This window comes from Tamandua tetradactyla, chromosome X (genome assembly GCF_023851605.1).
Source record: "Tamandua tetradactyla isolate mTamTet1 chromosome X, mTamTet1.pri, whole genome shotgun sequence".
Taxonomy (NCBI): Eukaryota; Metazoa; Chordata; class Mammalia; order Pilosa; family Myrmecophagidae; genus Tamandua; species Tamandua tetradactyla.
Window position 1 is genome coordinate 143,772,902 of NC_135353.1, and position 72,089 is coordinate 143,844,990.

General features: G+C 38.5%; 1 protein-coding gene across 1 annotated transcript; it reads left to right on the plus strand.

Annotated features, from left to right (window-relative positions):
• The first annotated feature begins 28,967 nt into the window (after positions 1 to 28,967).
• Positions 28,968 to 34,220, plus strand: NR0B1 (nuclear receptor subfamily 0 group B member 1). Its single transcript, XM_077145650.1, has 2 exons — positions 28,968 to 30,135; positions 33,884 to 34,220. The coding sequence occupies exons 1-2, from the start codon at positions 28,968 to 28,970 to the stop codon at positions 34,126 to 34,128; spliced, it is 1,413 nt and encodes a 470-aa protein (XP_077001765.1). The 3' UTR covers positions 34,129 to 34,220.
• The last annotated feature ends 37,869 nt before the right edge of the window (positions 34,221 to 72,089 follow it).

A 72,089-nucleotide genomic window follows, 5' to 3' on the forward strand; every position in this document is an offset into this window, starting at 1 on the left:
TTTAAAAATGTTTTATTCTGGTAACATATATGAAATCTAAACCTTCCCCTTTTAATCACATTTAGATACATATTTCAGAGCCATTAATGTTCACAATGTTGTGTTACCATCACTACCATCCTTTACCAAGACATTTTCATCAATCATTCCAAGTATGAACCCTGTACATTTTAAGCCTTAACTTCCCATTCTCTATCCTCACTCCATTCCCTGGTGACCTATATTCTATATCTCGACTTGAGTTTGTTTATTCTAATTTTTTAAGATCAGTGAAATCGTAAAATATTTGCCCTTTTGCCTAGCTTATTTCACGCAACATGATGTCTTCAAGGTTCCTCCATGTTGCCACATGAATCAGGACTTCATTCATTTTTCTGGCTGAATAATATTCCATTGTATGTATGTATAATATTTTATTTACCCATTCATCGGTTGATAGACATTGGATTGCTTCTATCTTTTGGCAACTGTGAATACTGCTGCAGTGAACATCAGTGTTCTTGTCCCTCAATTAATTAATTAAGTCCATTTTAATATTTATTTGACTGTTTTATGGTTTCATATTGAGTGCTTTGTCCTTTCTATCTGTATATATTTTTCATCCCTTTTATTTCTTTTTCTTGCCCATTGCTCTGGCTGGAACATACAGTCAATGTTCAATAACAGTGGCAACAGTGGGCATTCTTCTCTTCTTCCTGATCTAAAGGGGAAAGCTTTCATTCTTTCACTACTGAGTATGATCTTAGCTGTGGGTTTTTCTTATATGCCCTTTATCATGTTGAGAAAGTTCCCATCTATTCCTAGTTGTCTAAGTGTTTTTGTCAAGAAGGTGTGCTGGATTTTGTCAAATGCGATTTTTTCATTAATTGAGATTATCATGTATTTATTTTCCTTCATTCTTTTAATGTTGTGTATTACATTAATTGATTTTCTTATGTTGTATCACTCTTGAAAACCTGGGCTGAATTCCTCTTGATCACGGTGCATAGTTCTTTGAATATATTGTTGAATTTGGTTTGTTAGCATTTTGTTGAGGATTTTTGTATCTATATTCATAAGGAATATTGGTCTGACATTTTCTTTTCTTGTTGTATCTTTATCTGGCTTTGTGGTATTAGGGTGATATTGGCCTGATAGAATGAGTTAGGAAGTATTCCCTCATTCAATGTTTTGAAAGACTTTGAGCAGAATTGGTTTCTTTTGCATGGGCAGGCACCGGGACTCGAAGCAGAATTTGTTTTAATTCTTCTTGGAATACCTGTGAAATTTCACTAGTTAAGCCATCTGTTCTTGATCTTTTCTTTATTATGAGGCTTGATTATTGATTTACTCTCTTTCCTTGTTATGTGTTGTTGAGATATTCTATTTTTCATGAGCCAGTGTAAGTTGTTTCTGTGTTTCTAAGAATTTGTCCATTTCATATAGGTTGCATAATTTGTTGGAGTGCAGTTGTTCATAGTATCTTCTTATAATTCTTTTTATTTTGGGGGTTTGGTAGTAATATTCCTTCTTTCATTTCTGATTTTAGTTATTTCTTTCTATTTTTTCATTGTCAGACTAGATTAAGTTTATTAATTTTATTTATCTTTTCAAAGAACCAACTTTTGGTTATGTTCATTCTCTCTATTTTTTTTCTTTATTAGAGAAATTGTGAATTTAAAGAATCACACATAAAATACAGAGTTTCCAAATACCACTCCATTATTAGTACCTTGCATTGGTGTGGAATATTTATTACAATTGATGACAGCACATTTTAATAATTATAATATTAGCTATAGCCCATGCTTTAACCTAGGGTTCACTGTATAATGTAGTTCCATGGACTTTAAAAAAATGTTGTTACTATATATACAATCTAAAATTTCCCTTTTAATCACATTCAGATATATAGTTCATTCTGTTAATTACATTCACAATGTTATGCTATCATCAAACTGGTGACCTGTATTCTAAATTCTAATTTTATGAGCTTGCTTATTCTAATTATTTCAAATCAGTGAGATCATACAATATATGTCCTTTTGTGTCTGGCTTATTTCACTCCACGTGATGTCTTTAAGGTTCCTCCATGTTGCCACATGTATCAGGGTTTCATTCCTCTTTTTACAGCTGAATAATATTCCATTGTGTGTGTGTGTATATATATATATATATATACATATATACAACATTTCATTTATCCATTCACTGGTTGATGGACACTTGTGTTGCTTCCATATTTTGGCAATTGTGAATAACATGGCTGTGAACAGCAGAGTGTAAATATCTGTTTGAATCCCTGGTTTCAATTCATTTGGGTATATACCTAGTAGTGGGATTGCTGGGTCATATGGTAGTTCTATAATTAGCTTTCTGAGCAAGTACCAAACTGTCTTCCATGGCAGCTGCACCATTTTATCTTGTCACCCTCAATGAATTAATGATCCTATTTCTCCATATCCTTTCCAACACTTGTATTTTCATATTTTTTTAAAATAGCAGCCATTCTAATGGGTGTGAAAAGATATCGCATTGTTCTTTTGATTTGCATTTCCCTGATGGCTAAGGATGTTGAGCATTTTTTCATATGCTTTCTGGCCATTTATATTTCTTCTTTGGAGAGATGTCTATTCAAGTCTTTTGCCCATTTTTAAATTGGGTTGTCTTTTTTATGGTAATCTGTAGGGTTTTTTTTGTATATTATGAATAGTAAACATTTATTGGGTGTGTATTTTTCACATATTTTCTCCCATTGTGCATTTGATTATTTTATTTTCGTGATAAAATTCTTTGAGGTGCAGAATTTTTTATTTTGGTGAGGTCCCATTTATCTATTTTTTATTTTGTTGCTTCTGTTGTGAGTGTAAAGTCTAAGAACTCTAGACTATGATCTTCTTTTTCTAGATCCTCCAGTTTTGAGGTTAGGTCTCTGATTTGAGATCTTTCTTTTAATGTAAGCATTTAGAACTATACATTTTCCTCCCTCTCAGTACTACTTTTTCTGCATCCCATATGTTTTGGTATTTTGCTTTTGCACTTTTATTTACTTCAAGATGTTTCTTAATTGTGCTTGTGATTTTTCTTTGGCTCATTGCTTCTTTAGAGCATATTGTTTAATTTTCATGTATTTCTGAATTTTCCAGTTCTCCCTCTGTTATTGGTTTCTAGCTTCATTCCAATATGGTCGAGAAGAAGAAGTATAATTTTAATTTTTTTTAAATTCATTGAGATTTCTTTGTGACTTAGCATATGGTTTAATCCTGAAGAGGGACCTATGTGAACAAGAGAAGAAAGTGTGTTCTGTTGCTGTTGAATAAAGTGTTCTATATATGTCTGTTAGGTCTGGTTGATTTATAGTATCCATCAAGTCTTGTATTTCCTTATGAACTCATGTCTAGATGTTGTGTACATTATTGAAAGCGGTGTATTGAAATCTCCTAGTATGTATTTTTCAGATATTTTCTTTGTGGATTCATGGGATTAAAATTTAGCATCCTAAATCTATAAAAATCGTGTTTTACTTGATACCAATTTAACTTCAATAGCATACTCAGTATTCCTAAACCCCTTCATCTTCCTATCTTCTTGTTATAGTTACCATAAATGATATCTTAATATATTATACATCCCAAACCATAGATTTATCATTACTCTATATTTATTTGCATTTTAGAAACTGTGAGAAGAAAAAAGTGGAATTTCATACCAAAAACTATAATGCTATTGTACTGGCATTTCAAAGTTACTCATATGGTTACCTTTACTGGAGTTCTTTACTTCTTTATGCTGTTTCAATCCACTGTCTAGTTTCCTTTCATTCTGATAGAACTCCCTTTACCATGCTTGTAGGGTATGTCTTGAGTTGACAAACTCCCTCAGTTTTATTATATGGAAATGTCTTACTTTCACCCTCAGTTGTGGGAAATAGACTCATCAGCTATAAAATTCTTCATTAGCAATTTTTTCCCCACATTTTAAATCTTTTGTCCCACTGCTTTCTTGTTTCTATGGTTTCTGATGAAAAAAAAAGGCACTTAATCTTATTGGGACTCATTGTATATACCATGTTGTTTTTCTCTTTCAGCTTTTAGAACTTTCTCCTTGGCATTTGACAGTTTGACTATTAAGTGTCTGGGTGTAATTCACTTCAAGTTTGATGTGCACTAAGCATCTTGAATGTGTACATCCATGTCTTTTCATTAAATTTGAGAACTGTTCTACCATTATTTCATTTTCCTCCTGACTCTTTCTCTCTTTCTCCTCCATCTGACACTCCCATAATGACTATATTGGTAAGCTTGATGGTGTTCCACAGGTCTTTTACACTCTGTTCACTTTTATTATTCTTTTTCTTTCTGCCACTAAGCTTGGGTGATTCAGTTGCCTTGACTTCATGTTCACTGATCTTTCTTTTGTCATTTCCAACCTGATATTGAAATGCTCTAAGGAATTTTTTGATTCAGTTATTTTGTTTGAAGAATTATAGTATTTCTGTTTTGTTCCTTTTAAAAATTCTATTTATTGAGATTCTCATATTGTTCATCCTTTGCTTTCCTGATATCCTTTAACTTCTTTAATTCTTTCTCCATATTTTCCTTTATCTTCTTGAGCATACTGAAGATTATCCTTTTAAGGTGTGTCTGATATGTGCAAAATCTGATTTTTGTTGTTGATGTTTTTTGAATTTATATCTTGTTCCTTTGATGGCCAGTACTTCCCGTTTCTTTTTCATGTAATCTTTTGTTGCACACTATACATTTCAATATTTTAAAGTGTAAACTCTGGAATTTAGTCTAAGCTGTTTGTTCCTTAACTTCATATTGAGTTAATGATATGACAGAGGGTTCCTTGAGTGCCAGGAGCTAACAGCAACAACAACAACAAAATACCACAGACAAATGCAAAAACCCCACCTTTAACAATATTTTCAAATTGGTTCTACTTTGGTTGGTGCTCTTCTTTGCTGTTTAGTCCTCCTATGAAGAAGATCAGCCTGAGTTAAAAGTAAAACACAAGGTCCTCTCAGTCTTTTATAAGTCTGCCTCTTGTCTTGCTTTCATGCTGGCTCCTGGCTTTAGGAATTCCCCTACTTAAAGGGATTAGAATTTTCCCTCTAGTCCCTATAAATAAACCTAGGTGCTCTGTAGTCTGTCTTAAAGCTAGTAATCATTTGCCGCACAATGAGATGACTTAATAATTTCTTACAGTGATTTAACTGTCCAAAAACTGCTTTTTCTTGCAGGCCAAGTTCTGGAAAGGTGATCCAGAGATGCGTTTCTGGGTGTAGTCTTTCAGGTTGCCAGTCAATAGATTCGCACTTACATATAGACACCCTACTATGCACACAGGGTTTACTCTGCTTCCTCTGGAACTAGGCCATGGACCAACAACAGGAATGCAAACTCATCCCACCCCACACCAGGCAGGGGGTAGGGAAGGGGCAGCAAGAGTGCCACAAGCTTCTACCATTTAAAAATCTACATTTTCTTAATTTGGCACTCTCCCAGTAACTGTTCCCCAGGAAATAGTTTTGTAATTTTTTTTTCTAGTTGTTCAAAGATTCCATGGGGAAGTGGCACTCTGGAGCATCTTACACCACTATCTTGTTACTTTATCTATCATTTTACATTTAACCCACCTATATCATTGTATTTGAAGCAAATCTCTTGTAGACAGCATGCAGTTGATCCATGGTCTTTTTCATCCATTTTTCAAATCTGTGTCTTATAATTGGTGCCAGAAATACTGGATGCTGTTTCTCCAGTAAGAGAGAGGGAGAGATACCCATAACTATGCATGGTTCAAGGCAAGTGTCCTTCTGTCTGGATCTAAGGGCAATACTACTCTCAAGCTACCTGGCAAGACAAAGCAGTCAGCATATCATGAAGCTATGACCAGCTAGGGAACACACTTCTTTTTATTTTCTTTTTTTACTTTCACTCTTTCTCTGCATCACTACACATTTCTCTCATTCTTGACTCGAGATTGCATACCTCTAAGATATATTAGCAATAAGCATTTGTCTTAGGATTTATTTTCTATGAACCCCAGACTAAATTAAGTTACCACTCAAAGATTACTAGAAACAGCTCCATGATCACATTCATAGATATTTTCCAGCTCCTTGGGAAGAATTTATTTTTATTCAATGACTAGAATGAATTTAAACCCCACGCTCTCACATCTCATCCTTGGAAATTACGTCAACTCTTATATTGCTGTCACTGTCCTCAGTGCCAAAGTTTATGTTTTTCAAGTAACAATTATTGAAGGCTTACTATATGTCAGCCACTACGTATCATGCTTTTTGTTTGCATTATCTCATTTAATCCAGACAACAGCCATATGAGATAGACGTTATTATCATTACCTTACAGATGATGATATTTAAGCTTAGTTGGGTCAGGTGATTTGCTCAAGGTTACTTGCTTAAGGTCACACAGCTGATGAATAATAGAAATTTGAATCAAACCTCTCTTCTGAATCCAGATTTGGCACTCTTAACCACTGTACCATACTACTTCTCTGGAATAGAAGCTTCTCTCATTTTCTTTTATTTCTTTAGCACTGGGACCAAAATGATCTTTCCTATCTCTGTCCTCACCATTTCACCATCATTCAGTCTCACATATCCTTGCTCTACTTCATTTCCATGGAGCTCTGATTGATTCTGAAATAATCAGAAATCGAAGCTCATCATCACACAGAACTACTTCTCATCCAAGATTGCATAATCTGTAATTCAACTTTTCGGCCCACACTCTTCTCTCCTTCCATCTTTATCCTACTCATGCTCTTATGAAGTCTATTTTTTTTCTCTGTTAATGGAACCCAACCCTTCTTATTCAAAAAAAGTCCTTTTGGTTCTACTTGTTTCACCTTCAATTAAACTCACTTTCAAATAATCAACCATTGGATGTCCCCACCACCCTATTTCTCTCCTCTCACCTCTGAGCTTCTGAGGGCTGTAGGAGGAAAATCACAAAGGTCTCATTAGCTGGACCCTCGTGGCTTTTTTTTTCACTTGGGTGGGCACCAGGAAACGAAACTGGGTCTCCAGCATAGCAGGTGAGAATTCTGCCACTGAGCCACTGTCGCACGGCCCCCTGATGGCTTTTAAGTAATTCATTTGCTTTCAAACATTTTGAGTTTTTACAATGATCAGGTAGTGTGTTCGATGTTAGAAATTCAGAGATGAAAGAATGTATTTTGCCCTCAGAAACTCACAAATTAATAGTAAATTATCACATATCTGGTTGTTTTTCAGAGTCTTCTATTAATAACTGTGACTTAGTATGGTACAGGAAGACTTAAGGATTAGAGACAGTGACTTTGTCATTGCAATTGGTTCAAGAAGTAATCCTACTTAGTTGAAGCTGAACAGGGACTCTAACATCCCTTCACCATGGATCATGCCAACTTCATTTTCTTACGTCTTTCTCAATTAATATCTTGAAATACAACTTTCTTTCCATTGCATGTGATCCTCCTTTACATTCTTCCTATACCTTTACCTACTGAGGTTTCCCTCGGTAGGTGATACCCAACTGTTAAATGCAATAGGAGAGAAACTGGAAGGATAACTAGACATAGAGAACAAGTTGGAAAAGAGAAGTGAGTAAAAGAGAGAGAAGAAATGTTTAGAGGGGAAGAAGACACAGGACAATACAGAGGCCTGGAAGTCATAAATAACTCATAAAGAGAGAATGCCAATTGTATTATTCCACTAAGAGAGCATTGGAGCTATTTTCCCAAGAAGTAGAGTGGAAGAGCTAGTGCCACATGGCAATGATATGGAAAATAAAATAGTTGTTGGGGTGTTTATGGTACATGCAAAGGGAGGTTGAATATACAGGTGTGACATTTAATGTGAGATTTGTGAGTTTCTTGAAGACTCACAGATATTTTGGAATCTAAAGTTTAGAAGAGTGCCAAGACTGAGTGTAATGAATAATACTGTTTAAGGCAAGAGTGGATGGAGCTAAGCTTACAATTGCATTCACGAGCAAATAGGTAATCCAAATGGTTTAAGCCAATGATAGTCATCTCAAATTCTTTTCTGAGAAAAAATGGTTTACGGAATATAAATAAGTACATACTTAATTCTTGGAATTTTTTATTTCGGAATATCACTGAGAAAATACTTCTGAATAGGAAAAAATATAGGTAACAGTACACTACCTGTGCACAAGGAGACAGTCTAACATTTTACCATAGAGAGAAATTCTATACCTTTCCATTATCTGCCTATACAAAAATGTTGGTAGTCTTTACATGTGAAAAACGAATGGAATTAATATATTTGAAGCTGTACATAAAGAATTATTTTTGTCTAACGCAAATTCAGAATGAGTTTTAAGCAAATGTCTATGAGAATGAAAGGTGGTGCCAGGCAAGTATGTTTCCAAATAATATTTGACTGGCTCCAAAATTCAGATGCATCTTCAATGCATTTACCGCAAAAATTACTGGAAGGCAGGAAGGAAGGAAGGAAGAAATGAAGGGAGAGAGGGAGGCAAGGAGGGAGGAAAGAAGGAAGGATCATCCCTGAAGGCAATTAGAGAGAACCCACAAAGGTTTCAGATAAGTCTAAAACACTTATGTGTTTTACCTTCCAGGTCAACTATGGAGCATATGCTGAAGTGTATTGTTGTTGTTTTACTTTAAGTATTTATAATTTAATAAGAATATGTGTGTTGTTAAAGACCAATCAACCAAAAGCCACCAAATACAAGTTTGTAGGCTACTAGAATCAGATTTTTTGTCCCAATGAATTGAGGAAGTTACATTCCAGAGGCACCTTAGAATGCTGCTCTTGACATGAGGAGGGTTGGACACATCTTTTGTAAAGTTTGGATTCCTGTTGAAGGGTTCTGTGGAGGGTCTCACGGAAGTGGGGATCAGTTCTTAACTTGTTACTCTTTCTGATGTTGGCTCAAGAAGGGATTGGGTGCTATCATTAAGTAAGGACAATCCAGCAGTTGGGTATCCTCAGTAATTGATGGGCCTAGCAAAGCAGATCTGGGGGCATCATTGGTAAGAAAATAGTAAGCACTCAAATAAGACCACGAATTGAAGAGATGGTCATGGCATTTTACAGCTCCTACATGGCCTTGGGAGAACCAGTGTTTCCTGTTAATTTTGCAGCTAACAAAATCTGTCTATTCTTCCACCCTGATTAATAGCAGAGTTGTTTTCTTCTTTTTTAATTCAAGGCTTTTTTTTTTTCAGTCCCAGACAGATTTTTATGATTTCAATTTATATATTCTAAGAATTTATTGAATATCATACATGATTGAAAGATCTTGTTTGGTTTTAAATGATTAAATCTTTATAGGTACTCTTTAGTACAAAAGCAAAAGGACAAAGTAATTTTTACTCATGTGGTTAAATTTAAATTCTCTTTTACAAATTGACTAAGAAGTAAATCTCCCCAGGATCTACTTTTTTCTGTTTTGATCACTGACTCTTAGGAGACATAAAACAGGAGGATTAATTGAGTTTCGCCTCCAGCAGCTATGCCATGTGTTTTAAATCCTTTTCATTAAAACAGCCTGTTTCATGTAAAACGTGGTCCTAAGTATATTGGCCTGGGGTACCTGCAAATTCCTCGAGGGCAAAGATGTTGTTGATTCACATTTATACCCCATGCACAGTTTTTGTTGGATTAAATAAATATTTGTTGGATTAAATCCTATTTGAAAAAGAATTTTGAGAGTACTAAATAAAAGATTGAATACATGATAAGCTGAAAGAGAGAAATTTTGATCTTAACTGTACCGGGAAGTATGTATGTCATTTTTATGCTTTCCCAAAGGCTAGGGTATACTTAATCTGGAGAGATAATACCATGTTCTTCACTTCAAAAGAAAAGTGAGTTTCCACATAGATTTAGTAAAATGATGTCCTATCTTACATTGAACTTTTAAAAATCACGTCTTGGTCATCTTTTATCTTTCTACCAATTACCTAATATTTATTAAATACAGAAATATCCACCCAACTGTAGAATTAGGAAAATCATATTAATTCTATTGCTTAGCAAATTAAAAATTTTTAAGTTATAATAACTATATTCAACCTATAACTTAACATGCATTTTAGAAACATGGCGTTTTACTGTGATAGAGGCTCAAAAACAATAGAGCCTATTGATGGTAATGGTAAGCTTTGTGATTTTTTTCCCCCTTTGAAAAGCCACATCTATGATTTGCAGAACATTAGATAATAGTAATTTGGTTTTTTTTTCATTAAAAAAATCGTTCTTCTTCAAATATACTTGTTTTACCAGTGAAGAAGTGTTTGTTTAAAATTGAATCTGCATAGGGTGTGCGAAGATAGTTCAGTGGTAGAATTCTCGCCTGCCATGACGGAGACCAGGGTTCGATTCCGGGCCCATGCACTTCCCAGACAAGCAAACTAACAAGCAAAAACAATCAAACAAAAATTCAACAAATGGTGCTACTATAATGGGAAACTCACATGGAAAAATAATGAAATGTGACCCCGCCATACAGTATACAAAAAACAATTGACCTTTAGTTTTTGGCTAGACTCACTCAGCATAATGCTCTCTAGGTCCATCCATATAAAAAAAATTAAAAAAAAAAACAATTGAATCTGCATACAGTTTGAACAGCGTAGTTTTATTATGATTGCATTTATGTTTATACACACGCACACAGACCGGTAGGAGATTAGACAGTTTCCCAGTGATCCCTTTGCTCTTGGGAACTCTGAACATGATTTCATGGAGGCTGCATGTGCGGAGGGAGGGTTTTCTAAGGAACGGAATGATGTTAAGTAATAAATGGGGATGAGAAAATCCTCTGAGAGTTACAAGTCACGTTTGGTGTGGAATGAGTTTTAAGGTTAATTTGAGACAGATAATGGTGAAAGACTGTTTCAGTTTGGGTTCCCATCAAAGTTGATCTTGAGACAAGGACTCGGGTGCAGGTGGTTACTTTGTGATATAATCCCAGGAAGAAGAAATGAAAAAGTGAGCCAAGTAAGGGAGAAAAGAAAATAAAGGGTGTATTAACGAGCAATGTACCTCTGTGGGCAACTGTGGCCCAATTCCACAAGGGGTTCTCCTGGCAAACCATGTGGAACATAATGCAGAATGATTCCATGGGAGGAGGAGAAATCTGCCGCATTTATTGCAGAAGCCTCATACCCCACTGGTTGGGGGTTGAGGAATAAGGGTGGTTACACCACCACACATCTGAGTTGCCCCTGCAGGCAGCTAAACAAGCTCCCAGTTTGCTAGGGAAAGAAATCCCTCAGATAAATAAGGAGAAACATAGGTTCTTGAGATGAAAAGTTGACATCAGGTGAACTCTGAGATGATATGAGAAGGGGCACCAGCAGAGTTTACTGCAAAGGCATTGAGTGTCAAGCTGAGGATTTCTCAGCTAGCTGAGAAAGTGAGTGATATGAAGACAAGTGTATTAGGAAGATGCATAGAATTGTTTGGAGGGTAAACACTGGTCAGAAGGGCAGCCAGATGTTGAACTATTAATACAATTTGGGCAATAGGTAATCAAGTTTAAATTATTTGTGTTGTGAACAGAATGGAGATCACAGTGGGAATAGAAAGAAGAAATATTCTGGATATCGTTTTAAGATGTGTCAAATGATAGTTTGTGGGATTATGGGATAGAGGAGGGGGCTGAGTTGTTATAGAAAGTTAAAAATAGCTTAAAACTTTAAAAAATCTTAACTCATTTGTAGATTTATAGCAACCATATTAGAAATCAAGAAAGCCAGAGAATATTCAGGTTGGGAGGGGTTGAAGAGAAATGATGGCATGAGGTTTTATCCTGTCAATTCAGTATTATAGGGCATTAAACTCTCTCTGAGTCCCTTCAGTCTCATTTTCACCTTTGGTACAAATTCTGCTTTGAGTCTTGGCTCTCAATTTTGGCTACCTATTAGAATTGCCTGTGAGGTCTTTTTAAAAATCCTGATGTCCAGGGTCATCTACAAGCAAACTAAACTAGATTCTCCGGGGTTCAGTGCTTTTAAATCTCCTCAAGTGATTCCAATGTGCATGATTGAGAACCACTGGGTTATGATCATCAAGTATTTGATAAGCTCTACTTAAATATTCAACAACAAGTCACTGGTTCTAATTCTGGCTTTATCCTGATCACTGGGCTTTTGCCTTTTTCCTGGAAATAATTATATTTCATATCCAACCACTGTGTCAAGTTCATCCTGCTGCCTTAATAACTTTCCCAGCATGGAAACTCTATTTTTGCCAAGCTTTTCCAGCCTTGACCAATATCTGAACCTCAGTCCTAAGGTTAAGGCTCTTTTGGCAGATGTTTCTTATGCCAATAGCCTGCCAGCTTGAATTTCTCCATCACAGCCTCAAGCCCAATCCTTAGTCAGAGGAGAGCCTCACATTAAGCCTAATGCAGGTAAGATTCTTTCAAAGTTCACAGGTAAAGTAAGGCTTGTCTGTTCTGATAAACTGGTATGTTTCTTTCTATCATGTAATAAGAACCCCCTGTGTTTCCCTTAACATGGTTAACTTTTATTTGAGATTTTTGAAAAGTGATATTGAAATGTGATCACTTTTGAAAAGTGATGTTGAAATGTTGAGTGAAACATTTGCTATAAACAAATTGAAGTGCATTGACAGGGGCACTAACTCTTCCAGCCTGCTCTTCCACTGTCACAGAAGATACTGAATGGAAAAGCATGTTCTCCCACTACTTCATGCTCCTTCTTCAATAAATGTATCCACTTTTTTGCATCTATATCAAGTTTGCCTTTTCCTTTTAGCTTCAGATTATGAGGTATTCCTCCCCCTCCCCTATCTAGTCCCAGTCCTTAGGCTTTGAATTTCATACTTCCCTATTCATCAGTGATCTTACTTCATTAATTATCACCTCCTGTTCAATTACTTTGTCTATTGAAAGGCTATTTGTATCATCCATCTTTTAAAAACACATATAAAAGAAACACATGATCAAACACATTTTCCTCAAGACAATAGTTCCAATTCTCTTACCTTTCCTTCACAGCAAAAATGCTTAAAAGAGTAGTCTCCTCTCAATGAATTCACTTTCTCAACATATTAATCTAGCTCCTGACAACACTTCTTTACTTACATTGCTTTTGCAGAGGTCCCCAATGACCTTCCAGTTATTAAAACCAAAGAAATGTTTCACTTGCCCTCCTCTAATGTTACACACTCTCTTCCTGAAACCTCTTCTCAACCATTGTTTCCATAACATCATTCTCTCTTGCCTCTCTAGCCATTAAAAAAGGGTCTGTTCATCTGCCTACCTATGCTGTAGGAATCTCCTGCTTATCTTTCCTTGTAATCTGGAATCACTTAGAGATTCCTTTGATTTATAATTCTTTTTCAGCATTCTTATTGGGCTTTGTTTTGGGTTTGCCTCCACACAGAACTTTTTGCTCTTTCTGAACTCACCTTCATCTAAGAAACACTTTAAGTTGCACTGTGGCCTATTGCTGTAAGCCATCTCTTGCAAGTCCACAGCCTATATTTGTTTCCTGAAATCCCAGGCTAGGGGAATACCAATGGCCAATGAAAGACCAGAAAAATCTAGACCATGGGACAACACTCTAGGCAACTGGATAAAGACTTAGAATTATCTGAAGATGGTATTAAAAATGCTGAGTAGAGGAAATAACCATTTTGGTGCAGATCTGAGACATGGGAATACAGAACAAGACCTGTAAATACTAACACCAAAGAAATGATGATCTAAAATTATACTCAGAAGTGATATTGCACTTAGCTAAAGGCTCTGTGGATATATCTGCCTTATTTATTCTGTATAAATCCTTCAGCTGGCTGTCTAGGTTAAAAAAAAACTATTCAAAGTGACATTAATAAAAATGGTGGTTTAGAGAACTGCAAAAGTCCATCCCTCACAAAAGCAATGAAAAAAATGGCAAAAAGTCATTTGTTATAGCAATTAGAGGAATATTTAATCAAGAAAAATAGCTGAAACTTGGCATTTAACGAAATCTTTGTTGTATTACTAGCTGATCACTAAGTCATCAGAACAAAGATTTCAGTGGCCATACATGACAAACAATGCAGACTTTACAAAATTAGTTCAGTAATGTCACTAAACAAACAAACAAACAAGGCAAGAAGTGGCACCAACTAACCATGGGAAGACGGGAGAATCTGATTTCCAGAGTTGCCACATTATAATATTCGAAATGCCCACTTGTCAACAAAAATTATGATGCATGAAAAGAACATGGAAGTATGGCTAATACACAGGGAAAAAAAGAAATTAATAGAAATTCTTCTTTGAGGAGCCCAAGTATTAGACTTTAGACAGACTTTAAATCAACTATATTAAATATACTCAAAGAGGAAAAGGAAACCATATACAAAGTACTAAAGCAAAACATGAGAATGTTGTCTCTCCAACTGGATAATATCAATAAAGAGAAATTCTGCATCTGAAAGTAGAATAACTGAAATGAAAAATTCACTAGAGGGGTTCAATAGCATAATTGAGCAGGTAGGATAATGAGCAACTTGAATTGAAGATAGGTTAATTGAGATGATTCAATCTGAGGAGTAGAAAGATAAAAGAATGAAGAAAAATGAACAGAGCCTAAGAAGAACACAATCAAGTATACCAACATATACATAATGGAAGTCCCAGAGGGAGAGCAGAGAGAGAGAGAGAAAGGGGCAGAACACTATTTAAAGAAAGAATGGCTGAAAACTTCCTAAATTTGATGAAAGACATGAATATATACATTTAAGAGTCCAAATAAACTCCAAGTAAGATAAATTCAAAGAGATCCATACCAAGGCATTTTTTAAAAAATTAAGCTGCCAAAAGTTAAAGAAAAAAAAGAGAATCTTAAAAGTAACAAGAGAAAAGTCACTCATCATGTACAAGAGACAAGGTTCCAGTTTCTTACCAGAAACCATGGAGGCCAAAAGGCAGTGGGATGATATAGTCAAAGTGCTGAAAGGAACCAAAAAAAAAAAAAACCCTGTCAACTAAGAATTGTATATCCAGCAAAATGATCCATAAAAAATGGCAGAGCCTCCTCACTATGTGGGACATGATTTCCGGGGTGTAAATCTCCCTAGCAATGTGAGACAGGACACCCATGGATGAACCAGGACCCAGCATCATGGGATTGAGAAAGCCTTCTTGGCCAAAAAGGGGTAGAGAGAAATGAGACAAAATAAAGTTACAGTGGCTGAGAGAGTTCAAACAGAGTCAAGAGATTATCCTGGAGGTTATTCTTATGCATTATATAGATATCCCTTTTTAGTTTATGGTGTATTGGAGTGGCTGGAGGGAAGTACCTGAAACTGTCGAACTGTATTCCAGTAGTTTTGATTCTTGAGAACAACTGTATAACTATATAACTTTTATAATGTGACTGTGTGATTGTGAAAACCTTGTATCTGATGCGCCTTTCATCCAGAGCATGGACAGATGAGCAAAAGAAAAAATGAGGGTAAAAATTCATTAAATAAGAGGGGCTGGGGCTAAAGGATAAAAAATTGGGTAGATTGAAATACTAGTGGTCAATGAGAAGGAGGGGTAAGGGGAATGGAATGTGTGAATTTTTTTTCTTTTTTCTTTTTATTTCTTTTTCTGGAATGATGCAAATGTTATGGAAATGATCATGGTGATGAATACACAGCAGTGTGGTGATGTTGTGAGTCATTGATTGTATAATACGGTTGGGCTGTATGTGTGTGACAATTCTCAATAAAAAATATTTAAAACAACAACCACTAAACAAAAAGAAAAATGGCAGAGACTGTAAATGGTGATGGTATTGTCATCTTGCCCCACTTGTCCCCTCTCACACTCTGTTCCATCCCTACTTGTCTCTTTATAGTTCCTTAAACATACCAAAATCCTTTCCACCTGAGGGCTTTGGCCCAGCTGTACCTTCTACTTGAGAGGCACTCTCTTTCCTTGGTAAATCCCATGTACCCTTCAGCACTTGACTTAGGTATGACTTTTGAAGGAAGTGTTTGTTGAGACTTTTTAATTGAATGAAATAATCCACAGAAAATGTTTACCTTATCACAGAACCTGGAATATACTAGGTGCTCAATTAAAATCTGTTGAGTGAATAGACTTTCATTATTCAACAGTGCACAGAAAGTGCACTGTTGAATAGTAATAAAAATAATTACATAGTAACGAAAATAGTAACAAAAATAATTACAAAGCAATGTGTTAAAAACTAATATGTCATGTGTAAATTGCTATGATTCCACTGAAAAAAACGTTCTTTAAACATGAAACATTTTCAGAAGTACAGAGGCATGAAATAAAATTAATTTTTAAGCAATGACAAGAAGCACGATGTGTTTAGGGGGTGTGTAATGCCTGTGGGGACATCTATAATATGGGTGCAAAGTTGGGAAGTGAATCCAGAAAGGTCAGATTCAGTGTGCAGGGACACACTGAAAAATACAGTTGCTGAAAGAGCTTGAGTATTTCAGCCATCCATAAATGCATAGTGTTTCAGTTATTTAGGCGAAGATTTAAATAAAGTATTAAATAAAGTATTCAGGTACAAAACACATTTTAAATAATCTCATTTGAGTTAACTGCTCATCTTTTGGTAAAAAGTCTTTGTCTAACATATCTTCTAAATGATTGCTACTTCATCAGCTCATATTTCAAAGCAGCCTCATGCTGTTTGTAGGAGCAACATGGTATTTGAGGTTGTGCATGTAGCACGAGTAAAGGTTGGTTTTATGATAAACACACCCTCACTGTCTCATATTAACATACTTGGGTGACTGTCTCCATGATATTGATATGTTCAATACAGAAGACATACATTTGGCAGGGAAAATCTTTTTCTTTGCCCTTTCCCCCTTTATGTAGCACTTCTTAAGTACAGTTTAAACTTCCTTGATCACCTTTTTACTTGGTGAATGTTGACAAGAAAGATAAAAGTCCTGGGGCCTCTTAATTGACTTGTTAATTGGCTGGAGATTGGAAAATAGAATCAAGACTTCAACGCTCTTTTGAATTAGCCAGGAGAATTGTATAGATCCTGATTTTAAAACTTAGATTTTGTGACCTATCTAAACTTCAAAACTGACTCTGGATCCTAGCACTATATTCATATTTCTTAAATGAATGAGGAGGAAAAGCAATTGGGCTTACTTTGCAGCCTCTGTGGAAGTGGTTTAGAGGTTATGTCCAGGATAAAACTGGGAATTACATTTTTAGTAGTGGAAAAGTTGTAGATGGGGGTGAAACATGCATTATTTGCCTATATTCGGTAAAGTTATGCATAAGGTATGTGTTCTATGATACCTCACATACTTAGAGACTGGTCTTGACAAATGATTACGATGTTTCCGTGTAGCTGCTAAAACAGAGTACTGCCATGTGGCAATAGAGCAAAGTGTTTCCAAATCACTTGGCCCTCCATGCTAAATGATGTGATTTTGAATGACTATCTAAGTATAAAAAATTGGTATAATTTCAAAAAAATATTCTTAAAGTAGGATTACATTAATATATTAATACTTTAATATTTAAAATAAACACAAGCTTGTCTAGTCTAAAATGTAACTTCACTGTTCTTGTGAGGAACAGAGAAAATTCCTGGGGAGGTGGTGGCCCTGAAATAGGCTGTATCGTTCATTACTTCTTCTCACTGGAAGGAGGCTTACAGACCTCTGTTATATTGACATCAGGTTTGTCCATGTGACTTGAAGGACCCATCTCTGGAGTAGAATTATATACTATGGCCCCACTGAGAAGTAGCCATGTGTCTTGAGAAAAGCCAATAAACATGGATAGAAGTGATGTTTTTCAATACCAGGCAGAAAATTTATAAGCAATCTTATGGGTCATTGTGGATGTTTGAAGCTGTCTACACTGCAGAAAAACATCTTCTTAAATCTAATCCATTCCTGTGGGCATAAACCCATTATGAATAGGACCTTTTGATGAGGTTACTTCAGTTAAGGTGTGGCCTACCTCAATCAATATGGGTCCTTTAGAAGAGAATGAAATTCAAACACACAGAGAGAAAGCCACAGGAAGCAGGAAGCTGAAATGAAACCCGGAGGAAAAGGAAGAGATCAGGAGACACTTCCATGTGGCAGAGGAGCCAAGGATTGCCAGCAGCCAGCCCCCAGAGGGTCATAATCTTTGGGGAGAAAGCATTTCCTTGGTGATGCCTTGATTTGGGCTTTCTTTTGGCCTCAAAACTGTAAACTAATAAATTCTCACATTTAAGACAGCCCATCTCATGGTATTTGTTTGAGTAGCCTAGAAAACTAAAGCAGTGGTCACCTTATCTCTTTTTTCTCTGTCACAAAACCAGCCATGTTCTAATGAAAAATGCTCTGTCAACTTATGTCTTGGAGTGAAGATAACATGGAACAGAGCCACAGTCGACCCATGATATCATAAGCAAAAAATGTACCTCTGTTGTAGATCACTGATATTTGGAGGATTAGTTTTTATGCAGCAAAACTTAGGCCAAGATGACTGGTATAGGTCCCAAGATGAAGATGTTGATTATAAAATTGAATAAGACATGATTTGCATCCTCGAGTACCTATTATAGTAACGAAAATAATTACAAAGCAATGTGTTAAAAACTAATATGTCATGTGTAAATTGCTATGATTCCACTGAAAAAAACGTTCTTTAAACAAGAAACAGTTTCAGAAGTACAGAGGCATGAAATAAAATTAATTTTTAAGCAATGACAAGAAGCACGATGTGTTTAGGGGGTGTGTAATGCCTGTGGGGACATCTATAATATGGGTGCAAAGTTGGGAAGTGAATCCAGAAAGGTCAGATTATGATGGGTATTGTATACCATACTAGGGAGGTAGTGAAGATACAGGCAGATCAGGGTTCTAATTTGGTTCCGCCATTAAATAGTCTCCCTCCGAAAAAGAACTTTCATTTCTTTATTTGTACAATGGAATAACATCGCCTTCATAGATTTAGTTTGAAGTATAAAAGAAGTTTCAGTAATGCTCAATAAACCTTAGTTCCCTTCCCAGATCATTAAGCTAATGAAACAACGTTGCATGTAATGAGGTATGTTCAGAGTGTTTTTTTAAGCAAGGGAGTAATTAGATCAGAATTGTGCTTCAGAATGATCACTATGTCCGCATGAGGAAGACGGACAACGGGGTGGGTTGATGAGAGTCAGTAAGAAAAATTACATCTTCAATGCTATAAGACAAGCAGGAGATCAAGAGGATTCGAGCTAAGGTAATGAAAATATCTGGTGTTTCCCCCGTGTTCTTATGACATCTTTAGGTGCCGTGTGCATATATCAATGCCCTTAATGGGGTAGGAGGACAAAAAAATCGCTTGTAGTTTCCAGTGGGCTCAATTTTCTAAAAGTAATTTGATGCTAAGCCCTTGCTAATCACATTTTTTTAAACGTATGAACTCTGAACAGTAGCTATTTTCGTACTTCCCAGGCTCTATCTTATGCGTCACCCCATGTTTCAGTTTCATTCACCACCACTTCTGTCCCATCCCCTTATCATTCTGCTACTTTGATCCACTAATCCATATTAATGAGATAATGGCATGCAATACTTCCATTGATTATGGTTCTATGTTTGCTTTCATCTGTGCTGTCTGAAGACTTCATTATACCAAAATGTTACTACTCAGTATTATTACTGTTATTTTTTATGCACGATAAATATAACGTTGGGTTTGGTTTTTAAGATCAATGATTTCCAAACTTAGCTGGTCATTAGAATTACTTAGGAGTTTTAAAAATTCTTCATCCCTACAACACATCCCATAATAATTACATCAGAATCTCTGGGGGTAGGGTCCAGGCCACTGTAATTTTTTGAACTCCCCAGCTGATACCAATCTGCAGCCAAATTTGAGCATTAGAGATTTAGAGAAGGATTCTCAATCTTTAAAGCGCATACAAACCACCTGCGGACATTGCTCAAATGCAGACTCTGATTCAGCAAGTCTGGAGTGAGGCTTGAGAATTTGCATTTCTAACAAGCTCCCAGGAGATTCTGATGCTGCTGGTCTGAGGACCACACTTTGGTTGGCAGGACTGTGGTGCAGCATCAATGCCTCTGTTACAAAATGATTTCTGGACATTTTAAAGGAAATACTATTATCTATGATCATCAAGGAACATTTGTCTCCCCCTACCCTTACTCCCGTGGCTACTACATTTGGAATTTTAACTAAGTGTGCAGCCATTGTCTTCCCACCCCCTCCACATTATAAGTAATTGATCGAGTGCTAATGAAAAGTCGAATGTGCTCCACTTTAACAAAGTACAGCCAAGATTTGCGCTTGACAATGCATTATGCAATTTTCCCTTTTAATAGGACTAGACGGCCTTGGTATATGAAATGCTATGTTGCAATGGCCCTTAATCATAGTACTTTAGAGGACACACAGCAAGCCAATGTATAATCATAATTAGGAGTGTTAAATGAACATTTAATAGATGACAAACAAGGTAAACCCATTTAGAATGGCCTTTTCTGTCTGAAAATGAGATATTTATTATGAGACTAACGTTCAGTTGCAGAATTAAAGGATGCTGATAGCACACGCATTATCTCCCTCTAGCTACAGTAGTTCTAGCTACAACAGCAGTGGCAAAATATATTTTATTCATATTGCGGTGCTTCAAATATGGGTGGTTTTTAGCAAGATTATTAGGAAAAATTTAACTTCTCATTGTTATGTGACCATTCTTATGTGAGGACTGCACACCTCAAAAGCTGCAGGGTACTTATTAAATCAACCCTCAGGGGCTAGACCATAATGGCACCTCTTACTTCCATCCATCAGAACTCCAGCTGGAAGGAGGTCACAGAAGTGCCCTGGGCAGTTTCACTTTAAGAGCCTGTAAACCATATCCTACCACCCTGAAACTTATGGGCTCCAGGCCACTTTTGGCTGAGTCCTTGGAACCTTCCCTCCAATTGTACAATTCATAAAGAAAACATATACGCACATACACGCATGACAGCACAGAGAGTTTTCAACTAAACAAAACTCCTGGGGAACATTCTCCTAGAAGTTTTCAAAGCTCTTCTGAATGGTTATGTCCAACCACTGCCAGCTTGTTTATTTTTACTGGTAAGGGTACACTGATAAACCTGGGGTATGGTTTTTATTTCACTCAAATTATAGTACTTTTTTATTTGTTAGTCCAATGAAAATTCATAACAGTTTCTGGCTTGATAAACTGTCGACCAGGAGCTTGTGGCTCAAGATAGCAGGTGGACCACATGCATTTACCTGTCCTCTCAGAATCCTATGGAAATTGCAAGGCAAATGTCACAGACAGGATAAATCATTACAGCTTTGAGAACTAAATAATCAGAGGGACAGAGGTTTTGATAAATGTTTGGAAGGTAGAAAGGAGATATGGTTACATTGATAGATAAACCAGAGTAGAGGAAAATATAACCCAGAAAACACACAAGATAGAGCTACTAAGAATGTCGGCATTTTTTTTTTCCACAGCAGAACCCTGAGGGAAGCTCCCAGAACAGAGATTGTAGGCATACAGGGCAGGAGTGGGTTGCTGGGTAGTAGTTCAGGTAATTAGTTAAGGAACTGTCTATGGACTAGCTTACTCAATCAACAGGAGTTACAAAAGAAATTCCAGGGTGGCAGTTGGGTGCAATAGACCTGGAGAATAACCAGTCCACATTATAAACATTATAAATTACTATCTTATGTCGGGCACTGCTCCAGGTGCTGAGGACACAGCAGTGAATGGCTCAGCCTCTAATCTTATGGAACATATGTTCTCATGGGAGAGACAAACAATAAACTAATAATCCAACAGACATATAACATACAGTGCTGAGGGCCAAGAAGAAAAATAAGCAGGCAACAAGGATAAAGAGTGGTAGAAGCGCTATTTTAGGCAGGGAGGTGAGGCAAGGCCATGCTGAAGACATGACATTTGAGCAGAGGCCTGATGGAAGGGAAAAAGAATGAACCGTGATTATCTGCAGGAGCTACGCCAGCCCAGATGGGGGAGGCTGCAGGTTTGAGGAGTTATCTAGGAAGCCAGTAGCTACAGCACTGTGAATGATGGGTAGGAGTTGGAGAGAGAGCCAGGGCCAGATCCTGTAAGATTTTAAAGGCTAGAGCATTGGAGGTTTTGAGCAGAGGATACCCACACTTTTACTTTAGGAATGACTGTGACTTTGGAGAATTAACTTTAGGCAGAGCAGGAATTGAAGCAGGGACCAGTGAGGAGGTTATTGCAGAGGCCAGTCATTATGGTGGCTAGGGTCACGGTGGTGGTGACAGTGATGATGGGAAGGTGTTGGATGTCAGATACATTTTGAAAGGAAAGTTCATAACATTTGCCTCTGAGTTGGATGGGTGGGTTGAAGGATATGAATCTAGGATAATTCACATTTGAATGAGGGGTCAGAAGGCTTCAAGAAACATGTCCCAGTAATGTAGTCTGAAGATCTGGATTCAACCATGCCTCAAGCCTCATGAGGAGGCCCGCGAGGTTCATGAAAAATCTCAAGCATTTAGGGATAATTTCAGTTTACAAATACCCAAAGAGATGCAAGTAATGCCATAACCCCTGATTGTATAAAAGCTATGGCTATCTGCTAAAATTTTGTTGTTTTACGGATAAACATTGTCCTTTTTTCGTTGCCCGTCCACATGAGCATGGCTGGCCATACTGCTGGATGAAGGTGAAGCTGAGAAAAATTATTATTCAGTGTTGGGTAAAAGTTCCTGCCTTCTTCCCACTCAATGCTTGCATATCTAAAGAATGGAGTATCTTGGAACATAATGGTAACATGGTTTTCAAGATGAACAAGCTCAGCATAGGTCTGAGGTTATTTTATCACTTCAGCCATCTCTCTATACTAAGTGAGGTTGGCCTCATGGCAGCAAATTAAGTATGATGGGCCATACCTTCTCTCAGCTGCCTCTGGTTGTTTCCCTGCCTTGCATCTTTGGGCCCATACCTCTGAGTCCAACCACAGCTGTAGGGACAGATACTTTTTTCATGCTGACAATTTGGTTTCATAGATACTGGTGGAAACTTGGTGGTAACCCCTCACCTTGGGGGATGGGCTCTAATAGGTAAATGCTGCTGCTACCTCCCTTGGGTGGACAATTCTGAGAGGCATTCTGTATGTTTCTCCAGAGGTCCTGGTGGAATTGCCCCTATTGCCTACAGCAGGGGCCTCAGCAATACACCTTTATTTTGGCATTTCCTCTTTCCCAATTTCACTCTTCCTGCACTGCTCCCGGGATCACCTTCCAATGACATGCATGCAGTCCTTGTCTCAGGCCTTGCTGCCAGGGAGCTCAAACTAACATAGCCTCTTTATAATAACTTAGCCAGACTCATCATGCCAAAAACATCAGTTTGGGAAAAAAAGTTCCTGATTTTCTTCATCACTGGTCTTTGGTTTTGCTGCAAAGAAACTCACTGATATTCATTCACACATATTTTATTCTTTATAATTTTATCATTGTGGGCTCAGAAAAAAGCAATTTAGCTTATGGTGCTATTAACGTTAAAATATATTTATATCCAGGTTCAAATGATTATTAGTCACTATAATGATCCCTTATTTCAAATGCATTTGATATGTGCACACTTACAGAGAATTTCAAATGCACAAATCTGATTCAATTGGGCAATATTACTTCACAAAATCTGATGCTTCAAAGTTAAAAAAATTGCAATCTAGCTCTAATAACTCACAATCACAAGACACTTGTACTGTTTATATACATATATAACATAATTTGATGCATACACTCAACAACTTTGTGAAGTAAACACAGAAAGTATATTTACCCTCAATTTGTAGAACATGTAACTAGCTAACATTTGGCAGAAGGGACCTGAGCTCTTACCATCAGGACTGGCAAGACTGTTACAATTCATCCAATCAGGGGAAAGGAATGAAAGTTGGGCAACCCAGTGAAGCAAAAAGATCCTTAGATGTATAGGGAAACTTTTCACTCACTGCTTCATTCAGCAAGTGTTTATTGAGTACCTTCAGTATACCAGGCAATGTAAAAGGCACTCTAGATATAGTGATTGTGGGAAGTAATTTGCTAAAAGAAAAGCTGGAGGGGAAAAGAAAGCAATTTCCTACAAAGGAGATATTACAATGGTCCCAGACTCCAAAACAGGGCTAGTTTGTAACTAAAATTACCACCATTATTAGGAAGTAAAGCAATATGGATCAACAGAACAACAGTTTTCAAAACTGACCAGTCAAATCAATTTTATCACTTGTCAACCAATAGTGCAACAATTTAAAAACCTACGAGTCAATTTAATTTAACAATTAAACAATTTGATAAACACCTGATATTGGGATGGATTCAATTCCGGTAGATTCAGTAACACAAATTGATTCGATGAATGATGTTCCCTGAACAGAGCTGTTGTTTGACTGATTTGGAAAATAGAATTTAGAGATTTCAGGATTTACAAGGAGTATTTAGAGTCATAATTCCAGTTCAGCAGCTACGTGATCTAAAAGGCACCCAATTGCTTTCTGTGTAGCTCAGCTGACGGAAAATAGTAATTTGATCTTCTTTAAAGGTTTCAGGAACCAGCAGCTACAATCTGTTAATTTCCCCATAAACAGAGCATTAAACACTCTGAGTCTTGAAAGTAAAAAAAGTGAGACCGTGTCTTGGCTTTCTCCAGCCACTACTCTTCTACAATAGTGCTTAGTTAATATTTAACTCTTAAAAATAAGGAAAACACTAACGTTATTCCCTGTGCAAAGGAACTGAATTCTGAGACATTCCAACTCTTTTAACCCCAGGTTGAAAATTCTTATCATCGTTCAGATCAACATGCCTTCGAGGGTCAGGATCAGCTACTGTACAAAGGTCAGTCTTAAAATTGTACCCAGCTTCATCCCCACCTGTGCTTCACTCCTACATCCTTTAGTGAGAAGTGCGTTACTTTGAAGTTGAAGGTTGCATTCAGGCAGGCAGAGCAGCCTTACTCCCACCCTGAGTTGAACTGATAATGGATTCTGCACAGCAGGTGCCCGAATGACCAAGGTCATCACACAGTGAGTCAGTATAAATATCCAAATTGCCATTGTGGACAAAAGTCAACACATGACAAGTGCAGTTGTTGAGTGTCCTTTTGTGTAGCTGTCACAGTGGTCTGAGGACACAGGACAAATCAAATGAAGAAGCCTGTGCCTACCTTGGAAGGTTATGTCTTCACTAATCCTGTACCAACCAGCAGGCTGGCATTATTTGGTACAAATCTCTGCATTGGAGTGTTTGGATGGTTTTCTTTCTGAGGAGCTATTTGTTCAAGGGAGAAAAAATGGTAAGTGGAAGGATGAAGTCAGTTTTCTCCTGACATTTCCAAGGGTGAACACTTGTGAAGAACTAGCAGGCAATCTCTCCTTAGACACAGTCAATCCAAAGAGCCTAGAAAGTCCTTCAGAGTTGAGAATAGACGATTGCAACTTCAAGAAAATCAAGACTTAGAAAATCCGAAGATTCTGCTTCTGGGAGTGAATGGGAATTATAGCCAATATATTACAAGTTCATGGTTCTCAGCACAGCACTTTACTTTCAATTTCAGACAATCCCTGAACATCAAAGTCAAAGGTATAAAAAAATGTGTGAGGGGTGAATAATTAAATTAAAGCTACAACAAATGGGTTTAAGTTACAAGGATTTTTAGAAATATAATTGATGAGATGAAGAGTCTCAGAAAAACTCTTGAAGAATGTAGGGCTAGAATGCATGTATTAAAATTAGTTTATAGCACTTCTGATTTCATAGATGAGAAGAGATGAGATCTATGTTAAATGCTTTGCTCAATGTTACATCATTTGGTAGTGAATGAGTGTAAACTTAAGTTACTTTATTTAATTTACAGTATCTCAAAGGAGTCAGAAATTTTCTGCAAAGGACCAAATTGAGAGAAAAAAAAACCTCGAATGACTTAGCACAGGGATGTGCTTTATTAATACTGGTTTATAGGATTTTGACCATTTCACAAATGGGAAGGCTGAAGTTAAATGACTTATTCAATGTTATATCTTTAAAGTGGAATAAAGTGGAAGAGCCAAAACTCAAAGCCAGGTCTTTCTACTGTTAGCCCAGTCTTGTTACTTTATTACAGTGCCTGTAATATTCTGAGTATCAAAATAGGCCCCCAGAAAGCTCCAAATCCCACAGGACCTGCTAACTTCTCTCTCTCCAGGGACAGTGCAGCAATGGCTGTGTGGCGATGTTTTCTCTGTGTTGAGAGTAGGAACTAAATCCTTCACCTCTCTCCCTAATGGTGCAGCTGGCCAACAAATACACTTTTTCTTTTTTTTTTTTGCATGGGCAGGTAATAGGAAACGAACCCAGGTCTCCGGCATGGCAGGCAAGAACTCTGCCCGCTGAGTCACCGTGGCCCACTCCAAATACACTTTTGAACACCTACTATGTGCCATCCTTTGTTCTAGCTGTTGGCATATAGAGCTACAGATAACTTATTCTGAGGGTACTGGTGGGGGAAGATAATCAACAACCATCCAACAACTAACCAAACAAATCATATCAGGTTCCGATAACGGTTAGGAAGAAGTTAAAATTGGGTAATGTGATAAAACACAAAGTAACTACCACTGGCAACTGATGATGGGCACTGAGGGAGGCTGGGTTTTTCAGCTAAGCTGGTCAGCGGTTTCATAAGGCAAGTAGATTGCTTAAGCAGCAGTAGCAATACTCAAAATAGCAGGTTGAATATTGGAATTATTGACAAATAATGAAATGGACAATGAAATAACACAGTCACTATGTTTTACTGATGTGGACCAAATGATACATCTAGTGTTTCAAGTCTGAGCCAACAAATGTGGACAGGCAGAAACCATGGGGCAGCTTCTGGGCTGTGGGAGCCAGGTTGGGCTTCTCTAGGGGAGAAGGAATAGTGGAGGTTCAGGTGCAATATCACCTCCTAACTCTGAAGTTATCCCACATTATCTTTCAAAAAAAAAGGCAAAATAGTGGCTGGTACATCTAACCCTTGCTGAGTACCAAGCATACTTCTGGACACTTTACGTGAATTCACTCATATATGAGAATTACCTCCCAGGGACTAATGACCACGTTTTACAATGGAGGAAACTGAGACACAGATGGTTTAAGTAACTTTCCTGTGGTAGGCTGAATAATACCTCCCCAAAGATGTCCACTGCCTCATCCCCAGAACCTGTGAATATGTTATTTTACGTGGTAAAAGGGATTCAGCAGGTGTGATTAGATTAAGGATCCTGAGATGGAGAGGTTATTCTGTATTACCCTGGGTTTGCCCAATGTAATGACCTAGATCCTTAAAGGTCAGAGAAGGAGATATGACAAGGGAAACAGGTCAGAGTGAGGTGGCCAGGAGCCAAGAAATGTGGGTCGCCTCTAGAAACTGAAAAGGCATGCAAACACATTCTCTCCTAGTCTTCAAAAGGAATGGCACCTTGATTTCAGCCCTGTGAAACTGACTTCGGACTTCCGACCTCCAGAACTGTAACATAATAAATGTGTGTGGCCTCAAGCCACTAAATGTGTGGTAATTTGTTACAGCAGCAATAGGAAATCAATGCATTTCCCAAGGCCACAGAGCTACAAAGTGTTAGGGACAGGATTAAACTCCAGGCAATCTGGGGTCAGTGTTGCAGATTTGACCACTGTTAGAGGGCCTCTCCCAGGCAGAAAAAAAAAGATTTCTAGTTGAATGCAAAACAGGAGTCTCCTGTGTTTTCCTGCTGTGTTCAGAATCCCAGGTCTCAGGAAAACCAAAAGAAAGAAAGGGGATCCTATATATCAGCATTCAGTGCCTGTCCTTGCTCCACATCTTCAGTCCTGGACCTATGAGCTCACTCACATAAACCTCATTTAGAAACGAAGAATCTGAGGACCAGAGGATCATGACCAGCTAGTTACCCAAGGGGCAGGTGATGATGTGGGGAGACCCACTGAGCTTAGAGCCTGCCTGGACCTCTGAGAAGGAGGCTGCATGACAAGTGATGACCAGAGCATACAGGCTTCCTGATACCTATATTTCTCATAACTTACTTAGGAAGGGTGGGAGGCAAAGAAAGGGTCATCACACATTCACCAGGTGCAATACCTCTAAGAGGATCCAAGGGTCTCGTTGTTACCTTTTAGCCCCTGTGACTATGACAGTCCCAAGTTTTAGCCACTTTTGCATCCTGGACACTTGCCCCTCAGCTCTCTAAGGTATCATCTAGTGTATAACGGGCGCTCATAAATGTTAAGCGAATTGAACTGAAAGACTAAAGCATCCTTAGACTAGGGCTCTTTCAATTTTAAGGCATATGTGGATCGCACCCAAACGTTGTTGAAAATGCAGGCTCAGCGTCAGAAGCCCTGGGCTGGGGCCTGAGATCGGGCATTTCTAACGAGCTGTCACGTGACGGTGATACTGCTGCCGCCAGCTCTGTATTTTCTGTCAAGGTCCCAGAAAAATGAGACCTCTCTATCCATATGCAAAGTCTAAGTCACACAAAGCGTGATCTGGTACTGCAAGTTTACGAAGACGGCACAGAAATAGCTCTCTTCCTCTCCTAGGTACCCCTGTCCCCCCTCCCCCCCAATAAAGGGAACAGGTCAGACGTCAGGGTCCAATGGACAGAGTTGGAACAGAGCCCCGGCTCCCTGCTTTCTGTCGCCCTGCTCCCGCCTTCCAGAGGCAGGGCCAGGGTTAAAAGAGAGCGAGGAGAGAAGTGTTCAGGTGCTCCCAGGTCTCCGGCACTCTTCCGTTTCCAGCCTTTAAGCAGCATCTGCCCCTTCGGAACCGCCCAGGGCATGGGCGTAGACGCCCGAGCACAGCGCCGCGCCTTTGCCCGGGTGGAGGCGGCCGACGCGCGCGTGCGTGCGCGCTGGGTATAAATAAGTCCCGGGCGGCGGCCACCGGGCAGAGCGGGGCTGCAGGCGCCGCGGGCGATGGCGGGCGACAACCGCCAGTGGCAGGGCAGCATCCTCTACAACATGCTCATGACCGCGAAGCAGCCGCGCGCGGATCCCGAGGCGCCCGGGGCTCGGCCGGGGAGCCAGTGCTGGGGCTGCTCTTGCGGCGCGGAGCAGCAGGGGGGCAGAGAAGGGCTGCCGGGCGGGCGGGCCGTGGCGCTCCTGTACCGCTGCTGCTTCTGCGGCGAAGACCACCCGCGGCAGGGCAGCATCCTCTACAACATGCTCACGAGCGCCAAGCGAATGCCTGCGGGCCCGGACGCGTCCGACACTCGACAGGGGGGTCTGTGCTGGGGCTGCTCGTGTGGCGCGGAGAGACCCGTGGGCAGGGACGGGCTGGTGGGCGGGCGGGCCGAGGCGCTCCTGTACCGCTGCTGCTTTTGCGGTGAAGACCACCCGCGACAGGGCAGCATCCTCTACAGCTTGCTCACCAGCGCAAAACAAACGCACGTGGCTCCGGGAGCGCCCGCGGCGCGGCCGGGAGGTCCGTGGTGGGACCGCTCCTACGGGGCGCGGAGACCGGGGGGCAGAGAGGGGCTCCCGGGAGGGCCGGCCGGAGCGCTCCTGTACCGCTGCTGCTTTTGCGGCGCAGACCCCCGGCTGCAGGGCAGCCAGCTCTACGACGTGCCCACGAGCGCCAAGCAAACGCACGCGGCTGCTGGGAGCCCCGAGGCGCAGCCGGGGACCCCCTGGTGGGGCCCCTCGTATGGCCTGCAGCGGCCGGTGGCCCTCAAGAGCCCACAGGTGGTCTGTGAGGTGGCCTCAGCCGGCCTGCTGAAAACCCTGCGCTTCGTCAAATACTTACCCTGCTTCCAGGTGCTACCCCTGGACCAGCAGCTGGTCTTGGTGCGCAGCTGCTGGGCGCCGCTGCTCATGCTCGAGCTGGCCCAGGACCGCATGCACTTCGAGACGGTGGAGACGGTGGAGACGGCGGAGCCCGGCATGCTGCAGAGGAGCCTCACCACCAGGCGGCAGGAGACAGCGGGCGACGAGCCGCGGGCCCAGTTCGCGCCGTTGGAGGCCGGGCAGCAGCCCTCAGCCGCCGAGGTCCAAGCCATCAAGGGCTTCCTTGCCAAGTGCTGGAGCCTGAACATCAGTACCAAGGAGTACGCCTACCTCAAGGGGACCGTCCTCTTTAACCCAGGTAAGGGCGTCTGCCACGGGCGCCGGCTTCTCCCTGCCCAGAGAAGCAACGAGCAGCGCCTGCTCGGGGTGCAGACACTAAAGAGGAGTTCTCGGGGCTTAGGGCAGTGTCGGCGCGCAGGCGAATAAGCGAGACTAACTTGGCAGAGTTGGGAGGGGGGCTCTTGGGACCAACGCCTGTGGGTGGGCTGCTGCCAGATACGCAGAGCAAAGGATGGGGTTGTTTGTTTTGGTTTCTACCTAGCTCGTTACACTTTTCTGTTACTTGAGAAAAGTGTGTGCCTTCAAGGGACATGGCTATTCTTTCTCTAGTGTAAATCCAGTACCTAGCTTAAAAAAAAGTTTTTGCTCCCTGCACATTCTGTGCCATCTCTTTCTGAAAACCAGTTCTGAAATTTACTCCAGCCTTTTTATTACTAATTAAGACTGGCAAGAAAGGAAACATTGGTTAAAGACGCAGAGAGATACCATTCTCTGGAGACACTGTCAGACTTAGTGTTTGGACAGGTCTGCTTTTGAATGGTCATTCTTTATGGTCATAAATCATCCAGATCATCCCATCTTCTAAGTATCTGTGAGTCTCAGACTAGCAAAGAGGTATGAAAGAGACACACGAGGGTGTAAGAACAGAAACACTGTCTTTTAGAGCAAGAGACACACCCACCCCCATCATTCCCTTCTGCCCTCCACCACCCCCATCCACCCCATCCCTACCACCCCCCCCACCCCCATTTTCCAGATTAGGTAGCCAGGTCTCAAGTGATTTTGCTTCAAAATAAATGGCTGGTGAGTAGTGGAGCCTCAGTCTCCCATCTCCTAGGCCAGGTGGGCTGCTTGCTGCACCACACTTTCAGGTTGCCTTTTGTGGGCTGAACACTTGACCCCACACAGTGCAACCAAATCATGGGAGAACATCTTCCTGTATTGTTTCTGATATTTCCCAGTACTATAGTCATCTTCAACCAGCACCCTTCTAAAAGGATCACAAGTGCGAGAAAGTTTCCAGGCAACCTGGGTTGGGATAGTTTTCATAATGCTACCTCCACGTTCCTTTTTCCTGGTATCAGGTCTCTGGTCACATCCCTGCCTCACATTTTTTGAGGGCCTCTGGAGTAGTGTTTGATGAGATTATAATTCATTCAGACCTTCTGCTTGGGGGCCTGGAGACCTCAGCTCATCCCAGTGGCCTGACCATTGTAAGCCACCCTTTTGCTAATTTCATTGTCTTCCTGATTTGCCAGTGTGTAAGAAGCACTTAGGGTGCTTGTTAAAAGTCTGCGCAGGTCCCGCCCCTAGAGATAGTGATTCTCTGTAGTAGCTGTGGTCCAGCGTCTGCCAATTTGCATTCATAAATTCCCTAGGTGATTCTTAAGATCATTGGGAAAACAATGCTGATCACTCCTTAGGCCAGTGTCATTAAACATGTGCACTGTACCTTGTTCTGTTGAGATAAAAAGGTGAGACAAAGTCTCATTCAGAAGTTTACATTCCAAGAGTGTTCCTCTTTCTTTTCACTCTCTGACATACTTTGGTCAAACTTTCCCCAGCAACCAGCATGCATGCAGGCGCACACACACACACACACACACACACACACACACACACACACACACACACTTCTCATCTCTGCTTTGCTTCATCCTCTCTCAAGAAGAGTTTAACCAGCCAAGCTCAGTGAGTTTTCAATACATATGCACCTGAACAAGAGGGATGGGTGGTGGTGAAATTAATGCCTGTTACATTTACAGCCTTTATTTCCTGTTTATCCTTTGGTATTCCCTGATCTTATTGTTTAAACTTCCTTCCACTCACCCCACCTGCCTCCCCAATGCAGTCCATTCATCTGTCTGCCTTTTCTCTTTCCTGGAAGGCAAGTCTGACCTTCAGGGAAACGCCACTTTATTTTGGGGGGGCAGGGAGCATAAAGAAGGGGTGTGGTGTGAAAGCAGGGAAAAATAATGTGGAGTTCATAAGATAAAGTTTTAGCTAGCTATAGATCTGGATGTAGAAGGACCTCAGATTTCTCGTGGAGTTTTATGCACACCTCTTCTTACTTTCACCAGTGGAATTCAAACATGAAATAGGCTCTTACGCCTGGATACTGAGCTGTAGGTAGTAAGGTTCATTAGTGTGTGGGCTGAGGTAATCATAATTGGAATATGAATTTTAAATTTTGCTTAATTTTACTTGCCAGATTTGATATTTACCTATAATAAGAATAAGTCACTTATTGGCGCTTTTTTTAACGAACACTGATTGATTGGTTTTGTTACTCTGTGATGATTAGCATGGTGTTTTTAAAATACTGTTCTACTGGAGTTTGTAGAAAAGGGGATGGAAAATGATTGCAATCATCATTGACATCATTTAAGTTGAATAAATAACTGATAACTACTTAAGTACAAGTTAAAGAACTTTACAACAATATACTGCCATGGGGGACTAAAGGACTTTTTAAAGCAGCCCCTGCTTAACACTTTTTTTTTTAATTGCATGCATTTGGTCTTTCCTATATTGTATTTCATTCACTTTTACTTGGGTATTGCACTTTACTGCGGGAAGCCAAAGGGTTTACTATTAGAAAAGTTTCTTTTAACCATGTTTCCATGATATCTTCATTTACTTTTTTTAACTTATAATGGCTTCAAGACAGTTCAAAGACCTCTTATTTTAAAATGATAGTTTCACTTTTTTTACCCTCCCCGATACAGAAATCATGGTACAATGAACTAAGTGGCCGACATTACCTTCTACGTTATGGGCTTTTAGTCTAAAATCAGCCTGCAGGCAAATAATTAAAATGAAACCCATGAGTTACAGTTTGCGGCTATGAAATTTATCAGCACCAGCTGAATAATCATAATGATGGCAGAAAATTTGAGGAAGGATGGTAAAATGTTTATCATCTCATAAAACTTCTTATAATCTTACAGTGGCTTGTTTCCCATAAGTGAAAGTTTAAGTGTTCACATCTTGAAAAATAATTTTAATTTCTTCATATTTGCATAAATAGTGAACTGGAGCGATGATTCAATAAATTATATTCTAATGTCTTAATATATTAAGTGTGCCTGTAATTTTTATTTTTTTATTTTGTAAAAATGTCTTTTTATTGAGATACCTTCACTCACCATACAATCAATCCAAAGCACACAACCAGTGACTCACAATATCATCACTTAGTTGTGTATTCATCACTGTGATTATTCTTATAACATTTGCGTTAGTCCAGAAAAAGAAATAAAAAGAAAAAACCCATATATCCCATACCCCTTACCATTCCCTCTTACTGAGCACTGGTATGGCAATCTACCCAATTTTAAGGGTTACAATAGAGGTAGGTTAACTAAAACAGTGTAGTATTTCCAGTGGAGAAAAAACACAGAATATCCAGATGTAGATCCATAAAAGCACAGGCAACTGACTTTTTTTTTTTTTTGCAATACAGTTAAACAATCGTTATCAAAGATCATGTAAGGGTTCCTATGTTTTTAAAGGTGGATATGCAAAAATAGTGAGGATGAAATAAAAATAATTATGTGTTGTTTCATTCTTGGAAGCCTTACTTTTGAAAACTTAGAATGGGTCTGGCATTTTCTCATTGCACTAGAAAATCCTTTTAACCAGGAAGCTTGAGCTTTTGTCTAGTTAGGAAAAGGCAGAAATGGATATCTTTTAAAAGTTGGCAAAGGACTCTGTAGTGAGCTGTTTATAAACAAAGAGGTTTTTCTTCTTTTTTTCTCCTCCAGACCTGCCAGGTCTGCAGTGCGTGAAGTACATCCAGGGACTTCAATGGGGCACTCAGCAGATACTCAACGAACACCTCAGGATGACACACAGAGGGCACCAGGCCAGATTTGCCCAACTGAACAGTGCCCTTTTCCTGCTGAGATTCATCAATGCCAATGTCATTGCAGAACTCTTCTTTAGGCCCATCATTGGCACAGTCAGCATGGATGATATGATGCTGGAAATGCTCTGTGCGAAGCTATGAAAGCATGTGGACTTTATGAGTGCGGTTCATTATGAAAGCTAAGGAGGTGTGGGCAGACACATGTAATATATTTTTAAATAAACTTTGTTATTATTTTTCCATGTACACTGTGTTTGTATTCAGTTAAAGAAAATCTTTAGCTATAGACAATTAAAAAGTCTGCTGCTCCATGCTGTTTTGCTGTGAAGGAAAATATTTGCAAACAGGTATACCTGTCCATTTTTAAGAAAAATACTAGACAACTATACTAATAGGCTATTTTCACAAATTAAGCGAATCTCCATTGAACCTGCTAAAATCAAAGTTGTAATATTAAGTTATAATAAATGTTAAGGTATTAACCTCTAAGTTGATTGAAAAAAGTTTCATTGGGGTTTAAGTATGGCTTTAAAAATTATCAAATGAACTAGCCAACAAAAACAAACACTAAGCTGTCTTCATAGGTAGCATCATGATATTTAATATTACAACATGCAAGTGTCAGCAGGTGTCGTAGTCTACCAGGGCTAAGGACAGGTTGGCTTAAACAACAGGAATTTATCATCTCACAGTTTTGGAGTCTACAAGTCCATGATCAAGCTGTTGTGGCAGGATGGTGCTTTCTCTGAAGTCTGCAGCATTCTTGTGGTGGCTTACCAGCCATCCACAACTCATTTTCTGACTCTGTTACATGACCATCTGTCTCCTGTTTCTTACTCCTGTGTCCACATTTCTTCTGCTCATAAGGACTCCAGTCATATTGGATTAAGGTCCACCCTAATTCAGTTTACCTGTACCTATACTGACAAGATCTTCAAATAAATGGGTTCACATTCACAGGACCCGAGGTTAGGACTTCAACATGGCTTTGCAGGGGATGTAATTCAATCCATAACAGTAGGGGAGGACTTTGCTCTATCTTCGTTTCCATGTTCATTAGCTGCATGGAAGAATTTCCAGTGGCAATCTCTAATTATAAAGGCCTCTTGTCAGTGAACTATCAGGTTTTCAGAGTTTTGCTTTGGGATTTTTCTGTACACCATTAGGGCTTTGAAATAGAGAAAGTTCAACAAGAAATGTGCTTCCTGTAAGGAGGGGTTATAGTCCTGGGAAGCGTGACATTATTTATAAACCAGCAACTATCCCTCACCTTTTAGATTTATTATATAAGTAAATATTATAATGGACAGCAAACTCAAAGCAGTAATCATATACTCTGACTCACAGAGACCCATGGTGTTGGCTAGTAGATCATGGGATACCTAGAAATGAAATAGTTGGGCAGTTAATAAAATTCTTATTTGATCTTTATAAGCAGAAGAGTCCTAGGTCAAGTGAAGAAGTCTATCTTGAATCACAGAAACAGTCAGGGTCCCTCAATCAATTCTCAGACTGGGACAGTTTACAGACCCAGAGCCCCTTGAATGAAGGGAAGACCAGGTCCCATTTGAGAAGGACGCTGCAACACTGCCAAAAATTTATACTGTTAGTCTTCCTCTCAGCCATCTCCAAAGGCACCTGTGGCCTTTTACCAGTGCATCTTTGTGCACTGGGGATAAGGAAATGATCAGACATTTAAAGCATTATTAGACACTAGCTCTGAACTGACAGTAATGCCAGAGGTTTCAAAAACATCACAGTGGTCCACCATTCAGAGTAAGGGCTTTTGGAGGTCAGATGAACCATGGAGTTTCAGTTCAGTTCCATCTCACTGAGGGTCCACTGAGCCTCCAAACCTATTCGGTGGTTATTTCCTTAGTTCCAGATTGCATAATTGGAATAGATATACTCAGCAACTGGCAGAATCCCCACGTTGGTTCTCTGACTTGTGAAGTGAAGGTAAGGCAAAGTGGAAGCACTAGAACTGCCTCTACCTAGCAAAATAATAAACCAAAAGCAGTAATACATTTTTGGAAGAATTGTAGAGATTAGTGCCACCATAAAAGACTTGAAGGATGCAGGGGTGGTGATTCCCACGAGGTTTCCACTCAATTCTCTTCTTCGACCTGTACAGGAAACAGATGGAACTTGGAGGATGACAGTGGATTATCATCAACTTAACCAGGTGGTGACTCCAGTTGCAGCTACTCTTTCGGATGCGGTATGATTGTGGTGTCATTGTGGTAGCTGTTATGCAGCTACTGATTTGGCAATCACTTTTTCTTGATGCTTATTAGTAAAACCAACCAGTAACAGCTTGCTTTCAGTTGGCAAAGCTAGAAATACATACTCACTGTCTTATCTCAGGGATATAGAAGTTCTTCAGCTCTGTTCTTAATCTAGTCCTCAAGGAACTTAATCATTTTTCCCTCCCACAAGACATCACACTGGTCTATTATATTGATGGCTTTATGCTGATTGAACCTAGTGTACAGGAAGTAGCAACTACTCTACATGTATTGGTAAAGCATTTGCACATCAGTGGTTGAGAGATAAATCCAATATAACTTAGGGGCTTTCCGCCTCAGTGAAATTTCTAGGGGTCCAGTGGTGTGGATGTCGAGATATCCCTTCAAAGGTGTAGGATAACCTGTTTCATCCGGCCCCTCCTACAACAAAAAAGAAACACAATGCCTAGTTTGCCTCTTCGGATTTTGGAGGCAACATATTCTTTATTTGGATGTGCTACACTGGCCCATTTACCAAGTGACCTGAAAAGATGCTAGTTTTGAGTAAGGAATGGAAAGAGAGGAGGCTCTGCAATAGGTCCAAGCTGTTCTACAAGCTGCTCTGCCACTTGGGCCATATGATCCAACAGATCCAATGGTGCTGGAAGTGTCAGTGGCCAATAGAGATGTTGCCTGGAGCCTTTGGCAGGTCCCTGTAGGAGAATCACAATGCAGACCCTTAGGATTTGGGAACAAAGCCCTGCCATCCTCTGCAGATAACCACTCTCTTTTTGTGAAACAGCTTTTGGCCTGCTACTGGGACTTAGCAGAGACCAAACACTTAACCATGGGCCACCAAGTTACCATGAGACCTGAGTTGTCCATCATGAACTGAGTGTCGTCTAACCCTCCAACCCGTAAAGGTGGGTATGTAAGCAGCACTCTATCACAAAATGGAAGTGATACATATGAGATCAGTCACAAGCAGACCCTAAAGGCACAACTAAGTTACATGAGGAAGTGGTTAAAATGCCCACAGCCCCCAGGCCTGCCACATTACCTTCTCTTTCTCAGCCACAGATATGGCCTCTTGGAGAGTTCCCTATGATCAGTTGGCTGAGGAGGAGAAAACATAGCCTGATTTGAAGTTGGTTCTACATAATATACTCATACCCTAGATATGGCTTTGCCTTACATGTACTCAATGCTTTTGCCAAAACTACCATCCATGGACTTACAGAATGCCTTATCCACCATCATGGTATTCCACATAGCATTGCTTGCAATCAAGAAACCCACTTCACTGCAAATGAAGTGTGGGTATGGGCACATGTTCATCAAATTCATTGGTCTTACCATGTTCCCCAACATCCTGAAGCAGCTGAATGGACAGAGTGGTGGAATGGCCTTTTGAAGACTCAATTATGGCATCAACTGGGTGGCAATACTTTGCAGGGCTGGAACAATGTTCTCCAGGAGGCTATGTATGCTCTAAATCAATGTCCACTCCATGGTGCTATTTCATCCATGGCCAGGAGTACTGGGTCCAGGAATCAAGGGGTGGAAATGGGAGTGGTATCACTCACTATTACTTTTAGTGATCCACCTGCAAAAAATTTGCTTCCTTTCCCAAAATGTTAAGTTCTGCTGGGCTACAGGTATTTGTTCCAAAAGGAGGAATACTTCCACCAGAAGACATAACAATGATTACACTGAACTGAAGGTTAAGCCTGCCATATGGCCATTCCGGGCTCCTCATACTTTTTAATCAATAGGCAAAGAAAGGAATTACCTCACTGGCTGGGTGATTGGTCCTGGTTATCAAAGGGGAAATAAGACTGCTCCTATACCATGGAGGTAAAGAAGAGTTTGCCTGGAATACGGGAGATCACCTAGGATATCTTTTAGTTCTACCATGCTCTGTGATTAAAGTCAATGGAAAACTGCAACAACGCAATTCAGGCAGGACTACTAATGACCCAGGACCTTTAGGAATGAAGCCTCAGATCATCCCATCAAACAAAGAATAAAGGCCAGCTGAAATGTTTGCTGAGAGTAAAAAGAATATAGATTGGGTAATGGAAGAAGGTAGTTATAAATATGAGCTATGCCCATGTGACTAGTTGCATAAATGAGCGCTATAATGGTTATCTGTATTGTGTCCTTGTTTTGTTATGAATATGATTGTATATATACATGAAGCAAATATCTTTGCTTTCTTCCCCATCTTATCCCCTTACCATATAACATAAATTCTATTAACTTTATGTCGCAGTATTTAAGTAACAGGATATCAAGTTTAAGTGTGCCTATTACTCAGGGACTTGCATCCTCTTCTGGGGAAAAGATGAGTACATTTCCAGTTGTATGCAAGACTGTTGGATTTTATCAAGCAGAAGTACATCTGTTACTGTTTTTATTTATAGATTAACTTGGTTTGAGGAGATGTGCATGGGTGTCAAGTTGACAAGGGGTGTAATGTGATCGTTAAATTCGTATGTCAACTTGGCTACGATGTGGTGTCCAGTTGTTTGGTCAAGCAAGCATTGGTCTGATTGTTACTGTGAAGGTATTTCATGGATTTAAGTCATTAGTCAGTTGATTGCATCTATGGCTGACTGCATCTACAATGAACAAAAAAGATTGCCTTCGCCAATGAGAGACATCTCACCTGATCAATCAAGACTTAAAGGGAGAACTGATGATTTCAGCAGTCAGCAGAATTTCATTCTCTACTTTGTCTAGCCAGCTTCTCTTGGGAATTTATCAAAACCTTCATTGGAATTTCCATCCTGCAGCCTGCCTTATGGGATTTGGACTTTCCAATTCTCATGGGCATATGAGCTAATTTCTATAATAAATCTCATTGGTTCTGTTTCTCTGGAGAACTCTAACTAATTAATAATTGAAAGAGATGCTAAATTTCAGCTGGAGGGTAATAAAAATAGAAATGTAACTTTTTTCCCTGTCAAATTAATGTAACCCCTGATTTCTATCCATTGGCTCCTGGAACAAGGCGAGTCCGCTGATTATTGATTTAGAACCACTGAAAGTAAATAGCTAATTTTTTTCCCAATCTGAGCCTTTCCAAGTTAATCTGCTGTGAGACAGTGGAGGCTTATAAACTTTTTACCCACTTTTGAAGTTCTATTCATACATCCATATTTGGCTACCGACATTTGCTGATACTTCCCAGGAGGAAAAGTTAAGGATCTCAGAAGAGTTCTTACCTGACTGATGTCAGTCATGTAGTTACCTTTGTCCCTGTCAGCTGCTTAAAGTCGACTCTTCCTCTTGTGGATATTTTCACAGATTATTTGGAGAATCTCCTCCACAACTCCCTCACACCAGAGCTCTTGAAATCTCTCTCTCTTGCAACTATGTCTATATCCCTTATAGTCTTAGCTCTCCTTCAGTACCAAAGATATCTGCCACTCTCTGCAACTTTCTTCTTCTAAGTCTTTTCTCCTCTCTAGGCAACACTTTTGGACAGGATGTAAAACAAAACAAACAAACAAAAAAAAAAACCTACGACAGCATGCATGTACTCTTTCTCTTTTCAACCTCTTGAAAGGAAGCACTCCTTTTCTGGGCAAACTTTGTTTGAGGAGTATAGGTGCCTCAAGCCACCTTGTCTGTGTTCTGCCATCAAAAGCTAGCCAACCTATCTCTTCCAGCCCTTTAGATTTCTAGATGGGAGTCAGACAGCAATTCATGATGTTTCCCAAAGTGCAAAAGACATGAGTTAGCTCTACAAGTGGTCTCCTTAAAATCCTTGACTTGAAATGAAAAGAAAAGCACCTCCCCCCCTCCTTTTGGGGCTTCCCAAGCACACAATCAGCTTTCTTCAAAAACTCCTTTATCCTTTCCAACTTCCAAATCTTTTATAATCTTGATGTTGGTGAGGTATTAAGAATAATGTAAACTTTACTGTTTCTGAAAAATTATTTCAAAACTCATATGGCTTCCTGATTCTTTTTTGCCTCAGCAGAAACTTGTAACAGCATCTTATTTTAAAATGCAGTTACTTGGGGGTGCAAGGGTAGTTCAGGGGTAGAATTCTCGCTTGCCATGCAGAAGACCAAGGTTTGATTCCCAGCCCATGCACTTCCAAAAAAAAAAGGAATTCAACAGACAATGCTGCAATAACACAATAGTGACATGGAAAAAGAATGAAATGTGACCCCCACCATATGCCATACAAAAATAAAAATAAAAAATACAGTTACTAATGTATGCTCATTAATGTTTCTTTTCCTAAATGGTTGAACACATAATCAATATGTAAGTCCAATAAGGCTCTTTTCTTGGCATACATGATGATTTCAAACTTTGTCTCAAACATATTAAATTTGACCTGCACCTTATTTTTCAATTTCCTGGATTTTTAAAAATTATTTTTTCTTAAAAAATAATAAGGGCAAAATGCAGTAAACTACTTAAAGATTGCACCAACACTGCTCTGGGGGCACACTACAATGACAACACTTTTGAAATACAACTGTGGACTGGCAAGCGGCATTGTCATACGAAAGTTCCAAATATTCTCTCATCAGGTGAGGGATGAAAGTCCATAATCAACACAGGAAAGGCAGTTCTGGGAATCCAGTGTATATTACTTCTCAGAGTGTTGATACTATCTGTAAAATTAGTTTGATTTATAATATTCTTTTTTTAAGTTGCTGATACCAAGTAATAGTTTCACACTTTAGTGTGAAATTAGTCAGAATTGCTAAATAAGATTGCCTTTATTTTTTCTGATAATACTAGTCACTAAGAAAAGGTGTATTGAAGAAATGAGTTTTTCTCTACTGAGGGAGAAGAAAACTTTTGAAACTAACTTTATTAGGAAACTTCAACCTGGACACTGAGGCTGAGCATATGGTAGAGATGGGGGCACGTGAGAGGGTCCAATAATAAATAGAGAAAAGTCTTTGGAGAAAAGTCATCAAAACATAAACACCTACTTAGAAATTCTGTCTGGTTGGCTGCAGTGGTTGTATTCTTTTGCTGCCTTCTGGCTCAGCCATTGATCAATGGCGCTAACTGTAACACTATAGTTTCTTTTCAATTTGGCCCATTGTCATCTTGCAGTTAGATGATATGTGGTTAAATATAGCCACTGAAGTTAAGATGAGTGAGATATTGCTCTGAAGAGAAAAAAAGATTGGAACACAACAATAAATAAAGCCATTTAAAAGTTCCTTAGAATTGTACTCTCAGATATTGTTAGTAAGACATGTATACGAACTTAAGAAGACACTGTTTAGTGTCTTAATGTAATAATCTCCAAGAATTGGGTGGATATTAGTTCATTTAGTTTTATGAGCTTCTTACTTATCAATAGTACCTAACTAGATTTTTTTTTCAAGTTCCAGTATTTATATGACTAATAATTGGTACTTTATCAAGATCTTTTCCTCCCCATTATCCTATGATTACAAAGACCTCAACTTGCTTTTGTATCCAAGAACTAGGGAACCAACTAAATATACTAAAGACTTTAACTTGTCTGATGAGGTAAGGATCACCCTGTGGGTTCTTGGACATAATCGGGCCTAACAAATTATAGCTATGCCCTTTGTCCAACAACAGTGCAGAATCACCTCAATGAAGCCTTCAGTGGCATTCTTTGGATCCTTGGAGAGTTGTAGAATAAGGGAACTCAGGTTGAAAGAGGGCAGATCAAGCAAGGTTTCTTAGCATATGTAAGTGGAGGGAAAATGGAGGCAGCACAGCCATTCTCATATTGAAGGTAGGATTGTTAGCATACCCTTGGGAACTCTAAGTTTACAATTTAAGGAGGACCTCAAGAAAGCCCTCATGGCAACCTGAGCGCTTCATGGCCAAGAAGGCCTTTGCAATGGATGGGCTTCTGTACAAATATCAAGTGCGGTCTAACCCAAATCTAATGTTTTAGGTCAGCAAACCTTCTCAACAAACCATACATTTTATAGCAGAAGACCAAAAAGTTCTGGCAAATATTTCAAGAGTGATTTAAGTAATTTGAGAAAGATGCAGAATGAGATGCAGGGTGACTCACAGAAAATAAAATATAAAAATAGGTAGAATAGAAATAGGAAAATTGCAAACAGCAGAGGGTGGGAGACAAAATAGGCAGGGAAAAAGGAAAAAACTGTAACACAAAATTAATGTCAGACTTAACCTAAAATAGTCTATACTGTTACATTGTTTGCTTTACTCGGATCCTCACAATAGCTCTGCAAGCTAAATATCATTGTCCCAGATGAGGAAATCAAGACTCAGCAATTGGGTATTTTGCCCTAAACCCCAAAATTAGCATAAGGCAAGGCTAGGCTTTGATAATAGTCCTGTATGATGAGTGTGTCTGAGCTTCTACCAATATAACATACTGTCTTTAATTTAGATGCCGAAGTTAAAATAAATAAATGTATTTGTGACATTTTATAGAATATACCTCTTTTTAAATCCAGGTACCTAAGACTATTTTTGGTTTCTGACTACATGTAAATCTATTGGTTGCTATATTGTCATTGTATGGTTATAAGGAACTTATTTTCCAAACCAAAAATTGCAACATAGACTCTCCGAACAAGTTTCAGATTTGTACACATGTTCATATGAAAACCCTTATGAAGCTATAAAGTGTAAAATATATTTAATTATATGCTTAACAAATCACCTTAACTGAAAAGAATAACAAAGTCATATGAAATATGAAATAAAATCCAGTTGGAAAATACCAAACATATGGTTCGATAAAAAACATTTCTATCCTTTATAGCCAAGTCTTTTGTTACTCTCAGGTTGAGACTCTACCCTTCTTAATTTGGTCACAATCCTTGTTTAGCTAAGGACTTTGAAGCCATTTCATGCTTCATTGCAGAGAGATAATTAATGTTAGGATTTTGACATTTAAAAACATACTTAGAGGATTTAATGGCATTGATGTAATTACTGTACTTTAAGTGGTTATTTCTTTTCTTAACTCTGCAAAGTAATTGCAATAAGGTCTGATGCTTCTATTATCATGGCTTTTAAACAAAACACAAGAAAATTGCCAATGTGGAATATGTATCCTAATTCAAATTAGGCATAACATGTAGAATATTAAAACACAAAGAACCTTGCTTCTGTTGTTTCCTTTCTTTCCAATACAAAATAAAAATTATTATTTTAATCAGACCAAAAACCATTCACATATATCCCTGGTTAAATACTATGAATTATTTATTTGGGAGTCCTACCGCAGACAACGGTTGAACAGTACACGAAAGATAAATCCCTTCCAATCACTTGGATGGCTGATTGCATCTGTCGTTCCATAATTAACTTGAGAATGGTAGTTCTCACTGGCCACACCAAAAAAAAAAACAAAACAAAAAAAAAACAAATGAAACAAAATCCTCTGGTTTGTCGACAGCTTCATTTTATAATTTTACTTATTTATTATTTTATAATTATTAGCACAGTATTATGGGGTCTTTATGCACACAGTAAGTTAGTGCTATAGCATTAACTCATACAGCATACAGATATACTTGTATGAATCTTTTGTTGCAGTTCACACCACTGCCTTATACCTAGTCTATTATGCTCATTTGTACTGCCTTCTGGGCCCCTAAGTCATGTGAGTTTTTTATGCTTGATTTAGAGAATGAAATAAAACATAAAAACATGTTGCATTGGTCATTGTATTTAAAATGTGGACACTTAAATTAGGTTGATATTATATGTAAGTATGTCAATTATCAATTTCTTGACTCTCAGCCCAAGTCCTACATTCTTTTTTTTTTTTTTTTAAGAAACTAACGTCCCTGCTCTGGCACACACCTCAGCTCCTGGAAGAAAGAACTGGAGAGATCATAGGATCTGAAGAAGTCCCGATGTGGCCAAGTGAATCTGGGGATGGCAAATCCCTCACAGGAAGAACAGGAGATGTAGCCACCCTCTTTTGGTAGCCACCAAGTCCTACATTCTTTGCCTTTGTAATATTAGAGGCATACCCTACAAACATTTCTCTTCTGCCAGTTGGCACAATGTTAGGCTTCAATAGTAAAAAAAAAAAAAATGTTGAAGGGACACTGCGAGGCGGTAGCAGCAGTAAAGCACTTTCCTTCTGAATTCTGATACTCCTTTCTTATTATTGGATCAATTCCAGCCACACTCTCAGACCACTTCCCACTCAGTGGCCCAACAGCTATATTTGTGTCCTCTGGCTAGTTCTTTCACCACTGCTGGTAGGCTGCTTATGCCTATCCTCTTTGAAGAGGTCTGAGTCTCGGTCTTCAGAGAACCCTCTACTAAGTTATTGCTCCTTTATTACCAGTTCTCCTCAGCCTAGAGGTTGTAGCTGTTTTCTTTTCTTCTTTTTGAGCCTGCTACCCACGGACCCTTTAGAATCTTCTTTTACCCCACTTAGTATTTAACTTCCTTTTATTAGTTATTAATTCCTTATGTTAATGTTCTCTATTCAGATTATTTATGCTGTTTCTGCATTCTAACTAGACCTTAAGTCATACAGTGAGCAACTAAGGTATAAGAATATGATTCAAGATTGGAAGCACAAAAAATTTTTATGTGTAAGGTTAACAAAATGTTCTAAGAAAATACAAATTGAAGTACAACCCATCATTGTAGGTTGCATTGCTATTCAATGTTCATAAACTAATATCCACTTTTAAAAAATGTTATTTAATATCAATAAGCATTAAATAACAGTAAAAGTCATGGTTGACTTTCTCACAAAGAGGAAGCTGAAAACTGGGGCAATGAATTTTCAGACTAAATTACCTCAAGTCATGCTGAGTAATGATTTGAAAAAAATCAGTCTCCAAAGATACACACACAGGTGCATAGAAAACTTTGAAGGTGGTGCCTTTCTCTTAATCTATGCTTGGATAAAATGCCAGGAAGTTACAATTGGATGTTCTTTGTCCTCAAAACAACCTTTTTCTTTGTATTAAGCAAAGACTTGCAGATTAATAATCATCTTGATTTCAACAGGAAATTAAATTTTCTTTGCTTGAGTTTCTCTGAGTTATGCTCAAGGCTTCTTCCTCTAATGCCACTATGTATTTGTTTTTTTGCTGTGGTTTCAATGCATCCTTATGGAAACTCAACTTATGAAAACCTTTAGTCTTTAATTCCATCAAGATGTTGATGTCAAAGAAAGATAAAGAAACAAATTAGATGGTGCTAGGACACTTGAGTCTGCTTCTATAGGATGGCATATTCTCATAATATTTTTTTCTGGGTAGAAGTTAAGTATATAATACAAGGATATAGATAAGCCAGTGTTGTGAACTTGTCCATTGACAATTCATGTGAAGATTTCTTGGTTTACTAGAGAAGTTGTAGGTTTACAGTAAAATCATGCAAAAAATAGAGTTCCCATAAACATTCCTATTATTAATACCTTGCATTAGTGTGGCATATCTGTTATAACTGATGAAGAATATTATAATTATATTATTAGGTATTGTCCATGGCTTACGTTCAGTTTCCCTGTTTGTGATGCACAGTCCTATGGCGTTTTTTTAAAAATTTTATTTGAGTAATGTATATACAACCTAAACTTTACACCTTTAACCACAGTCAAACATATATTTCTATGCTGTTAATTATATTCACAATGTTGTGCTACTGTCACCACCATCCATTACCAAAACTTATCTATCATTCCAAATAGAAACTCTGTACAATTTAAGCATTAACTCCCTATTCCCTACTCATACCCTGGTCCCTGCTATTCTATATTCTAGTTTCTGACTCAGTGAATTTGCTTATTCTAATTATTTCATATCAATGAGATCACACAATATTTTTCTCTCAACATGATGTCTTCAAGGTTCATCTATGTTGTCATATGTATCAGCACATCATTTCCTTTTATGGCTAAATAATATTCTATTGTATGTATATGCCACATTTCGTGTATCCATTCATTAGTTGATGTACACTTCGGGTTCTTTCCATTTGACAATTGTGAATAATGCTGCTATGAACATTGGCATTATGTTCATGGCAAATAGATGTTTGAGTCACTGCTTTCAATTTTGGGGGGGCATATCCCAAGTAGTAGGATTGTTGAGTCATTTGGTAATTCTATACTTAACTTTCTGAGGAGCTGTCAAACTGTCTTCCACAATGTCTGCACCATTTTACATTCTTACCAATGATGAATGAGTGTTCCAATTTCTAAACATCTTCTCCAACACTTGTATTTTCCATTTTTCGAAACACTAGTCATTCTAGTGGGTGTGAAATGGAGTCTCATCGTGGGTTTCATTTGAATTTCCTTAATGACTAATCATATTGAGCATCTTTTCATGTGCTTTTTGGCCATTTGTACATCTTCTTTGAAGAAACGTTTATTCAAGTCTTTTGCGCATTTTTAAGTTGACTTGTCCTTTTGTCATTGGGCTGTAAGATTTCTTTATATATTAATGACACCAGAAATAATAAACAAAGAAATTAAGACAAAAATTCTATTTATAATAACAACTACTTGAACCAGATATCTTTGAATAAATATAGCCAATTATGTAAAGGAGTTGTACACAGAAAAAACTACAAAGCATTGCTAAAAGAAATCAAAGAAGATCTAAATAAATGGAAGGATATTCTATGTTCATGGATTGGAAGACTAAATGTTTAGATGTCAATTCTACCCAAAGTGATTTACAGATTCAACAACGATCCCAATCAAAATCCCATCAGCCTTCTTTGCACAAATGGAAAAGCCAGTCATCAAATTTATATGGAAGTGTAAGGTGCCCCAAATAGACAAAGCCATCTTGAATAAGATTCAATTTTAAAGTTTAATACAAAGTTACAGTAATCAAAACAGCATGGTACTGGCACAAGGACAGACATACAGACCAACGGAATTAAATTGGAGCTCAGAAATCAACACTCACATCTATGGCCAACTGATTTTTGCAAGGGTGCCAAGTCCACTCATTTGGGAAAGAATAGTCTCTTCCCAAATTGTACTGGGAAAATTGTATGTTCATATGCAAACGAATGAAGGTGGACCCCTACATCATACTATATACAAAGTTTAACTCAAAATTGGTCAGGGACCTAAATAGAAAAACCAGAACTATAAAACTCCTAGAAATAAGCATAGGGAAGTACTTTTGGGACCCTGTGTTAGGCAATGGTTTAGACTTTATGCATAAAGCACCAGAAACAACAATAAATAAATAAATGAGACTTCATGAAAATTGAAAACTTTTGTGCATCAAAATACTCCATCATGAAAGCAAAAAGACAACTTAAGGAATGGGGAAAATTATTTAGAAACCATTTGAAGACTTTTGACTAGAAAACTACCATTAATAGGACCAAGGTAAAACAAATTTTAACAAATGGCAAAACTGCTTTAAGTATTGAGGTAGACATTTACACCAGGTATTTTTCCCTTTAAAATGGAAGGGTTGTATAAGCTCAGGCAAGAGCTCTCGGGTCAGAAAAAAGCTAAAGCAAGTAATTTCAGAGTTCACCCCAATCCAAACAACATGTATTGAGTATGTGTAATCTGCAAAATACTATGCCATCAAGAAGCTTAAGACCAGATGGATGAACAGATAGTTCATCTTGAAACCCTCCACATATCCATGCTCAAAAGTAATCCTCAGCTACTACATTTTGGTTGTGCATAGGCTAGAAATAAAGTTTCCCCATCCACCATCCTTATTCTTCCCTCTACAGTGAAACTCCAAAATTTGCTAACTATTTAAGTGTAGCCAATGGCAAAGTAAAGCAGGAGGTTAAAAAATTCTGAAAAACTTAAAAAGTTTTTTGACTATTTGTTTTGGAATATTTGGATAATTATCCAATACTCGTTTCTGTTTCACCCGTTGAAGCATCTCTTTAATAATGAACTGGCAAATCTGTGTAAGGCACAAACCTTAGTGCTAGGCCATTTAGATTGAACAATTTTGACCATGTTGTGTTGATGGAATTTTTACCATCATCAGCTCCTTCTTAATGGATGACATTTATTTATTTAGCAAACATTTGCTTACTATGTATATGCCAGGCATGTTAATATGCCCAAGGTTAGACTATTTGTGCAAATCTAGAAGCATTTTCATTGGTTATTTCCCTCACTCAGAATACAGATGTGCCAAAGGTTAAGTGAAACTTGTTTTTAGCACACCCCCCCCAACATTATTCCAGGTGTATTTATCTAACAATTTGAAATATAAATCAGAGGCCGCGAAGCACAATTTGAAGGATTTCAGAAATGGCAGGTCATTCGTGTCTCCTCTTATCCTGTTACCAGTTCAGATCATCAGAAAAATTTCTGCCTTATCTTTGGAATTTCTGAACCCACTTATAAAAAGTAAGTCAAAACACAAATCAGCAATCATTTGAAAACACATGGGATTTGTTGCAGTTGAGTTCATTTTAGCATTTTGAAAGGTCTAATCCATTTTTAAGAAAGGCACTCCTGCTTTTTGAGTCTTTTCTCATGTTGCCTTCCTTTTCCCAAAGTTCCATCTGATAGTTAAAATTCTGTCTATTTTTCAAGGCCATTACAAATAATCCTTTCTCCAGGAAACGATTTTATCTGTCAAGCTAAGATAATTTCTTCTGACTCCTCCATCATACTTAGTAACTTTTGTCTTTTAAAAAAAAGTTTTATAGCTTCTATGAGTACCTTAAGGGTGAAACAGCACCTTCCTCTGATTTTTTCCCCCATTAACTCTTCAAGGAGATAACATATTATTTTATTGTCATTAAGGGGGGTGGGAAGGTTACTCAGATTATCCTTCCTAAAAGACAAATACACTTAATCATTTCAGTTAATCTGAGAATGAGGTTGAATGTAATTTTTCCATTGGAAAATCACGAGAAGAAAATGTAAAATTTTAGAGATTTCCATGCAAAATTACACTCCACCTCCATGCAATTTTGAAACTCCTGTTTCAGGAATCCTTCCTCTCCTTAGCATGTGGGAGAGGTTCAGTGGGGCTGCAAAGAAAGGAATCATTGGAAGCAGTCCTCTCCCCATCCAAATGGTGGCAACTGCCTGGCATCCGAGTGGAAACCACTTTCCAAAGCTTTGCTGAATGCAGCTGGCAGACAGCAGCTGAAAGCAGCCAGGGCTGTGGAATCTTTGCTTTCTTTAGAGGGACAGGAGCTTCTCAGGTTGGAATCTCCTTCTGGCTCATAGATGTCCTCTAGATGTCCTTCTCCAAGTCCAAGAAGACAACTTGCCAACATGGGGCAGTTTCCCTTTGCTTCCAAAGACCCTGTGGTAACTCTCCTAAACTCCCCCATCCAAACTCAGGTACCTGAGGGAGCCTCTCCATTCCTCACAGGCCCACTTTCATTTTTCCAAGCATAAGGGTTTACATCAGCGAAGATTTACAGGAACTAGTGGAGAAAGAATGAAACTTTTAGCCTGTTATGATGCTGGGGGGCAAATTAGCTGAATGACAATTTAATAAAATTTCTTCTGAGAAAAAAAAAATTGTTTGGAGCAGAGAGGTATTGGTTTCAGCTGTCAAGACATCAATTTCCTGTCCCTAATAGCACTCAAAGCACGTTTAAGAAATTACTTCTTTCTCATTTAATGCAGTCGAGTGGACTGTCAACAGGGGCCCTGTCCTCCCCCACCCAATGGGGACATAAATCCTGCACAGAGGAATAAAGAGACAATGGTTGAAATTTCCCTCCATTCCAGGGTGGAAACTGGGGGTAGGGAATGTTCTGACTGTCTGAACTGGTGGTTTCTTCTTCCCAGCTCAAAAGACAGCTTTGGTTCTGACCCGTTTCAAAAACTAGTCTCACTGTTAGTCTCTCATAGTTTTCTACATAAGCTCTGCTTACATTTAGCAAAATGGCATCATTTCTGTTACTTAAAACTCAAGAGCCTTCATTATATGATGGTATAATTCATAGAAATAAGCTGTATATTAGGCCCTTATTATCTGGCCCATGGTTTGCTTGACAATGTAACATGATTCAGCCCCAAGTATATCGATATGAAATGATAAGGGAATCTGCGTATTTTTGTAAACTTCGCAGAAAAAAAATTGCATTTAAAAATATTTTGGACACTTCAAAGAGAGCTGACAAGGGGTGTTTTGGAATGTTTCTAAACCTCAAGCATCAACAAACTAAATGATGAAAACATGAACTCCCCTCTTCTCTTTTAGATAAGACTGCCTACAATAATAAACGTCAGTGGACTCAGGAATATAGTCAATCATGCACTGTGTCGAAGGAAAGCCAGAACAACTTATTCCTATCTCAGCTTTATACTGTTAGGTAGAAAATTTGCAGTACTGTAAAAAAATTTCTTTAAAAATGTTTACGAACAAGAAAAAATGGAAAATGACAATTTCGAACAGATTCACTGATGGAATCTTGTCATGCAGAAGTTTGAATGCCAGTGTTTTTCTATACATGCCCCAGTGTTTTATGAATGAGGTTTATTTGCTCTTTCAAGAAAGGAAGGGACCTCAACAAGTGAAAAACAATAAATAAATCACGTTGAGACTATGGTGGCATCACACATAAGCCCATATGATGAAAATCAACTAAAGTAAACATTACCCTTTAAAAATCCTTAGAGAAGACAACCACTGGAGAACATTCTAGTTTTGTCTGTCATGACAGTGAATCCAACACTAATTTGGCCTCCAGTGTTGAAATAGATTGCTATTTTGTTAGATGAGCACCAGATGAAATCGTTTTCTTATGCTTCAGGTTCATGTTTGGTGAAAAAAAAAATAGTCTTTTAAAAAATACTAGAACTACACCTATTGAGTCAAGATGCTTGCAGAGCTACTGGGAATAGAGACTGTGAGAATAAAGATTCACTTTTCCCATCTCATGTTAACTCCAAGGGTGTAAGATAGAATTGTGTACACGTTGTAATTGTTATTTTTCTCTCTCTTATTTTGGCAAGGACATAGACCTGACTTGTAGACTTCTGAATGATCTTCTGAGCAGATCTCAACTCGACTGAACACAGCTTCAGTTATACCTTCCTTCAGTTTATAAACTTCATCTTGTAATTTATCAGCTGGAGAAAGTTGGGAGTTTACTACCATGCAAAGTTAGTTGGTTAAACAATAAGAGCTACAAGTGATTCTGTACCTATGACATGCGTGGTACGCATGTACGGTTGCCAACAAGCTTGTCAAATTTAATCCTGAAAACAATGTTGAAAGGTGTGTATTATTATTATCTCCATTTTATAGACTAAACCAAAAGCAAGTTTCAGAGGAGTCATGTACACATCTGACGTTACACAGCTAGCAAGAGACTAAGATCATATTCAAACCTAGACTACAAAACTTGTGTTTTTTTATCCTTTACCATGTTACCTATGTAGAAACAACCAGCAATAATTATAGAGCTGACCATTACTTCCATATGCAAGAAAACAGGTAGGGCAATTTAGTTAAAGTCCAAGGTCACAGAACTTTAGACTCCCTGATACGGTGGAACTGGGCCAATTCAGAAGCAGTATAAAGTAATAGATAATAGAATGGGCTATGGATCCAGATAGCTTGAGCTCCATTCCTGGCTTAGTCCCTTACTCCGGGATGACCTTGGGAAAGGAAGGTAACCTCATCTCTCTGTGCCTGTTTCCTCACTGCAAAATGCAGATAATTATGGTACCTACCTCAGAGAAGCATTGTAAGAATCAAACATGTTAATCCACAGAAAGCGTTTGGATCAGTGGCTGCATGCAAGTGCTCCAAAAATGTTAGCTATTACTATTCCAACATGTGACTTCAGGAGTTATAATTCCCCTTAGCGTTTTTTATCAAGTCTAAAATTCTGATGGTTTTCAAACCACCTGGTGTTGCTTTCTTGAGACTTCTCATTGATCGTTTAGCATTAATTACGTGGCTCCTGTAGGTGGTGCCCAACATCCAATTAAGCGGATGCAGGAGAAAAAGCAGTGCAAGGTAGTTTCTCTGTCCAAAAAAATTTCTAGCTGGAGGCAGGTTTTGAAAGGAAAAGTCACAGCTAAATGGCTCACTGGCCATCCAGCATGAAGCTTCACATGATGGAACTGATTTGGCAGTTCATCATTGCCCAGCTCTTGACCCTCTTTATTGGAAGTCAAGTGATTCAAGCTCTTTGTTCTCTCTTCTGTTTATATATTTCTGCCTAAAAAATCAGCCCCAAAACTTAGTGACTTAAACCAACAATAGTCACTTATTATTGCTCACATTTTCTGTGCACCAAGAATTTGGAAAGAGCTCAGTCGGGTGATTCTGTCCCAGGGTCTCTCACGTGGTTTCAGTCAGTTGGTGGCTGAAACATAAATGGAGGCGGGGTCTCAAATAGCAGAGGGCGTTTCTCTCTCTCTTCATGTTCTCTCAAGCTCTCTCTATGTGGTCTCTCCAGCTTGGTGACCTCAGAAAGGCAAACTACCTATGTGGAGATTCAGACCTCCAAAGGTGAGTATCTCAGAAGAAATTGGTAGAAGCCTTTGCTAAGCCACCAGAATCATTTCCACCCTACTCTGTTTGTCAAGGCAGTGACAAAAGTTTCAACTGGAGGGGACAAATGGTCCACCTCTTGATGAGAAGAGTCACAGAAAATTTCACTAATATTTTAACTCACTACAGTGCCTGAGAGCTGGTTGTATTCAGAAGCTGGTCGTATTCAGGATGTTTACAAAGTCACAGAGCTAATATATAAAATGAGACAGCTAATTGATAATGAAAAATAAAACTGTCGAGCAGATCATATACTGAAGCCAGCCTGACATATCCATTTTCTTCCAGTAGATATCCTAAGCTGGATATCAAAATATCAGAATGTCAGGTGCTGAGTATGGAATTAGACAAGAAGAATAAAAATGTTTCTAGTGTCTAATGTCACCAGGAGTTTATCTCACTGCTGGGGAGACCACACTGACATGACTAGGCTTTATTTTTACCATACAGTGCTGCATTGATGGTGCCAATATTTGCTTTTCTTACTTCTTTACTTGAAATTTTTACACCAATCATATTTCCTCCAAATTGAACATTTAAAAAATGCTAATACAATATCTGTCATGTTTTGCTGCCCCGGGGAAAGTGTTTATTTAACATACATTTCCAAATCTTTGTGCTTAGAGGACAATCTTACCTCTGTAAGAGGTATGAATTTCTATGTAAAAACTAACTGTTCAAGAAAGATCCATTTGTTTATTTATTTAAATCAAATTCAATAAATCCACAGAGCCAGTGAAATATTCAACTCTAATCATGCTTCAAACTTCCCGTCTCCCAGTGTTAGCCAAAGGTTTTGGGGCCGATAGTGCCCTTTGACTGCTCATGATCTCATTCCAGATGGTGCCTTGATGACCCCTTGATGTCGCTTCTTTGCCATTCTCAAAGCACAGGAATCTTCAGCAAGGCTGGAAACCATGTAGCATAAGCTCAGCCTCCTCTGAGTTCTTGCCAGATCCCTGGAAAATCGCTGCCAAATGGTGTGTTATCCTACTTGTCTCCAGGATCCACCACGCTCTGTTTCCTTCATGGTTTCAGCTTCCCATAAGACCTACGTATTCTTCTATTCTGCTTCGATTCATCCAGCCTTATCACTTCAATACGTTGCAGCTTTTAAGAACATAGAAAAATAAAATAGGGTGCACAGATGGCTTCAGGTAGACCCAGCAAAAATCTCTGAGGCCATAAATTAAAGCAGAAATTCTCTTAATTGAGCTCTACTTATCAACTACCCTCTTGATTAACTTACGCTCTTCGTTCCCTCTGTTAAGTACTTGGACTGACTCCCAGGATAGACTGAACATGTGTATCTAGAAGCTGTATCTAGAATATCTAGCATTTCTCTGTTCTTACCTGTTGAGTTATATGATTACCAAGAATCTACTGTGTTAAATAGCAAATCTATTTAAGCCTATTTTCTTATTATTATAATTTTATACTTTAAGTAAATATTATGTATAAAAGAAATATGCATATAAAGAGTATGGTTTTTATTAAAATTAAATTGACCATTTTAGAAAGACCCAAGGTTAGTTGCTAAAATATAAATCTCTGTTAAATTAGGTGTGAGCAAGACAACTGTGAAGGTTTACAAAAGTCATAATATAAAGGAATTCTGCACTCTAATTGCTCTCCAAATATCTGCAATTTCTTGCTCGTCTTTATAGAGACAAAAAGTAGAAATTTCAAATAAAACATGATGGATGTGTATTTTTGCAAGAAATTTGATATGGAAATCCAACAAGTAGACCTGGACAAGAGATTTTTGCCTAGATGGAGAATCAGTCTAGTCAGGAAATGTCTTCTACCCAGCAGGGTTTCATAATTACTATAGATCGGTGATTGCTGCAGGTTTTGCACTCTTCTCTGTTCTGAATGAAAATTTTTATGGTATTTATCCTATTCTTAGTTCATCACTTTATATCCAATGTATATTTTCAGACCATGAAGAAAAACATCTGCTTTGAATGAAAAAACTACCGATCACCCAAAGATCCTGGATTTTGAACTGAATGCAGTGAATGGATTGGAATTGGGTTGTCTTGAGGGAGTGAATGTGTTCCACATGTGGAAAAAAAGGCAAAATGAATATTTAATGACCGTAAGAATGAACTCTGGATGAGACTGGCTATCTGTTCATAAATTGGGCTCTTCTTTCTGGGAAGACAGCAAGAATACCTCACTGAGAATTACTTCTTACCTCACATGCAATGGAACTGGACATGCAATGGAATTCTAACCAATGAAATGTGAGAAGTAACATGTGCCACTTTCAAGCCGATGCATACAAACGTTATGCTTGATATCCTCCATGTTTTTATCCTTCTGCCAGTTTGATGCAGATGAGCACAATTGTCTCGGAAGCCACTTGAGGAAGGTGGATCTTATAATCAGCACATACTGCAGAGACAGACAACATGAGGATGGTTAGCAATTTCAGATGCGCCTTCATGTGTAGTGGGTAGGAATCTTATTCCACAAGCTCAGATGTGCAAGAAACATTCGCTTGTTATTTCATTTTAAATATAACTAAACCTGTACCCAAATCCAAGCTCCAACACACCAGGCTGGTGGGAAATACAATTGTAGCTTTTATTAAGGCTGCCCTGTTCCTTAGAGACACAACACCAAAGAGCCTGGAAGGCCTCTCCGGCGGTCAGTTTCTCTTTGCCCCGGCTGCTACTGAGCTGCTCTGTCACCCAATCCATACAGTCTCTTCAGGTCTGGCTGCTTTCCAGTCTGGTTTGTGATTCACTTGGTGAGTCTGGGAGCCTCTGGGCATGATATCCAGACTCCCTGAACCCATCGCAAACCATTCCTGTAAGGAATGTCAGTTACCTGAAGTGCTGCCCCTAAATTAAGCATAATGTCCTTGCTCTCACCAGTACCCTCAACTTCTGGTCTCCTTCTAATCTCAGTCCCAAATCTCAATCGCTTGCTTTCTCTTTCTCTCTCCTCTTCAAAAGCCATCTCCTTCTCTCTGCTTGCAAGTTGCGAGACAGGCAAAATGACCCTTGAATGGGCTGAGGTTTCACAAAGGACCTGGTGAGTCAATAACTTCAGCCATCCTACTTCTGTGTGATGTGTAAAAGTCCATGAAATGAGAGAAGAGAAAAATATGCAGAAAACATTTTTTCAAAGAATATATCATTCGAAAAATTTCAGTTTTTCTGGAATTTTTCTTCAAGGTGTAGCTGGGGCAGGTTTTCATGAACATATGGCAGCAGATGTTCATTAAGTGATCACTTCAAAACATTGACCATTAAATTATAAATGCTTCCACTAACATGAGACTGGTAAGTGGTGACTATTTGTACAAATTGAATGCAACGCTATATATTAAAGTAATCAAACAAGTTATATGGGTTCCCAGATGTTTATTTGATTTATTCAAAGGCTGGCAAGTTTTAAGAAGTATAATAATGATTGAACTTTGTGTAAAGATTCTGTGAAGCCTATTGGAAAAAAATTTGAATGGCACATAAAAAGAGAAATCCCATAGGCTCTGAGATCACAATAAACTCTGTGAAAATGGAGATTGGCAGAAAGCAATAAAGAAGAAGCATACAACAAATACAAATAATCAATAAGTTCTAATCAATACGGATGAGTATATGAGTGACAGATTATTTGTGCAGAATCCTGGGGACAGAAATCAAACAAGGAAAGGGAATACACAGAATGCCATAATGAAGGGAAAGGGTTCACTCCATCTAGTCTCCGAGACACCTGGTTTGTAATGAGAACTGCTGTCTGGGAGCTACAAGAAACAAAATGCCACAGAGAACACAAATAATTGTGCAATTCTGCAAAGGCACTTGCTTCAATGAACTCCTAAGATCAAATCACTGCCGGGAAGCGGTTCCTACTGCTTTGAATACTCAGTCAATTAAAGAAGACATGTTCCTGTTTTATTAACAATTCTTAAAACATGCTGAAATGATGCATGTTGAGGCAAAACACCTAGGTTTTCTTATAAGTAAATCCTCAGAAGATACATCTTACCCACCGCACCCTACCCTCATCACTAATGCATCATCATCACCATTTCATGTTAATGTATATAAAACAGAAAGAAAAGAAGGCAATGCATTGAACACATTGCATAGTTTAATAAGAGTGCATGGAATTATTTATTAACAATTTTATTTAATTATTATTGAATAAAAATTAGGCAATGATTGCTAATTATGTGAAAACTATCGAAACTATAGGTATAAGAGCAAGATCTTCATCTATGAGAACTGGATCCATCAGGATATCTTTATGGAAGAAGTAGATCTTGGTCTAGATCTTGAAGACTGCAGAGTACATGAAGAAGCAGTAAACATATTAGAATCCCAGCAATCATTTTGAGTGTTATTTGAATTTAGAATTTTACATGTACCTCTTGCAAATTTGTAAATTTTTGATTGCTACTGAAAATGAGGAGAGTTTCCTGGAGCACTCTGAGGGCATATTTTAATCCCCATGGAGTTTAATAATAATATCTTAAGCACTGTGACCAATTGCTACATTTCCCCGGAACTCCTTATTCGATGCCTCTGCTTTTGGATAAAAACAAACATTAGCTTTCATTTGATACAAATTTATGTAAATGTTGATGCAATATTTAGTAATAATAAAAAACACTTTAGTATTCCTTCGAGGTAATACATTGAGTATGTAAATCCTCAGAAAGTGAAAGTGATTGTGTGAAAAGAAATTGGCACAAGAAGAAATGAAATTGTCATTCTAATTTGGCAGAAACTTACAAAATACAGTAGTCCACAGAGACAATATTTACCATTTTGATGAACTAGTAGAAACTGGTTATGAGGCAAATATTCACAAAGCACACTTAAAGCATTCTAAGACACATTTACCACCGGTTCCCTGGAGACCTACTTCCCTAATAATTATAAGAAAATGAGTAGGTTTCCATAACTAAGTGTAAGTGATCAAACGTTTAGAAATTGTACATGGAAAATTACAAACAAATTTTAATTTTGTAGCATACATGTGATCTACGCTGATGCCAAACAAACCTATTTATACTTAAGATGTAACTATAGCACGTGTGGAATAACTGCAGAATCTTAGTGCTAGCAGAGAAGGAACATGATTTGTTCCCTATTCCCATCCAATTTAAGAGTTGTTTTTACAGTATTGTTTATGAATGGCCAGACCACCTTCTGCTTAAGCAAGTGCAGTATCTCACTGTTCCTCTAAGAAGTCTATTTTGTACAGCTCTAATTCGTGGGAAACTTTGCCTTCTGCTTAACTAGGGTTTACCTCCCTGTGACTTTTATTTTTTTATTCAAGTTTTGCTCTGTGAAGCTTCAAAGAAACAGTTTAATTGAAATCAGTTCAATTAATAAATATCATAGCGTAGCTCTGGCATGGACTGAGGTAGGTGCTGGTATACAAACATGAGTAAAACACAGTCTTTGACTTCTCTTTTCTGGCTTGACAGCTATCAAATTCCAGACAAATTTCACATCCTCCTCGATTCTTCCCTACAAATCAAGTGTCTCCAGGTCCCTGAACCATGCTAAAATCCTTTACAATACTAATCACTTGATTTCTAAATGTGTGCAACCAAATATTAAGTGGGAATTTTATTGCCTTAATATTTTGTGTCTGGAAACAGGAATTCTATATAGGATGTGCTGGGGGAGCAGGAGAAAAAACTGGTCTAGCTTCCTTAGCTGATCACATCTCAAAGATGTATAAGACATAAGAGCAACAAAGGAGAAAATTTTTTAGTGATGATTTCATTGGAGAGATTTGATAGAGTGCTGGATATTTCTCTATTCCCACTAGTATTTCTCCTATTTTCATCTCCCCAACTCAAGTCAAAGAAGAGAGGATTTGTTAGAGAATACTCAGAGAAACTTGTAATGTATTTGGGGGAGTTAGAACAACTTTTATCTGAAAAGGTAAAAAGGTGTAAAGGTAAGGGGCAGTGCAACAGTGGCTCAGTGGCAGAATTCTTGCCTGTGATGCCAGAAACCCAGGTTCGATTCCTGGTGCCTGTTCGTGAAAAAAAAAAAAAAAAAAGATGTAAAGGTAAGAGACTAAGGGTATCTGCCCCTAGATGGGGCAAGAGGGTAAAGCTAAATACCTCTATTGATAGTGAGGAAAATTGTGTCACATGGACCAGAAGGGACCACCCAAAAGGGAGATGGACTTGGGGTATCTTTAAAGACAGAACCCCCTGCTCCCAAAGGTCTGTCTGCTTGGGCTAAGTGAAACCCAAGCAGTTGGTAGAGGTGCCACTAGAAGTGGAAGCTGAGGAAAGAGTGGTAAGCTGCCATCTGGACAAGACATCTCCCATGCTGATAAATATTATGGTGGCATTGAGGGAGTGGTCTCCAAAGAAGCAATGAAAACACCTGGGGTGGATTCATTGTAGTAATGTTCCCAATTTCTCTCCTTCCCAGTATCCAAGCCATTTGCAACATGACAGACAGAGATAGAGGAAAGCTTTATTTCTCCAGCCCTTGAATATGAGGTGGTCTTGTGACTTGCTTTGGCCAATAGCCAATAGAATGTGCTATAAGTGATAGTGTACCAGTTCCAAGCCTTAGGTCTCAAGACACCCTGTACCCTCCTCCTCCTTCAGTTTCCTCTCTTTCTTCTTCTATCAACTACCCCCTCCCTCTCTCGCTGTCCCTCTCTCTCTCTCTCTCCCATGCCTGCCTCTCTCCTTCTCGCCTACCCTCTCTCTCTCTCTCTTCTCCTCCACTCCGTGTTATCTCTCTGAAAGCAATCCTGGACTCGTTTACTGAACAAGGTGAGATGTGGCTTAGTAACACAGTTGCTGCAGTCAGCATTCAGCCAAATATCAAAAATATGAACGTGCCTCATCCGAGAACAGAACAGTCGAGTCAAGCCTAACCAAAATGAACAGAACCTCCCAGCTGATTGTAATCTTATGAATAAAAGTAAATTGGTCCCTATTTGAAACCAACGAGTTTTGGAGTGATTTTCTATGCAAGCAGTAACTAACTAAGCTGGTGCCAATGACATAAAGAACCAGCATTTTGGCATCTACCACATTCACATTATCATTGCATCAGTCAATAAAAACCTTTTCTTATACCCTTTTTCCTGCCACTTTCCTCCACCCCAGAGGAACTACAGGTAGCTATTAAATGGGACAAAAAAAAGTGGAAAAGGGTGGTGAAAATTAAAAAGCTGACTCTTCCACTCTTCCTCTTCTCTAACACAGATTTTTTTAAATGAGTCAGGCTCAGGCTGGGTGACAAGGAAAACTTTTAAATTGAGAGAGAGTTTCAAGTTTTGATTTGAGATTGAACTGGATATTCATTGCCTGAAATTGTGACTGTGAATAACTAAGAGTAACTGAAAAAGCTTTGAGATGTGCCCATTTGGAAAAAGCTCTGAATTTCAAGCAAGAAAGATCTTATACAAGACATTTGAAAAACATTGATGCAGGGAAAATAGAATTATTTCGTAATTTCACCCTCTGGAATCCAGCTTATTCAGGAAATTGCCTACATATGTTTCTTGATTATAAATATTTGCTATAATGAATATGGTATTTTCTCAACATGGTCTCATGGTTAATCCACTTCTTATTGGAAATATATTATTTCAAAACAGATCAGTTTTAATGGGGTGATAGTTTGATTCCATTTAGCACATTCTTTTATGCATAAGAATTTCATGACAATAAAAATATTGAACCACATCCCACATTAAATGACCAAATAGATACCTTCAGTAGAATATCACTATGCCAGAACTCACCATTCTATATTTTCTTTTTCCTTGAAATCATTCAAAACAATGATAGAAACAATATCCCATAATATCCATTTTTGGCAAAACTAGAAAACAAATATAATCCAAAGATTCCAAAATTATTGTATGGGCTGATAAGAGCTGCTGAGATTAAACTGCAGCTATATGGGAAGAGCCCTGAGGGGCAATGAAGGAGAAGCATTTTGAAGGTGAGGAGCTAAAGCGCAATGCTAAATCCTCTGTGTATGATGACCCGAGCAAGGATCAGGTTGAGACTGGCAAGAAACTAATAGAGGTATTGGAGAAGGGAGGTACAGATAGTGTCAATGGGGACTCAGGGAGTGCAACTCTCAGGAAAATTCCAGAGAATACACACCCTGAAGCACCAGGATGAGACACTTGGCTTTAGTATTTTTTACTTAGCACATTTTGGTGACAGAGGCTAACTTTTATACTTTTAAGAAAAATCTAAACTTCTAAATAAGATAAAAATCCAAAGCCTAACCTTAAAGTTAAAGTGTGCTTTTACTCATAGCCATCTTCAGCATGCACTAATTTTATCACTTCAATATTTCTATGTGAACTTATTACATCTGGTAGAATGAAATTCAGTTACTGAAACATATTGCTTCATTTCCACAGTGGTTTCTGTAATACCACTTATCATAAAAGTATAGAATTATTTTTTGCAATTTGCTTCAATGTGTAGTGATTTTTCCTCTTTTAGTATCTGATAAACTTAAATGTAGAATAGAATGACTTCAAATGATCAATCATTTCAGACTATCATCTCTCCACAATTGTAAACAGAAAGAAAGCTCAAAAATAATAATATATTAACTCTCTAAAAGGATTGTGAAACAGAAAGTACATCCTATTTTTTTAAATTTAGGTTCACTTAGGTCATTACAGGTCATTACAGAAAAAATACTACCAGTCATTCACTGCAAAACTGATAATTTCCTAAGCCTCATTATGGCTATCACATTTATTTGTAATTTTTCTCCCTTCAGACATTAACCTATTGTTGTGAAATTATACACATTTTCCTAAAGATATCCTTCTTTTCCACACTCTCTTTTTCTTCTTAATTTTAAGTGGCGTTGCTATAGCAAGAGAGGTATCTGCAATGGAACACATAGTCCCTTTTCCAGGAAGAAAAATGTTGAAGTTAATACTTAAATTTAATATTCACATTGACTCTATAGCATTTTATAACTTTGTTATATCCCCTAAACCTGTCTGTATTAGTCAGGTTTCACCTGTGAAACTGAACAGGCAGGAGACATATATAATTATTATGAGATTTTTAGAAGAATTGTCTCACATAACTGTGGGGATGGGCACATCCAAATTCCATAGGGCAGGCCACAGCTGGGAACTTCAATGAAGGTTTTCAATGAATTCCCTAGGAGAAGCTGGTTGGCTGAAGTAAAAATGGAAATTCTCCCTTTTGACTGTTAAAGCCATCACTTTTCCTTTTAAGACCTTCAATGGATTGGATGAGACTTCTCTCATTGTTTAAAGCATTATCCTTAGTTGATTGGAGATGCAATCAGCCATAGATGCAATCAACTTACTGATTATTTAAGTCCACAAAATATCCCTATAGTAAAATCCAAGCCAGCATTTGCTTGACAAAATGATTGGACACCATCACCTGGTCAAGTTGATACCTGAACTTAACCATCACGCTGGCCATCTTCCCTAGTCTGTGGGGCATCATCAACAGCCAGGAGATACATTGATACCTTGGTCCATTATTTCATGAGCCAGAGATAGACAAACATGGTGAAATAATATCTAAACCAAGTAAATAATCTCTTCTTTAGTTTTAGGTAAAGAAGTTGGATGAAATGAACAGAGCACAACTGGGCACTGTCGTTTACAAATGGTAGGCAATGGCTGATAGTGACCCTTCCAGATGGCAGTGAGGGACATACCTACCTGTACTAGATTGCCAATTCCCATATTGTCTCTAGTCCTTGATTCATGTTGCCATCAACTGCCATAGCACTGTGGCTACCTCAAGGAATGACGAATATTGCTAAAGATTAAGTCATTATTTTAGAAATATATTGAGGAATAGTGAGGCATTATTTGAGCAAGTATAATAGGAAAAATGTAGGTATTCAAGAAGGGTGGAGTTTAAAGGTTAGGGCTTGGCCTGAGATGGACAGAGTCCATAGCCCAGACCTGCTAGTTACTGGCTATGTAACTTTAGCAGTTTCTTTCAATTTTCTAATCTTAAACTTTTTCATCACTAAAATGAAGTTAGTAATTGTACTGATATGTGGACTTATGGAAAGAATTACAATGAATGGTGACAATGAATGTTAAGGGCTAAGTATTTAGTACCTGGTATACAGTAAACACTCAACAAATGTTCACTATCAGCATTTCTCTTCTTGCAAAGGATCCTTGGATCTATAAACAAATTATTGGGTTCCACATGGAGTCTAAATTCTAATGTTCAATTCCCCATAAAATGGTTGCATGCCAACTTTGTTTCCTGTTTCTTCTCTTTCATCCTTCCATGTGGCTTGAAAATTACTACCTATGTACTTTGCTTGTCGTCCATCTATTTTGTTGGAAATTCTCCATTTTCTTCCTGTATAAATGCTGCCCAACCTTCAGGATTCCACCCACAACTCACCTCTTCCACAAAGCTTTCCCCCAACATGAAATCATAGAATGTTAGTAGAAACCCCAGGACTGAGGGGTATACTGGGACATTGGACTTTCAGTGTTAAAATTGGAACAGTACCCAGACAAACCAATATGAGTTGGTTGCTTAGAGCAAGAAGATATTTTAGAAATTATCTATATCAACTCTCTTCATTCACTGATGTGAAAACAGGGGATCTACATGTCCTAATAGTGAATTAACAGTATACGTGGCTTCATGGTAGATAGAGCTGGGATTATAATGCAGTCTTCCTGATTCCCTGTGCATTCTTCTAGTTTCCCCCAAACTGCTGTGATAATTTCAGTTTGTTTTAAAGGGAGACACAGACGCATGAGAAAGCATAGAGACTTAACAAATAAAAGTGTTTTAGTTTGAATTCAGGATATGTTATTTTTTAGCTATATAAAATTGGACAATTGGTTAAGCACCTTTAAACCTCGGTTTTCCCCATCTATAAAAAGGGATAACATCTGTAGAATGGAGACTAACGGAGATGATATATATGTAAATAAGTTACTACAGCTCTTGGAAACAGTGAGCAATGAATACATGATGCTGCTGCTGGTGAGAGTAACATTCTACTCAGCCTTTGTCTTCTTGCATTTTTATTTTATTTTCTAGATATTAAACCTGAATCAACATGTGGTCTCCAAATATTTTTTCCCATTAAGTAGGTTGTCTTTTTATTTTCATGATAAAGTCCTTTGATGCATGAGATTTTTACTTTTTTAACAAGGTCCCATTTATTTTCTTTTTCTTTTATTGCTTTTGTTTAATGTATAAATTCTAAGAAACCATTGCCTAACAGAAGATTCTGAAGATGCCTCCTTGTGTTTTCTTCTAGGAGTTTTATATTTCCAGTTCTTAAATTTAGGTCTTTGATCCATCTTGAGTTAAATTTTGTATATTGTATGAGAAAGGGGTCCTCTTCATTCTTTTGCTTATGGGAAGCCCAGTTCTCCCAGCACCACTTGTTGAAGAGACTATTCTTTCTCAACTGTGTGGGCTTGAAAGCCTTGTCAAAAATCAATTAGCCATAGATGTGAGGATCTATTTCTGAACTTTTAATTTGATTTCATTCAGCTATATATCTATCCTTGTGCCAGTACCATACTGTTTTGACCACTGTACCTATGTAATAAGTTTTAAGATCAGAAAATCCTCCAACTTCATTCTTCTTTTTCAAGATAGTTTTGCATATTCAAGGCCCCTTACCCTTCCAGATAAATTTGATAATTGGCTTTTCAATTCTGCAAAGTAGGTTGTTGGAATGTTTTATGGAATTGCATTGAGTCTGTAAATCATTTTTGGGTAGAATTGACATCTTCACAATACTTAGACTTCCAATCCATGAACACAGAATGTCCATTTATTTAGGTCTTCTCTGATTCTTTTTTGCGAAGTTTTGTAGCTTTTGTGTGTAAGTCTTTTACATCTTTGGTTAAATTTGTTCTTAGATATTTGATTCTTTTGTTTGCTATTGTAAATGAATTTTTTTCCCTGATTTCCCCCTCAGATTACTGATTGTTAGAGTATAGAAGCACTACTAATTTTTGCATGTTGATCTTGTATCCCATCACTTTGTTAAATTCATTTATTAACTCTAGTAACTCTGTTGTAGATTTTTCAGGACTCTCTATATATGGGATCATGTCATCTGTAAATAGTGAAGGTTTTACTTCTTCCTTTCCAATCTGGATGCTGTTTTATATGAAAATGTGTTATCTCTCAGGGTAACCTATAAGCTTCTTGGGGTCAAGACAATGTTTCTTTCTTTTCTCTATGCCTCATACCTCTAGCATAGTGCTTAAAACTTACAAAATTTTTAAATAATATTTTTTATTGAGTTTTTTTCTACTTGCTAATTCCTCACAAGGAAGTTGACCTACGGTTATCCCCTCCATATCACGACTTTTCCTGTCATGTTCTCAACATATTGCAGGTGGGCATAAGAAATTAAATTTGAATTTTGGGGGAATTTTGCGGAAGGCACAGATGACACATGAAAGCCAGCAGATAATCGTAGTTTTACTTAACATTGACCTACATATAGCCTATGACCAAATACTTAACCAAAATTTTACAATAAGTTACTGTAAACACCCTATAAAAGAAAAAGAAAGAATTCAGACTTCTTCTCTGGTAAGAAGGGAAGGCCAAAAAATTTTACATGGATTTTCCAGATCACAAGGCTGCCATGCCCCTAACCCCCGCGATGTGGAAAGGATAACTGTAGACTCTGTTTCTGTTTCACATTTCAAAGCCCTGAAATTTGCTTTCTGCCTCTTTTTCCTCTTTTGCCAAAGGTTCCACTCCCATGTATTTGATATAGTGCCCCCACGTGGTGTTATAAAGACAGCACCATCCTCTCCTGGTTCTGTGTGTACTCTCCAGCCTGGGAGAATGGCAGTAGGAGGGACAGAGATTTATTTGGATTTGTATTAAGGCAGAGCAAGAAGCCATTTGGATTCTACCTGAATCTTTCCACATAGGCAGATACCTATCTATTTTCCTCACGCTTAAGGCTAACTCTTCTTGTTAGACTGAAGCTTCTCAGTTTTAATAAGCAGTGCATGTTGTTTGCACTCATTTATCTCTGAGAACTTCACCTGGACAAAAAAAAGTGTCCCTGTCATCCGTGAAGCTGATGATTTGTCCGATCTTCTGTGTATGGATTTTTCCACTATGTCTGACCAAAACTAAAGAGATGATTTTCCAGCTTCAGTATAACTTGTATAACCAGCAACTCCTATAGCTATTATTATTGATAAAAATCTTCCATTAGAAGTTGCATTCAAGTCCAATATTTCACATTTCGGAGCTTCAAGTCCATCACTATGAAAAAATGAGAGTTATAATTGTTCTTCCTGCTTCAGATAAGATTTTATTACTATTGTTATTATTTTAATAAGGGTCAGATATGATGCTGTGTGTCAAAGCCCTAAAGTAACATAGAACACATCCTCCACCTTTGATGACAGGCACTAGATTGGTCCTGGAAAGAATTTCTTAAAATATTCCCCTCTTTAATGCTACCATTCAATTCCTGGTTCATAAGAGCATGAAACAGAATCAGATAGGAAAGTTACAATATTCCCAGTTTTAAAGATTTCGTGTCCACAAGATACAGCATCTGTCTAAAATAATGGATTTCTGAACAGTCTTGGGAGTAATCTTGCACATTATGATCGGTTCTACTTCATTACCCAGTTATTTTGTACCTTCCCAGGTTGTTAGTCAAATCACCCTGCTGCCAAGCAAGAATCTGATTAATCTGGATTTCACTAATTACCCTGCAATCGTGTGGATTGGACTAAACTGTTTTTTGTGTTCTCTTTTGCTGTGGGTTTCAAATCAGTTTCCATAGACTCTGTTGCAGTGACACTACAATAGCTTCCCTGATAATGAGTCTTTCCAGGGAAGGGCAGCCAGGAACTGTTTTAATTCTTCCTCAAACAGTCTTGCAGGCAAGTATTTTCCCTCCATGGACTCAGAGGCGTGTTTAGGAAGAAAAAAAAAAGATATTTGGAAAAAAGTAAGATATCAGGCCGGCATTGCTGCTCCAGTGACATGGCTGGGAGAAATGAAGCCATATAATAAAATAAATGCCAAGGGTCAAGCCCTAAACCCAGTTTCAAACCTATAAATCTTTAATGACTATCGTTCAAGAGGCAACACTGCCACCTGGCTGTGTAAGATCAAGAAACGATGCCTTCCTTTTCTAACCAAATCCTCCTGACAGCCAACCTACTTTCTGATTTCAAGATTAACTAAGGAGAGTTCTGGGATTCTGGAAGATTCTTCAACACCAAGAATACATAGCTGTAGGACACAGAATCAGAATGGGATACTTGGAAAGGGTCTCAAAGACCATCCAAATCACTGTTTAGAATCATGAAAATAAAGATCAGAGTTGAATCACAACGATAGTGCTAAAATGCAGCAGTTCTCTGATGTGATATCCTGATCCATTATATTTCCACTGTTCTGTGAATTGCCATCAGGTTCTGAATCCGCAGCCATAACTACTTTTCATAAGGTACATTAACTTTGGGGAAAAAACAAATAAAGACACATGAGTGTGTTGGTAATCTTTTGACTATCAGAACTTGTCTTGTTCAGAAGAATCAATGTCAGTTGGTTTTCACTGCCATGAAATGTTTAAGCCCTAAAAAGCCCATTTGCCATAAAACGCACTTGTTACTGGCACTTTGAGAATCTTACCAAACACCTCTTTAATGTTGCAATTTTATGCTGGAATCATGCAGGTCTTTTTTTCCCCCTACAAATTTCAGGGGAGGCAGACTTTAAAAGAAGGTAATCTTAAGCCCACCATGATCAAAATGACAGAGTGAGATGCTTCAGGTTTCTATGCCTTCATAGAAGCTTTAAACAACCAACAAAAACTGGTAGAAACATCTTTCTCAAGGACTGCAGTAGCAGGGCAAGTGCTAAATCAAGAAAAGGATTACTTAAAAATAGTAGGATCTCAGGCCTGTGTGACGGTGGCTTGGTGGTAGAATACTTGCCTGCCATGCCAGAGACCTGGGTTTGATTCCTGGTGCCTGCCCATGCCAAAAATAATAGTAGGATCTCGTAGAGTCCTGGCTGGCCTCTCCTCCACCCCCTCACTGATCTGGCACAGAGCTGCCCCACACTCCCAGTGCAGGTCCCAGTTCTAGAGGAAGCAGAATAACCTCCTGCCCAATCTGTCTGGTGATGCTCTGAGACACTAAACCAGGACACTTCTCTCAGGCTTGCTATCCCAGAACTTGTCCTTCATTTAGAAGGCAACTCACAGAGCTCTCCTACATAACTGCTATACGGGAACAATCACGTCATGGCTTCCGGAGGTAAGTGATTGCTGGCTGTAGAATGTACAATGTGGTGCCTGGGACCATTAGAAAACTGTTTTCCAAGGAATGGGGGACATTTGTATCCATGTAAATGGGGGAATTTTTAGGCTGTAGGCATGTCCAAGAAAGACACATGTGCAGAATGAATCAGGGAGGCCTCTACATTTTGGTCTCAAGCTATTCTCTAAACCTATTGGATGGATAAACTCTGAACGCAAACACTTGCACAGGTCAATCTGCAAAGACTGAAAAATATTTTTTCCTCTTCTTTTTTTGTTGTTAGCTCATGGCATTCAAGGAAAACCAGGAGCTAACAAAGGCTTAAGAAAAAGATCCCTCAAAGTCGAAATTCAAGCCATAACGTATTAACATATCAAAATGTCCAAGCTTCAAAAAAAGATTACAAAACATACAAAGGAACAGGAAGTGATGGTCCAGGTAAAGGAGAATGTTAAAGCATTAGAATCTATCAATGAAGAGGAGCAGACCTGGGACATACCAAATGAAGACTTTTTAAAAATGGTCCTAAATATGCTCAAAGAGCTAAAGGAAATCAGGAAAATGATAAAAGAATACAAGGAGACTATCAATAGAGAGATGGAAAATATGAAAAGGAACTAACAGAGTTTAACAGAAACTAAAAAATTTCCTAGAAAGGTTCATCAGAAAATTAGAACTGGCAGAAAAAATAATTAGTGAACTTGAAGATAAGACAATTGAATTCATCCATTCTGAGGGGCAGAAAAAGACAGAATGAAGAAAAGTGATCAGGGCCTGAGGAATCGGTGGGACACCATCACGGTAACCAAAATACACACTATTGGAGTCCCAGAAGGAAAAGAAATAAAGAGAGAGGCAGAGGGAATATTCAAAGAAATAATGGCTGAAGAAGTCTCAAATTTAACGAAAGACATGAATATACACAGCCAAGATAATCAATGGACTTCAAATCCAGATAGAACCACACCATAACACATTAAAATCGAACTGTCAAATGCCAAAATGAAGAGATAATTCTGAAAATCACAAGACAGAAGCAATGTGCCATGTACAAAAGAACCACAATAAGATTAAGTGCCAAATTCTCATAGGAATCTATGGAGGCAAGAACGCAGTGAAACATCATATTTAAAGACAGATAGACAGAATGCTATGGCAAATGTGGCAAAATATTCAAATTGGTGGATCTGGGTGTCTGGTGGGGGATGGGGGGTATGTTGTATTATTTTTGTAACTGTCCTGTAAGTTTTAAAGTATTTCAAAAAATAAAAAGTTAAAAATAAATAAATACTTCAGGACAAGCCAAAACAGAAAAAGAAAAAAAAAAAGAACGTAGTTTTATTCTCAATTGTGTTTGCTCAAAGCCTACTGTGGTGGCTTTGTAATGCACCACCGACTTGGCTAAACAGAATTATATTTCCCAGAATTTCCTTCCCTGTATGTTTCCAGTCAGCACTGACTACAAGAGTGAGACTTGGAAAGTTGGAGTGAGGCAGGAACCATGTTTACTTTCAGAAGGTCCATGTAGATTGAACTCTGTTACAGCTTACTTAATGTTTGTGTGTATCTGCTGTTTCATTTGTTGATGTGGATAGCAGCCAAGCCCACAGCTTCTCCAACTATCATTAAAACTTTTCCGTTAGCTTCTCCAGACCCTGAGCTTGAGGCAAGTGCAGATGCAGGGTGAGAGCACCTATGATAGTGAAGTCAAAGACTTGCACACAGTGATTGGCCAATGTGTTCCTGTGAGACACAGATAGAGGTTTCAGCTTGTTCCTTGCAATTTCCAGTGTCTTATACCCCACCCCCACTGCACTATACAACTATCTTTCCTTCAGGCTGCCCTGTAACTCTAGGCTCAGTACCAAATCAGAAGAAACAGTTTAACTACATCTGACAATCACCTAAGGTCAAAATCTTATAATAAATCCTTTTTTCTACCTCATTTCCAGTGGTTCTGCTCCCATGATTGACCCCAAGTTGATGCACCTGTAATGTTCATGTTATACACTGGCCTGAGGAGAAGCACTACCTGGAGTAGGCAAGATGTCTGTGCACTGCGATATGGAGAACACAAGGTGGGGACTTGAGCTGAAATGAGACTTAATAGAGATGAATAACCCTAGATTTAAATCTTTGTTTTTGAGACAGTGGAGTGTTGTTTCAGTCAAAGTTTTCAATTTTATTGCCTGATTTCTTATTCCAGGTAGTCACCTTGGCTTTCATGTCCCGTTTCATTATTGTGAACGATTTTTATTAAAATTTCATGACTAATGGTGTTCAGTTGGCAGTAGGATTTCATGACTCAGGCTGTTTCTCCATATTCATGGAAGAACTAGGACATTACTCTGAATACCCTTTCAGCTGGAATGATTAGCTGTGTTCTTTTACACAATAAAATCACACTGAAGCCCTACCACTGCCTTGTTGGTCTAAAAATAAAATTTCAGGTCTAAGCATTCTATCATCCATTCATTTATCCTATGAATCATTCAATAAATATTTACTGAGCACCTACTCTGGGTTACATATTGTGTTTGATGTTGTTGGAACCAGCAGTGAACACAGTCCCTGACACATGAAGGAAGAGTTTAAAGAAACAATTCTATGGATCTTTATTTAAATACACTTAAAATACAATTGGAAAGGCCTTTCGCCTTTCATCTTTCTTTTCTTATGAGAGTGTCTGCATGTCTTCTCACATGTGTATTAAATACATTTTCTGCCAGCTTATTTTCTGTGTTGTGCCCTGGAATTCTTTCTCATGGCATGGCCAAGAATCTGGAAGCCGAAATCTGGCAACATATTTTGGTGAGCTAGCCAGGAGTGAGTTCTCTTCTCTGACCATCTGGACTAGTAAGTCACGGGATACTTGGTGTTCTAGTTTGCTAGCTGCTAGAATGCAATATACCAGAAATGGAATGGCTTTAAAAAAGGGGAATTTAATAAGTTGCTAGTTTACAGTTCCAAGGCCAAGAAAATGTCCCAATTAGAACAAGTCTATAGAAATGTCCAATCAAAGGTATCCAGGGAAATATACCTTGGTTCAAAAAGGCCTACGAAGTTCAGGGTTTCTCTCTCAAGTGAGAAGGCACATGGTGAACACAGTCACAGTCTCTCTTCCAGCTGGAAGGACACCAGGGGAGCACGGCATCGTCTGCTAGCTTTCTTCATTCTCCGAAATGTTTCCTCTTTTACAGGACTCCAGAAACTTCTCAAACCCAACCAAATGGGTGGAGACATGTCGTCACCTAATCCAGCTTAACAACCACTCTTGATTAAATCACATCTCTAGGGAGATGATCTGATTACAGTTTCAAACACACAGTATTGAATAGGAATTATTCTACCCTTATGAAATGGGATTTTGATTAAAACATGGTTTTTCTAGGGGACATACATCCTTTCAAACCAGCACACTTGGCCATGTGCTTTCACTTTCCTTCTCGCTTGGCTCATTGTTAATCTTCCTCTCTGTCCTCGTGCAACTCTGTCCTCCGTAAAAGGTAAAACCATTTCTTCCCCTGTTCTCTTTAGGAATTCAGGGGCCCTGCCACAGCTCGCCCAGAGTCAGAGGTGGTGGGAGCCCATCTCCACACTGTGTAGATCCAAAGAGGCTCAGGGTAGTGGGTGATACTGCCTTTTGGGATCTGAATGGGGGCTTCTCCCCATGTTGAGCAGGAGTCCAATGGGACCAAATGAAGTCCCCTCTGTGCAGTCTCTTTCTCTCTCTCTCTCTCTCCCCAGCTCTCCAAGATTTCCCCACATTCTCTGTCTTCTTCCTTTCTGAGGACCCAGGGCTTTTTTCCTGTTAAATCTGTTCCTTTTTTCACCTTCTCCAGAGAGAGCCTCTCTCCTGCCTCCAGAGAATCTTCTTTCTCCTCTGTCTGGCTTTCGATGCCTCCTAAGATATTCTTTTATAATGCAGAATTCAAGGGTAAAGATTCCTGTACCAAGCAAGGTGTTGTCTTTAACATTCTAGGGACTCACCTCTGGGTTAGGTGCACGGGAATTGGGTACTTTCCAACGGGAATGTCTCCTCCTGAAATCAGGAGTGAAGTTTGCAGGGTAAACGAAAGTTCCGTCTATCTTAATTAAAGGGAACCTTGAC

Coding starts and splice junctions, on each gene's coding strand:
- NR0B1 (XM_077145650.1), top strand. CDS start 28,968: ATGGCGGGCGACAACCGCCAGTGGCAGGGCAGCATCCTCTACAACATG. Junction 30,136..33,883: donor GACCGTCCTCTTTAACCCAG/GTAAGGGCGTCT, acceptor TTTCTCCTCCAG/ACCTGCCAGGTCTGCAGTGC.